Source organism: Acinonyx jubatus, chromosome D4 (genome assembly GCF_027475565.1).
Source record: "Acinonyx jubatus isolate Ajub_Pintada_27869175 chromosome D4, VMU_Ajub_asm_v1.0, whole genome shotgun sequence".
NCBI classification, from domain to species: Eukaryota; Metazoa; Chordata; class Mammalia; order Carnivora; family Felidae; genus Acinonyx; species Acinonyx jubatus.
Window position 1 is genome coordinate 19464087 of NC_069391.1, and position 72089 is coordinate 19536175.

Here is a 72089-nt window from a genome sequence, read left to right on the forward strand (position 1 = left end):
TTCACCACCTTCCCTGGCGAAAGGAATCTGGTGTGCATGAAAGGCATCTGATGTAGGAGCTATGTTGCTCTTTGTGATGCAATGGCTTACAGAGGACCCAGACTCAAACTTAGTGATGTTCACAGTAGAAACCGGAATTCTCCAGACAAGGTTAAATCTGCTTTCACACCCCACTAAATAATGTGGATGATGTTGTTGTTTTGGGGAAATACCCAATCCTGGCAGAGATGGAGTGATAGGTGGTCCCACCTCTACAGAGGCAAAGCCTCAACGGTGTTCTTATCCTCTGTCCTAGAGATGCTCCTCCCGGGACTCCATGCAAGACCCAAAATACAACAACAACAACAACAACAACAACAACAACAAAAGAACTATGTTTTATTTATAAATTAATAAGAAACAATCCAAATGCACTTGAAGTGGGAGTTGTTCAAATGAACTATAGTACTTCCATTTGAGAGAAGGTCTATGCAGCCCTGAACAATTTTCTTTCTGGAATGCTGCTCTTCAGTGAGATGCACAAAAATCAAAATATAAAGTAATGTCTTGCTTAAAAGCTAGAAAGAAAAGAAATAAAAGCATAACAAAATTAATTTGGAAAAAAAATCCTCTTGTTAAAGGTCCAGTTTCGAGACAGTTTAGACCAGGGGTCAGAAAACTACTGCCCACAGTCTAAATCCAGCCAGCCCTGCTTTCGTATGGCCTGCACACTAAGAATGGTTTCCTATTTTGGGGCACCTGGGTGGCTCAGTCAGTTGAGCATCCAACCTTGCCTCAGGTCATGATCTCACAGTTCGGGCTCTGTGCTGACAGCTCAGAGCCTGGAGCCTGCTTCAGATTCTGTCTCCCTCTCTCTGACCCTCCCCCACTCATTCTCTCTCTCTCTCTCTCTCTCTGTCAAGAATAAATAAACATTAAAAGGAAAAAAAAGAATGGTTTCCTATTTTCAAATGGTTGTATAAACATCTATATGATATAAACATCTATATGATAACTTCAATTTTGCTCCTCGGTTCATAAATTCTAAATTAATCACCATCTGACCCTTTAGAGAAAAGGTCTGCCAACCCCCAGTTTAGGAAGTGTGGATAATTGTTTTCCTCCCTTTTTTCTCTTTTGTTCCTAGAGCCAAAATATGTTACTTTTATAATCAGAAAAAAAAACTGTTTTATAGCTGTAAATTATATTAGAAAGGTTTCCATTCAAAACAGTTGCATTTTTTTTAGGTTGTCCCTTAGAAGGCTGTGTGTCAGTCACTGAAAATTTCTTTCATCAAAGAGCTCATCTCCCAAGAGAACCAGAAAGGGGAGGCCATGCCACCATCGACACCATGGGTGTTGCATAAGTCAAAACACGCTTACATGTCAAGAAGTAATCCCCCCAAAAAATAACCATTTTTCCCAATTTGGGAAGCAACGGGGAAAACGTCTGCCTCCCCATCCAGCTGCCCATGCTAATTATTCACTGCACATCCTGGTAAAGTTGCTATGGCTCGGTCTGGAAAGAGGGTTACTCTACAAACAAGGGTGGAGGGAACAACCAGTGACAAAGAGAAGAGGCAGAGAAGCATCGAAACCTTAAAACAACACCAGAAGCATCCTCGGCAATCACGAAGTTCAGCTCCGTGGTCCCATCCCATTTCACAGATGGGAAGAATGAGGCATGAAGCTAGAAATGATTTATAGTCATTTTCATCTCAGTGAGACCAAGAGCTGTAAAAGACACCAGCTCTAACAATCTCTCTAGTAATTGAATTTCTTCTAAAGTATCCCCTAAGTGGTTGTTCAGGTCCCGTGTGCACTCATGGGACAGACCGCTCCCACCTTTAGAAACATGTGTGATTAGTCATGGAATAGCATTGATATAGTCATTAGGTTGAGTTGAAATATCCCTCTCAGTATCTTCTGCTCATTGGCCTGTTTCAACTCGACATGCTGCACAGTCCAAAATCCAAAAAGTTCTAAAAATGTGAACGCTGTTATAATGCACTTGGCAACAAAAGCTGAATTGGAAGGGCGTGTGTGTGTGTGTGTGTGTGTGTGTGTGTGTTGTCCTTACCTATCCCACTCAGCATGAGTGTACTGGGCTACAGAAATGTTTCTGTTTGATTATAGGACACTGTTTCAAACCCCACTGAGAATGTTATGTAGTATAAGGCATGTGGAGGGTATTATTCAGGTGAATCATATGAAATTATTATTATTGTAGGTCAAAGCTGTCAGATAATGGTGATTTCATATCGCTAAACTTAATGCTTTTCCAAAACCTGGCACCAAAGATTTTAAATTAAGAAATTAAGGACCTGTAATCAAGAGGAATCTCCAATATAGAGTAATATGTGAGAGTTGCTCTGTCAAGAAAGATTCTCAAATTAATTTTCCACCCAAGCCTCTGACTGGGACCTCAGACTTATCATCCACTGCCTTCTCATAATTTCACCTTTGCTTGGTTGTCTAAAAGTCACCTTAAATGGTGCACATCTTGATCTGAGCTCTCAAGCTTCCTTTCCTATCTCCACTAATAGCATCTCAATTCTTCCAATGCTCCAACCAAGAACCTTGGACCCAGACTTTTCTCTTTCTCTCTCACCCTACATCCAACTGGATGAGAAGTTATGTCCTCTCTACTTCAAAATATTTATGGAACCCATGATTTCTTGTTACCCTCTCTGTCACCACCTTTTCCAATCCACCATCTTGCTTCGCCTGGATTATTGCAATAGTTTCCAAACTGGTCTCCCTGACTCCACCCTTCCTTTGGGCTATTCTTGACACAGCAGCCAGGAAGATTTTTATGAAATGAAATCCTGCCACTCCTCTGCCTTACATATTCCAGAGCTTCCCCACCACACTGAATGAGAGCCAACTCCTACCCATGCTCAGAGCCCCGCATGGCCAGCCTCCTCTGATACTGCTCTGACCTCATTGCCCCTGGTCTCCTCCTCACTCACAACTCCAGTCTTCCTGGCCACACTGATGCTCCTGACACACAGCTTTTTCAAGGCCAGGAGCATGGGTTTTTCTCACCACCCTACATTAAACTGTAACTAAAGTAACTGCCTATCTCCCTTTCTGTTTTTTTTTTTTTTTCCTAAAGCTCCAAGAGCATCTAATACGCTTAACTCATTTCTTTTATTTACTGGCCGTCTCACTCCACTAGAATATAAGCTCCATGACAACAGGGATTGTTCTCTGTTCTTGTTACTGCTTTATTCCCAGTACCAAGAACACTATCTTGCACGTAGCTGGCACTCAAGTGCAATAGCTCATTATTTATCTAAAAGTGATTTACCTTCTGCCTTGGAATCCACTGAGAGAGAATCAAGAAGGAAATGATAAGTAATTTCAGCATCCAAAACAGATGTCTGTATCACCAAACAGGCTTCAGAAGGCAAATGAGTTCGACATTGTTAGCCGTCAGGGAAATGCAAAGTAAAACCACAGTGAGATATCGCCAGACACCTACAAGAATGGCTAAGAGGAGAAATAGTGATAACACCGAATGCTGGAGAGAGAATGCAGAGAAGGATGTTGGTTCTTTCACACATTGCTGGTGGAAAGCAAAATGATACCAACACTCTAGAAAAGAGGGTTCCTTACAAAATGAAACAAGTGCCTACCGTTATGACCCAGCAATTTCACTCTGGGCATTTATACCAGAAATGAAATTAAGCCATGTTCACACAAAAACCTGTATACCAATATTCATATCAGCTTTGTTAATAAATAAGTCAATCCTGGAAATAACCCAAAATTCCTTCAGTGGGTGACTGGCTAAACAAACCATGCTACATTCGTACCATGGAATACCACACAGCCATCAAAAGAAATGAACCATTGATCATGCAATGATTTGGATGGACCTCAAGGAAATGGTGCTGAGCGGGAAAAAAAAAAAAAAAGCCAATCTCAGAAGTATACAGACCACACAATTCCATTTATATAACATTTGTGAAAGAACATGATTACTGAGTTGGAGGGCAGAGGTTAAAAGAGGAGGGTAGTAGCAGAGGCTATACATTGTAGCATGGGGGATCCTAGAGACGGAGCTTTTCTATGCCTTGACTGTGGTGACTGTCACACACATCTGCACATATGGCACACTACACAGAAACTAAATAAGTCTACACAAATGAATAAAAACACATATCTACACATAAAAAACTGGTAAAGTCTGAATATCAATGTCAATGTCAATCCTTGGTAGTGATGTTATGCTCTCATTATGCAAGATGTTGCCTTTGGGGAAAACTGAGTCCAGGGCATGCAGAATCTCTCTGTTTTGTTTCTTGCAACTACATGTAAATCTACATCTACAACAGCCTCAAACAAATGTCCATAGGTCCAGGCCCTAACACTCTTATTCTCTTCTTATAGGACATTCCCTGGGCACAAACTCAGAATCCATTGAATCTTACTTTAAACAGAAGTATCACAAGCTTACTTACCAGGTTTTGTAGATAGCCAGGTACATTAAAATGAGGTGGGTCTGCTAGAGTTCTCAAGGTCACACAACTGAGGTTTAAAACCCACACCTCCAGATCCCCAGTCTGGTGTTTTTAATCTTCCTCATCTTTTGAGGCCTTTTGATCTTGTGGGTGAGAGTACATACTTCTTCCTGTGAACCCATACATTTAACACTTTTAAGACCCTGGTTTGATTAAGCATACCAAGCTTCTAAAAAAGAAATACAAGAATAAGAACATATTTGTAAACGCTTTCAAGATGATCCAGTATTAAGGGTGATTGTGTGTTCAAAAGTTACAATGGCAAAGATCTAGGTTAGTCTCAAGGTGTCTTACCAGGTTTGTTAAGCCAAGAATAGGTAACCAAGAGACATAAAAATCATCCTTTGCTGGGATTCTTTGGAAATGTGTTAGATGTTTATTTCAATAGATGTCAGTTATGACCAGTATTACATTAGGAGCTACAGTCATAGGGAAGGGATGTGAGTAACTTGGCACCTGCCCTCCTACATCTGATGATTTAATGGGGACAATGGAAAAGTAGTCCGCCATAGTTTACTATGAAATATTCTATGATAAGAGAAGAACAGGAAGCTATAAAAACATAGATGAGCATCTCACCCAATCTCAGAGGCCACGGATGCAGAAAAGTTTTTAATACAAAGTGTGAAATAGGGGAGCATGGTGATACGATAGGACAGGATTGGAGGCCGTCACAGTGGAGGGACTAGCATGTGCAACAGTTCACTAATCCATAATGCGTTTGGGAGAACGGCAGCTTGGGAAAAGAGTAAGAGTTGAGGCTGGACACTGGTGAGGGGTGATGGTGGGCAGGGACCAGATCATGGAACGCCTTTGCAAGTAGCCCACGAGGATCACAATGTGAAATAGCACAAGTAGCAACTGAATGGAGGTGCTAGTCAGGCTAGTTTCCACCACTTGCCACAGGACATCCTTAAGCTTTCCTATTTCTATTACCCATCTTTCTGCAGAGTCCTCTGCTCTTCTCCTACATCATGTTCCCTAAGCTTCAAGGCCTAGTTCCTACACCAGCTCTTTCTCCAGGAAGCTTCCCCAACCCCTAACTGGAAGGATGGCCTTTTTCTGGGCACACTGGGTGTGGGTGTCTGTGTACGTGCACAATACAGCAGCGCGTGCAGTGTAGCGCAATGATTACGACACTCTGGAGCCAGCCTACCTGAGTCGAGATCCTATGCTTCCATTTCCTTATCTGTCAAGTGGTAATCATAACATTACTACGTCAAAAGGTTATCTCAGGATTGAATAATTCCATTGATACCTTTAACTCCCCTAGAACAGTGACAGGCACAAAGGAAATGTTCAATAAATGTTAGCCTTTATTACATGTTGTGGGCCCTCTACACACCCAACTGCGGGCAAGGCCTATCACTTGTGTTCAATCAACTTGGAACTAATCAGAGAAGAGAGAAGTCAATGTCCTCTTTTCGTGAGCAGTCACCTTTATGACCTCACACTCTTTGCTTAGACAACTGGTCTACTCAGGCAAGGTATGCACTTTCCTTTCACAGATGGTTGTGTGGTAGAGGCAAGAACCCCAAACAGTGATTTTGAGGAACTAAACCATCATCCTAGCTCCTCTGTCCTAATCCCTGGATGACCTAGAGCAAGTGCCTTTCACTTTCCAGAACTTTGGTTTTTCCGGCTGTGCAAGAAAAATGAGCTCCTATGAAGCTCAAAACTGCAGAGGGCTTGGCAGCATTTTGCACAGCAGTGATGCAAACACGATTTCTATTTCCCAGTCTGCAAGCCACACCACACATCTCCCGGGCCTTCACTTTCACTTCCAGAAGCGGCACACTCCCCCAGACTGGCATGGCTGGAAGGTCTCCAGCGCTGGGAACAGCTATATTTTAATTCGCCCCGCCCACTGTCTTGATGGATTCTTTTTCTCCTCCTCCAGGGACTTTCCTCACTTCCTTCTGTAAACGAAGGAAGAAGCACATGAGCACACTGTATATAAATATGCTTGGGAAAGCTTTCTTCTTCTTCTTCTTCTTCTTCTTCTTCTTCTTCTTCTTCTTTTTTTCTTAAACCAGATTTGGTTTCTGTTGTAGGCGGTGCATTCCCTAGCCAGGCGGGGCCCAGTGTGTTGTGGAAGGGGGAGGGGAGAGGCCAGGGGGTGGAGTAGGCAGTGATTAATGCACCCACTGTGAGAGCCTGTCTTCTATTTAATGGGGGGTCTCTCTGCCCAGGGGGAGTCAGAGCTGTCTCCAGGACCAGCGGGAGCATGGCAGAGAATCTGGGGCTGGGCTTCAGGGAAACAGTCAGCGTGGAAATGCTGCCGGAGGAAGGCAGCTGCACCCCCAAGGCCAGAGCCAGGTTAGCAGCCAAGAGCAGAGCACGCTGGGCTCTCACTTGCTGCCTGCTGTCACTCCCCATCCTGGCAGGACTCACCACCTACCTGCTTGTGGGCCAGCTCCGGGCCAGAGGAGACGCCTGTGTGTTCCAGGTAAGCAGTCTCTCCCCTGAGCCCTGAGCCAGGGGCCCACTGACCTGCTGCAGGCACCTGGCAGCCGCTGCAGCTGTGGACAGACTCCTTTGACCCACCAAGCTCCCTGCTTCCCCACGCTAAGGAAACACCATGGGAAGGGCAGAGAGGTCCAATCTGGTGTTTATCCTCAGTGATTCCAGGAGATGAATTGTCCTCTTTATGTTTATATGGGAACAACCTCCAATTACATAGTTTTAGATAATTACAATCATAGTGTACTATGACTATTTGGGAATATTCCTTTTCTTAAAAAAAAAAAAAACCTCCTTAAATTATATAACTAACATATGTCATTGAAGAAAGTTAGAAAACACAGATAAGGAAAAGATTATAATTATCATTACCCATAACCACATCGAAGTGACCACTATTGATATTTTGGGGTATAGAATTCTGTATTTTGTAACAAGATGAGATTATTTTGAGTCTCCAAATATGTTATGATTTTATTTATTGTTAGTAAATTCACAGCAGTATGATGATATAGATGATTGCATTATGTTCCTGTATATGATATGTCTGTGCTATAATCTAACCAACCCCCTTTCTTGGGTTTAGAAATATTCTTTTTCAATGCTCCAGAAAGAATCTCTTGCCTTGTTGTCTATCTCTCACACCTTGCTGGGGGCTCAGGGTAGAGGAGCTTAGTCAAAAATGAATGTAAGATGTAGGGGGAACATTGGTGCCAAGTGGGGTGGGTACAGGTCTCAAGGGGAAACTTACAACTCTGGACTAGGAACATCAAAAACCTTAAAGACCAAAGGAAATGTCATTCAAATAATACCCTTTTATAAAAAAAAAAAAAATACTCCTGCGAATCTGTCATGACTGATTTCATTTCAGTCAAAGGTATTATATGCCAGAGGAGAAAACAGGCTTTTTAATTGATTTAACTGGAAGTCTGTCTTCTAAGCAATGCTGGCTGGCTTCACAGCAGGAACACCAGGAGAGACCAAGCCATGGCTAATATGTAACTCTCACCACCCCCTCAGAGTCAGCAAACAGATCTTGATTCAGGCAGCAGGGTCCACAGCCACATGTCATCATTCAGAAAACATAGAAATACGCAGATAACCTGGAAATGGTGTTCATGTTAGAGAAGAAATTCAAGGCATGGGAAGTCAGGCTGTGACCCCTAAGCCACCTAACCCCTTAAGCTTCCTATGGAGCCAAACCAGAGCATCTCGTCAGTGTTCTGGGATTCTGTCCTTCCTTAGCCAGAAAGAGACAGTTGTTCTGGAATGAGGCATTGAGAGACCTCCAAAAACCTGAACTCTCCTGGGATCTGTAAGGAAACAGTGCCTCTGCCTAAAATGATGTCTTGAGATCCCCTATTTCGACAGATGCCAAAGAACACTTTTGTTGATCTAGAAGACCATCGGGCTCTGGAAGCACCTTGGGGTTAGCAACGGTGGGAAGCTGGTCACCAGCCCTTGGTGGCGGAATGCCACGGTCCACAGGGCTGGTAACTTGCTCCATCAGGAAGAGAGCTTGAGATACGAGCTGTCACTACACAGGGAAGCCCACGAGAGAAGGCATGAGTGCCTGCCCTATCATAGGTACTCAAGAAAGAAAAGGCTAATATTGCATTCTGTGATGCTTAAACCAATCTCCCTGGAGAGCAGACATGCAGAGACGGTTAGCGCTGTGGTTTGGCCAGGCTATCCAACTTCTTGTTGCGTCAGAAGAAGAGAAAGGGAAACAGGGGTGAGGCTGGGGCACATGTAGCAATCAGAGTCTTGAAAAGAAACACCCGGCCCATTCAAACAAGAGAGTTTAAAGAAGAATGCTTAAAGGGTTTGGAAAGGTTCAAAGAAGAGTCTCGTTGCCGAAATGCAGAAGAGCTGGAAGCATAGTGAGGTTAGCAACAGCGGGAGGCTGGTCATCACCTCTTGGCCTGAAAGAGCAAAGGGAGGGAGCAGTTTTAGGGGGACCCAGGGAGAATGAAAACATAGGAGAGGGCTGGCTGGAGGTGCTGAGGGCTAAGTGGAGCCTGCCTGCTTGCCAGACAGCAGGGAGGGAACAGGAAAAAGGGCAGGAGCACTGGTCACTCTCTGCTCCCTGCTTCTCATCCCACTGGCCAGATTGGAAATCAGGCTCAAAAGAGCCAGGAAGCAAGAGCGCCCAGAAGACAGCCTCCCAGGACACAGGGCAGGTCCAAGAAGGGCAAAGAGTGGATCCTACTGGGTTAATGGAGAATAACCAGTTCAGAAAACATGGAAAATAGGATTCAGGAGGGAAAACTAGGTCACCAGGGAGAGCTTGAGTGGGCAGAACTATGTCATGGCTCGTAGACGTCTGAGTTTGAATTCCAGCTCACCCACCTCTGGCTGGGTAAGAACAGGAATGTGGTTTCGTTTCTTTGAACTTGTTTCCTTTTCTACCAAAAGAGGAATCACATGTCAACCCTCTGGCAGCACTGCTAAGATGAGTGCGGGAATGTAGGGAGACCCACACACCGTTACTGTGATTGCCATCCTCACACTATGCCAGACACCCAGCTGCTACTAGCAACTGGTGTAGGAAATAGCAACAAAGACAGTTACCAAAACTGGTAAAATATACGTATTTTAAACTGGACTCTCCCTTCAGGGGTTATGTAAGGAAAGCTTCAAGGTGACAAAATCCTTACCCCAGGTAGGTTTGCAGAGCAGAGATCAAAATCAGATTTGAAAAGATTTATAACCACCTGTAGGGGAAGTGTCCATAAATATGGCATCAGTTGTATACATCCTGGCACCTCCATGCAGGGAAAATCTGCAGTGGCCACTGTTTTTAAAAAAAAATGAAACATCTCAGGGCACCTGGCTGACTCAGTCGGTTGAGCCTCTGACTCAGGCCATGGTCTCAAGGTTCGTGGGTTCGAGCCCCGTGTCGGGCTCTGTATTGACAACCCAAAGCCTGGAGCCTGCTTTGGATTCTGGATCTCCCCTCTCTCTCTGCCCCTCCTGCCCCCCTCAAAAATAAATACACATTAAAAAAAAATTAAAAAAACAAAATGAGACATCTCTAGATGTAAGGATGGAGAATTTCTCCAAGATATATCATTAATTGGGAGGAAAAAAAAGATACCTAATGGTACATAGAATGGGGGACGTTCATTTTCAGGAAATATATGTATTCATATCTATGAATGTTTTTATAAATGTATAGAACCTCTCAGGAAAAGGACAAGAGATTGGTAGCTCTGCCCACATCTAGCTTGGGGAACTGGGTGGTGGGGCAAGAGAGAAGCATTTTTAAACTTATACCCTTTTTGTACAAAATGTATATGTTACATGTAAAACAAAACCCAGAGAGATAGTAAAATGTTTTAGGGTCGTTAGACTCCTGGAAGATGCCAGGTATCTGGGAAAAACTCAGTTTAAATTCTTGCCTAGATACTTCTTAGCCATGTTACCTAACCTCCCTGGGCCTCAGGCTCTTTATGTGTGACATGGGATACTTAGAAATAAAGTATTTAAGGTGTCTGGCAGGAGGTGGGAGATTAGCAATTGGTAGCAATTATTATTATGACCAGGGAACTTCCTGTTCATAGAAATTACATCAGACAGGGCAACTTCTCCTCCCGCTCTGGAATCACCAGGCCAGAGAGTGGGTTTTGACCCTGGAGGAACTTTCTTGTTCTCTGACGTTTTGTAAGCTATCTCCCTGCCTCCTCCACCCTGGCCTTGCACCCACAACCCACACTCCAATCCGTTCTTTGTCAGCTGCCCTGGACCACAGCCCGGGCTTTCTTGGGGCCCTTAGTGGCCTCGATTGCCCTCAGGCTGGGTCTGTGAGCCCCCACGCTGGCCCACAGGGGTCCTGAGGCCAGGCCTCCATCTTCCCCAGCCACTGCTCTGGCACGTACAGGGTCTGTACTCCAGGCATGGCAGAATGTACCATGCTGGCTCAGCCCCAGCCCGGTGCCCGGTGGGCACACAGAACTGTGTGAAAAATTGTCAGGGATGTCATTAGCAGCATTGCTTCTTTGGACTGAACCACGGGCCTATCTCTGTCCTTCCCCTCCAGGTCCTCTTCTGGAATCCCCACACACTCTCCCTACTTTCTTCTTGCTTCCTTACAACCTCCCTTCCACCCCTTTCTGAAAACCCCTGCAAGACTCCTAGCCCTTGTTCCCTGCTCGCCTCTCCCCCCACCACGCCTGCCCCTGAGACACACCCCAGCCCTGGTCTCCATCCAGACCCACAGGACCCCACAGTGATGCCGACTGAGGCCTCAGAGTTGGCACAGGTTTGAGGGAATGCCATGGCTCCACCACATTACATCTGTGACCCTCTAATAACTGATCATGTACCAAACACCATTCTAAGCTTCTTCAAACCTAAGGCTCTGAGAGGAGTAAATGAGATCATGCCTATCAAGCCCTTAGCCTGGGGTCTGGCATGTATCCATGTATGATACATTTGCTATTATTACTAGATGCATCATCTCAGTTAGTCCTTGAAACCACACAACAAGGAAAGTGCTACTGTTATCTCCATTTTAGAGACGATGAAACTGAGGCCTAGAAAATCTAAGCCACGTGACCATTGGGATTCAGATTCACCATATACGTTCCTTCTAAGCACTACGCTCTTCTGCCTGTGGTGTAAACGCAGCAAATCATTCACTTCGTGGCATGGTCAGGAGGATTTGACAAGGATTCCCTAAAAAGTACCTGTCACATAGTAAATGCTCAATAAATGCCAATCCCCTCCTTCCTCTGGGGGCTTCTAGCTGTACCTGGCACACAGAAGGCACTCACAAAGGGTTAGCTGGGTAGAGAGAGAGGAAAGGATGCACAAGGTCCCCAGCCTCCCTAAGTCATCCACTCCCTGTCTATAATGTGGGGAGGCAAACACACTTGTTTTATAGCTCTGAAGTGAGAATTCAGCAAGAGGGTGTTGGGAAGCTATTGCCTAATGTTCAACAGACACAATGCCCCTGCTCTCTCCACCTTGAGGGTGAGCCTTCTGTCTCACTCGGGCTGCTTCCTTGTTGGAAATGAGGGCAGTAATGACAATCCCTTTTCAGTGTTGTCTAGAGAAAACAAACAGATGGTTGAGATAAAAGTGCTTTGGAAATTGCAACACACAGAGCATTCAGTGGCCCTGCCTCTCCTGTGGCCTCAGCAAGTCCTGGCAAACCTGGAAGAGAAGCCCAACTCACGCCCAAGGTCAGGCTGTTGGTGTCAGGCAGAGAGACCACAGAAAAGGAGGGGAACCAGCCACGGTGTGAACCCCAAATAGACACAGCAGCCCCGGAACTGGTGACTCCAGGATCCATTTGTTGACCTGTTGAAATAAACACACACATCACTCCGTGCCCAGCACTGTGAGCTCCTGTGTCCACACCTGACAGACCACACACTGTCCAGCTGTAACAAGTCATCTCCAAGCCGGGTCTCCTTAATGAGGCCCAGCCACCCATGGCAGTAACAAGCGTGGGTTTTGAAACATGGGGGAAGTACATTCCTTTCCCTCAAACCCTTTGCACAGGAAGAGGCAGAAGTCCAGAAGACAGTTGTAGATGGAGGAGAGGAAGCCTCTTCTGCTGGGAGAAGGAGGAGGCCTTCCAGAGGTCCTAAAGGGTTCAAATCTGCCACTGGTCGTAAAGAGACACAAGGCTAGCTTCTGTGTATCACTGAAGCGATAAAACCAAAAGGAAGTTATGCAGAACCAATAAGATGTACCACAAACTTTAACTGAGCCCAAAGAAAGAAGGAAGATGAATTGGATATCCACTTTATGTGTGTGGTCTTTCTTAGGCATCACGATGCTTCTGGGAGGAAAGAATTATTGCCTGCCTTCATGGATGGGGACACTGGGTCTCACTGAGGTTAGGTGACATACCAAAATCAGACCGCTAGGAAACACTAGAGCTGAGATTTCCACATTTGCTTGGCTGCACACACCACATTCTTAGCTGTGAGCCACTCTGAATGTTGTGTGTAAAGCCCTGACCAGTGTGCCTTGGAGGATAATGAATTGAAATAGCCTTGGAATGAAACACTCTCCAGGTTGGATTTATTCCCGTGCAAGTACAGAGAGAAACAAAAGCAAAAGACAAGGAGACAACTGTCTGTATATTTCTCCTAGAAGTCCTGGGAGGATGCTATGGGTCATAGAACGTTTATGTGTTTTTGCAATTGAGGCATTTATGACGGCAAGCAATGGATATCTCTTCCTGTTTATGAGTATACAAGACAATCAGTATGGGACACAGGAGAAAGGCTAAATGGGTCATTAGTTAAAACACACTCAAGGGATTTTTCTGGGGAAATACCAGTAAGAGAGTCTCAAAGACCATCTATCTTCAGGTTTGATTGTCCATGGTGTATACTTAGCTAATGTTTAGGGGGCTCCTGATACATGCCAGGGTCTGCACTTGGTCTACAAGTTCAGATCCCAGACCCTCCATTTACTCTTTGACGTTTGGCTTACAAAGGCTATAAAAAGGTAATGCCGGGGCACCTGGGTGGCTCAGTCAGTTCAGTGTCTGACTTTGGCTCAGGTCATGATCTCATGGTCCGTGAGTTCAAGCCCCGCGTCAGGCTCTGCTGACAGCTCAGAACCTGGAGCCTGCTTCAGATTCTGTGTCTCCCTCTCTCTCTGACCCTCCCCCATTCATGCTCTGTCTCTCTCTGTCTCAAAAATAAAAATAAACGTTAAAAAAATTAAAAAAAAAAAAAGATAATGCCCTGGGGTGCCTGGGTGGCTCAGTCGGTTGAGCATCCAACTTCAGCCCAGGTCATGATCTTACAGTTTGTGAGTTTGAGCTCTGCATTGGGCTCTGCACTGACAGCTCAGAGCCTGGAGCCTGCTTCAGATTCTGTGTCTCCCTCTCTCTCTGCCCCTCCCCTACTTGCACTCTATCTCTCCCTCAAAAATAAATCAACATTTTTAAAAAATCTTTTAAGAAAGGTAATGCCCTTCTTTGAGAATAACTGGAGCGGTAGACAAGAAACACACATAAACACCAATACAGGACCTCACACCCCAGAGCACCCAACTAGATAGTAGTCTTCCTCCATCCTTCTTTCTTCCCTGGTTGGAGTATTAGAGTAATTCCAAATATGCTTATAGCAATAGGTCATGGTTATTTTGTGTCAGGGATTCAGCATACAAAGAAAAAAAAAGTGAGAGAAAGAAAATCAAATGAGGAGGAAAATCCCCTGACCTATAGGAACTAAGGGGTTAAAAGTGCCAGCTTGCTTTGCTTGGGCTCATAAATGCTGGTGGCCACAGGAACCCCACATTCCACTAATACGAATCCCCATGGGCAGACACATTTGCCTTTTCTGCCTCTGACTCCTGGCCAAAACTCACAACCATCAACAAACATTTCTGGAGCCATGACTATGCTGCCAGCAGAGCCTGGGATGAAAACCTTTGGAGGCTCCAGTACTAAAAGATGAGGGCCATCCAACTCTTGAATTGTTTTTTATTTAAACAAAAACTCAAAACATGGCATGTGTTCTAAAATAAAAAAAGGTCTCTTTCTTAGTTTTTTGGATTGCAAAACTCAGGCTGAAGTCACTGAAGCTAAACCTTGCTTCATCTCTTGGCTCTATTTTCTTCCTATCTTTCTGACATCTGAGCAACAGCATATTTTGCCCTTTGGATAATCCAGCGGAAGTGCCAGGCACTGTCTGAGGCACCAGGAATCTGGTGGTAAGCGAGAGACAGATGGAGCGAGTCATTGCCCACAGGCAGCTTGAATTGCTCTAGAGAGCAAAAAGCAATTAGCACACAAATAACAATATCACTTCAGGGAGTGATAAATGCTTAGGAAGAGAAAGCAATGGGGTCTTGGTTCTCAGCCAGTGGTTTGAGAAGGCATTTATGAGAGAATAAATCACATTTCCCAGGGATGCTCTTGGACTCTGTGACTATTCAGATTTGGAAGATAATGCTGCACCCCTCAGGAGCTAATGTCTCCTTGGTGCCCCCAGAGTAACCCAGAAGCAATGGAGATGAATCGGGCCGGAGGACACTTGGGAATTGTATTGGCCTGGTGTTGTCAGCGGCCATCCTGAGATCTGGCATGGAACCAGCTCAGATGCACAAACCTTTTCCCAAATAAGCTACTAGTTCTTTGTCTCAAATCTTCTCTTCATTCATTCCTGTTTCCCATCACAAAAAGCTTTCTCCCATGATAGAGTCACTCTTAAGAGAAGCAGCAACGGAAGGCTTTAGGTGCTGTTCTTGGAAAGAGAGTCCCAGCTGATGTTCTTGGGGACTCTTGGACTGTTGAGGTCTTCAACATCTGCCAACCAGCACTGTCACAGGCTCCAGATGTATAGCAGATTCCAGGCCACTGAAACCCATACACGTCCAACCATATATGAGAATAAACATGTGCCTAGGTGATAGAAATCCAGCAGAGCCCATAAGGAAATATGTTCACATCACAGATACAGACTAATGGCAGCGAGACTCTGAGCCAAAAGGAATGTTCCAATCTCTTGGCGGAGCGTCTGCTTAGACAAAAATAGGCAGATGTTCAAGGAGATTTCTCAGCAGAGAACTAAATGAAGCAGAAGACCAGCCAGGGCAGTATCATTTTGTACACAAGAGGATGCGACCGCACTCTCCCCAGTTCTCTTTGAGTTCACCTTCAGTTTTCTGCCTCATCAGAGACGGATTCTTTACCAGCTCTGACAATAGCAAATAAGGAAACAGGCTACAGAATGAGCTCCTTTCTAGGCTGCTTCTCTGCTCCCCCACCCTAGCCCATCGAAGTTATTATGTTGGACAAGTAGTCACATCAATTGGGTTTAGGTCTTCCAAAGCCACTCTACTCACACCCCTATGCTAAATGTATATAATGGGTTCATTTGGCAGCAAAACTCCTTGTAGTTTCCCAGCTGCTCCCATGCTCTGCTGGGCCTCCTTACTCTCCCACAAGCTGTTGGCCTCTTCTGGAATAGCAATTACTTTTTATCACCTGGCTAATACCTGTGGGACCTGTAAGACTCATTTCAGAGGTAATTTCCCCTGATTCCCCCACTCCTGGGCCAGGTTCCTGTTTTCTGAACTCTGTGCTTCCCCTAGTCTCACAGTGCACAGAACTGCTGGTACTTATCCATCCACCTCACCAGAGAGGGAGCTTGTCCGGAAGTGGGAAGGTACAATTGCCTAGGGCTAGGGATTCTGGAATTGATTGGCCTGGTTTAAAATCCTATGTCTCCACTTTCCAGATGTGGGACATTGAACAAGTTACTCAAGCCCCATTTTCAAATAAGGACATGAATAACATCTACCTTAGGAGACTTTGCAAAGTGGAAGGAGATAATGTGTGTGAAGGGCTAAGCATAGGTCAGTGCCACTAGTCACTCAACAGATGGTGGCTACACTTACTGCATTTCTCAGGCCCTTTGAGTCATTCACTGTGGTTGCCTCTCATGGCTGGAGCACAGAGGACTTGGAGAGGAGTAAAGAGCAGGTAACAAGAATGGGGTGGTCAACTGGAACCTTGAATGCCAAGATAAGTATTTGCGCCTATGTCTTAAAGACCATGGGGAGCCACTGAAGATGTATGAACAGAACTGTGTCTCAATACAGTGATGCTTTAGAAAGAGCACTCTGAGAGCAAGCAAGGAGGTGATTTCAAGAAGAGGAGAACCAAGATGCAAAAGGACCAGCTAAGAGGCTCACGGGAGAATCCAGGAGAACAGCATGCTAAGGCCTGGAGGGGAGGCATAAATGAGAAAAGCTTCAAAATAGAAGTGGCAGCTTGGGTTTACAGAAGAATAAAGCAGTGAGTTTCAAGCCTGGTAATAGGGGAAGCAGTCATGGTGCCATTAACAGAATTAGGAAGCAGACAATGGAGAAACAATAGATTCAGTCATTCAAAGACAGGATCTCTGTCCTCAAGAAGCCTTCCAGGGGACGTTAGATAGTATGGCTTAGGAATAAAAAGAGCCTGGAAGTCTGAGCTCTAATGAGGTCACTGTTATCACAGACCTGCTCAAAGACCTGTTCAGCAATGACACAGCTACACCCACATGACCACATACACGTGTGCAAATAGCACCATGCCACGGACACATGTAGACACACAAAACACATCTGTTCCTACCCTCCCCCACTGCTGGAGCTGTCTTCTGTTACACCCACATGGACGCACAATTCTTCATTCACAAGTACAATCTCACACACACACAGATTCTAAGACGTAAAACTGGTTACATGAAGCTCTCTGTCTGTGGGGACCATGTAGCTACAAAAACCCAATCAGAAGACTCTGAGGTGAGTCAATACCATATCAGAAAAGGTTTTCTGGAAACTAAAATGTAAGGACTAAGCCAAGGACTTAGTTTGTTTTGCTCCTGAGCTTTACGTTCACACACATGAGTGGTGATTCCTTCATTTTCCATGTGTTCTTTGCCCTGACTCCTGCATTTTCTGTTTTGATCCCCATCTCAAACCTGGGAGTTATCTGAGGCTAGGGATGTTATTATTCCCATTTTACAAATGAGGACACCAGAGCTCAGAGAGGAAAGATCATATTGTTTGAGATCATATTGTTAACCAGTGTTGACAGCAGGATTCAAATTCGGGTCTGTCTGCCTCCAAAGCAGTTACTCTTTCACTCCCATGTGGTATCTGAAATGGCTGGCAAACTACGATTGCAAGGATGCAAATTTCTTCATGTATTGCATGGAAAAGGGGGGCTTATGGGAAGGATAATAGAGCCCTTATTTCTTTTTCTAGATCATTTTTAAAATTAGTTCCAATTTGGGGGGCGCCTGTGTGGTTCAGTTGGTTAAGCGTCCAATGCTTGATTTCAGCTCAGGTCATGATCTCACAGTTCATGATTTCAAGCCCCATATCAGCCTTGCTTGACAGTAAGGAGCCTGCTTGGGATTCTCCTTCTCTCCCTCTCTCTCTACCTTTAGCCCACTCATTCTCTCTCTTTCTCTCTCTCTCTCAAAATAAAAAAAATAAGCTTTAAAAATTTTAAAAATAGTTCTAGTTTTTAAATTGTGGTGGAAAAAGAAAATAAAACAAGTGCCACCATTTGTTCAAATGATATAAGCCAAGACAGATGTCACAGTGTCCTAGAATAGAACAGGGAAAGCTCTCAGGACATAACTTCAAAGTTGAGCTTCCAACACAAGCGTAGGAGAAAAAAGGTCCTCAGACTGCTAGAGGACGAAAGGGAGGTGTTGGGCACAAGATTCCCCTCAATCAAGTATTCTCGTTGCTGCGTCCCTTATTCCAGAGTGCCCAGGCTAGGTGGCAGCAGCATCTCAACCATGCCCTTGCTATGGGCAGCTGTGGGGTTGGGAGACAAAAGGATTACAGGTGGTCTGAATCATATCTTTCTTTCCCAATAGACTCCAAAAGGGCGAGAGTTTGGACCTTCACATCAGCGAGCTTGTAAGTGTGTTCATATCTGATGCCTTTTCTTGTGGGGAACGGGGCATTATCTAGTAGTTTTGGTATGTAGGAGGTTCAGAGGGATGCAAACCTAGAGGAGAAGTGAGGTTCCTCCCCGGTCATTAAAAAGACAAAATGGTGCTGGGGCCAAGTCCATGGCCTTTGGAGTTGATGGCCTCTGCCTCAGTTTACTCATCTGTAAGAATGGTTAAAATGGTAGTTACCTTGTTGGGTTGGTGTGGATTAAATCAGTAAATTCCTATAAAAGCATTAGAACAATGTCCCACCTGCTCCCTATCCCATTTGTTAGGCCATCGATCAATGGATATGGTTAAAGGGGACCTTGCATAAGGTCAGCTTGCTCCCCCTAAAGCAGTAGCAGGGAGGGAAGGGCAATGTGAGTTTACTGAACATAGACCATGTGTCAGGAATCATGCTGAGCACTCTCCATTTGTGATAGGAATTGATGAGCCCATCTTAGAAGTGAGAGAAACAGAGTGTTGGACAGGTTAGAAAATTGCCCAAAGTTATGAGCCAAGCTTCATTTGTGTTCGAGACTCTTTGTCCTGAGGCCTCTCTGTCCCTGGAGAAACAAAAACAATCTACAGTGGGCCAAGCTGAGAGAGAGGAATTTTTCTCTCTGGTGGCAGGCACCATGCAACTCCAAAATACTGTCTTCCCTCCAGCCACCCTCTGACAAAGCATCTTTCTCCTTTCCTTACAGATACATCTCCCGGAGCTGGTGGGGATAAGCCAAGGGCACACCTGACAGGTATTTTTCTCCCTGGTGTGTTTTCCAGGAGACCATGCATGGAACATGGGCCCAAGATTTCTTTCAGAGAATTTGCCAAAAGTCGTTCTAGGAGCTTCAAACCCAACACCACACACCTTGGTAACAGACCTCTCTCAGTTGAGGGGTTTCAGATGTCTTCCTCCCTTAAGAGGTCCAAAGGCCCATGACCCTTGGGCATTTTCTTCCAGATTCTATCAGCCCTCTTCCCTTCTGTTCTGTCTCTCTCTTTCATTCACATCCTCAGTCATTCAGAAATGGCTTCCCTCAGAGATTCACCTAATTTTGAATCTGGTCGAAAATGAAAGATCCCCTGAGTTGTTCAACTTATCTAGTCCATCTGTACCCTATTCAGGATGAAGTGATTGGACATTTACATTCAAGGTAGACATTTCCAAAGAATTTTTGTTGATGTGAAGAGATTAAGAGCATCCTCATGATATCGCCAATATCAGTTTCCCAAGCCTAGTGTCGAAATTGCTGGCATCTGATGCCTGCCGTTGCATATACCTCAAAGACTCCAGAGAAAAGAGCAAGACCATGCACAAATATGTGTTAAAACCCCATTGAAAAATTAGAGAGTTAAAAGCAAACGTACTCTCCTGGCCTATAAGAAAATTTGCAACCCACAGGGGGATATCCCTGTGGCCCAAGACATGTATCTTACTGTTTGACCAAGAGGAAAGTGTTTGTGGTGTGTTCTAAGTGAGGGGTAGGACCAGAGAAATACCAAGTCACCAATTACTTACCACTTGCCTTTAAGAATGGGACAGATTGAACAAACTGAGCAGGATTTTCCTAAGAGCAGAGTGTGGACATATCACCCCTCTTCCTACCGAATGGGGGACCTGGGGTGAGGGGGGAGAGGTAACTAGGTTCTACTGAGCTCCTAATGTGTACCAGGCACTGTGGTAGGCATTTTACATCCATGATCTCATTTAATCTTCATTTCAGCCCAATGAGGGGGGACACTAAGGCTCTGACAAGTAAAGTCACTTGTCCCAAGTCACATGCATGACTAGGAAGAGCTGAGATTCGAGTTTGACTCTCAGACCTGCACTGTCTCCATCACAACGTACTTCCTCCCCTAACTCCCACTTGCTGCAAAGTTGACATAGCTAATTGCATACCACTTTAACAAAACTTGCTTTGTCTACAGACTAAAGAGATGTCAAGTGATTTTTGTCTCTGCATCGCCTGAGAGGATTTTTTTAATCTGTTGCATCATCCACATTGGGAATGGAGATGATCAGGAGCAAGTAATAAAAATGCCTTTCACAGAGTTTGCACAGAAGTAACAGAGCTCTCCAGGGGCCATTTAGTGCAGGGGCCAGAGAGATCACATGTGTCCTGAACATGTGTCACTGTGCAAAATAAACCATAGGCCAGTCAGCATCAGAAAAGGGGATTTAGAAACATCCAGGAACCAAGTTTCTAGTCAGCCACCAGGTGTGAAGGTTGCTAATTATTTCCTTAATCATAACCTATCCCTAAGCTGTGGCAGATAGCACATATTGGTGATTGCCAAGGACTTCCAAATAAGTCATAGGAAATTAAATTCTGTCTTTATTTTCCTAAAAAGTATTCATTTTACTGCAGATTATTTTTATTTGAAATCAATGACTTTGTCCTAACTCATTTTTTTCCTGCTCTACCCATACTTCATAAAAGCTTTCATTATTTATGTCCAAGTATATCATGTATACTTGTAAATAATGCAAACATAAGACCATGCAAAAATATATAAGATGGAATAAACTTATTTTTTAATCTGCCAAAATGGAAGATACTAACTTATTTGAGGAAAGAAAATAAGTAACTGTTGAGTACTTGCCATGTCCAGCCATCAGGAGAAAAACGTCCATGTCTCTTTTGTTCACTTGATCTTCCAAACATGGCAATGAAGGGGCTTTATCTCCAGTTCACAGACAGAAAGTCAAGACTCAGAGAGAAGGGACCTACATCACTGAAGAATAACTTCACATGCCATAGAGCCAGAACTGGAACTGACCTCCGTGGCCCAAAGTCCCAGCCCCTTCCACTCCACCAGTCGATTATGCCGGCTTATATTTTGGCCTTGTTGGTGTCAGAGAAGCATTTCCAAATGTCCTGGATCTCTCCTTCCAATATGTGCCTTGCATGTTGATTTTTTACTAAACACTGCCTGTGTTTCATGTAACCTTGGACCATGTCATTGCAGGGGAGCTATACGGAACATCTGACTCTCTGAAATACCCTCTCTGTCGGACAGTATGTCTGAAACAAAAGGCTAATCAATGCGAAAGCAGTTTAGAGCATATTGCTAAAAACTAGGTATTTTATACACACTGTTCTTTTTTTATCCTTTCCATGGGTGTTTTTCGTCCTTTTTTTTTCTTTTTCTTTTTTCTTTTTTTTCTTTTTAAGGAAAGAGATGTCAAGTGAAAAACCAATCCTTAGTAAGGAGAGAGTTGGTGCCAAAAGATATTGCAGGATGGGAAAAGGGAGAAGGAAAATCAGTTGCGATAGGGAGAATGCTCTGCCCATAAGGCCTGCAAGTGTCTCAGGGGTTAAGCTAAAAGGGGTTTTCTTTTACAGAAAGGAGTAAACAAAGGTAGAACCAACCAGGTGTAAGGAAGTGGGATGAAGGTTGGCATGTGTCATGTTTTACCCTGAGGGCAGCCTATTCTCAGGAGAGACTGTATGCTGGCCCAGGCTGAGTTCAGGGCCAAAGCTCAGGGGCCTGGAGGAAGGAGAGAAGCTTAACCAAAGTTTGGTTAACAAGCAGTATATTCCAATGGATCAGTGGGGACAAAACAGTTCAGCTAATCATTTGTGAGGCAGAGAGTGAGGATTTGGAGGATCTGGAGTCTGGTCTTATCAGAGATACGTAAAGGGGACAACCCACCAGTTTTATCTAAGCCATTTGGAGAAGTGGTTCTTTGCAAGGAGGCTGTTTTCCAAAACACAAGAGTGAGATTTCTTAACCTTCACTGTTTTCCAGGATCGCAGGGCTCAGGTAAAGTTCTACATTATCAGGAAAGAAAATTTGGGTGCAGAGAGGCAAAGTAATGTGTCCCTAAGATGCTCCTCTCTGAACAAAAGTATGTCCGCTTACATCTCCACCACTCGTTCCTCTTCAAGGAGCTTGTTAGTCATTGGTTTTATTCAATCACTACACTCTGTAAATAATAGGAGGCTCTTTTTGGCAAAGTCCACAAGTTCTGACACAAGCAAATTAAACCTCTTTTGTCTCTGCAGTTGTGAGACAAACTCCCACACAGCCCTTGAAAAATCAGTTCCCGGCTCTGCATTGGGAACATGAACTTGGCTTGGCCTTCATCAAGAACCGGATGAACTATACAAATAAATTCCTGGTGATCCCAGAGTCTGGAGACTACTTTGTTTACTCCCAGGTCACATTCCGAGGGACCACATCTGAGTGTGGTGAAATCCGTCAAGGGAGCCGACTGAACAAGCCAGACTCCATCATCGTAGTAATCACCAAGGTAACAGACAGCTACCCAGAGCCGACCCAGCTCCTAATGGGCACCAAGTCAGTGTGTGAAGTAGGCAGCAACTGGTTCCAGCCCATCTACCTAGGGGCCATGTTCTCCCTACAGGAAGGGGACAAGCTGATGGTGAACGTCAGTGACATCTCTTTGGTGGATTACACAAAAGAAGATAAAACTTTCTTTGGAGCCTTCTTACTATAGGGGCAAGGCAGACATCCTTGGGTGAAGGTCCTCTGCTCCTAGTTCCTAATTTTCCTCCCTTATATGTAATTATAACAAGGGGTTTTTTGGAGCATTCCACAGAAACAGTGTTTTAGCTATGAAATCTGAAGCCCGAAATTTCATATTTTATATGCCTAACTGATGAAAATCTTAACCAGAAAAAGGCAGAATAGAACAGACATGTGATCTTGGTTGCTTGGAAAAGTGGTGAGTTTCTAAACATTGGAACACCAATCACCAAATGAATAGAGATCTACTCAGAACATTTCCACTCCTTCATACTACACGTTTGTCCCCAGTGGGTCCGATGATTGTGCAATATGATTATGAAATATTTGCTCCAATTCAGTTCAGGAACCATGAACAAAATCCAAAGCCCTAGAAAACATAAATCCTAGAAGTAAAATCCTTCAACGGTTTCCCCAAATATATACTTTAATGCCTTATCTTAAAAAAAAAAATGAAAAAGGTTGGTATTTCTCATGAACGTTCTCAAAAAAAAACAAAAAAAAAACCACACAACTGTTTTCGTGCCATCTATGGCAAATGAGAAAAGCAACCTCTCCTTTTATTATGCACATGGGCATCAAACAAGCAAATATGAGTTCCACATGCATATCAAATACACAACAATAGCATTTATTTAGCACAGTTTTCTTGAGCACCTTTCATGTTCTGGGCACTCCCTTGACCCAGAAGATACTATGAAGAACAAGACAGACTCTATTCAAAACTTGAATGATACCAGTACACAGCTCTTGGTCAAATACCACTCAACGTACTCCAAGGAGTAATCCAAGGCCTGACACTGGTACATAAAGTTTCTGGAGCTCTCCTGACTATGTAAGATATCCAGCTGATTAGGTCACTTGGGAAACTTGAAGACAGATTTCTCACCAACTAGACCAACTATGCAACAAGTGTGATGGACACCAAGAGACAGTAGACTTATTCTCTGGGTCTCAAAATCCCAATCACCAAATCTAGACAAGTTCATTTAGATCTGCTTTGAGGTTTGATTCACAATTTGATAGGTGGAGTGTTATATGGTGTTTTTCTCTTTGAATATTCAAGGGATTTAAATATGGGATTAGCTAATCAGCCCAGCCCAGGCTGGAGGAGGAGGGTGGACATTAAGAAAGTCCCTCCTGCACCACAGTGAGCTCCTACCCTCAAATCTGTAGGATTTCCCTGCACTAATATGCCAAGAGTAGGAGAGACCTTTCTGCTCTCTTAGCCTCAATCAACTTGTCTGTTAAGCAGGCATCTACCAGTTGGTCTCCCATGATCAGATGAGCTCGTGGGGATGAAACACATGAACCGCGATCATTCTGTGAAGTCTGAGTATGACACGGGGAGCCACATCCAGCACCTTGGCTCCTGGAATAAATGCTGCCTATTGTAAGAGACCTCATGAATGGGTATAAAAGCAAACTTGGCACCAAAATCACTCTTACCCTTGTTGCCAGGAAACTACAGAGGCACCAAGGTGTGTGATGGGGTTTCTAAGCAGGATGATTGGTGTAACAGTACTTGATCAATATTGGTCGAGTTATAATTAAATAAACATTGATTTCTGGTTTCTCAGTTGGGAGACTGAGGCTCTAAAGGCTTCAGTTTCCCACAACTGCCAGCACAGAACCTAAGGCAGCAGAGGGAAGGGTGTGGTCATCTCCACCTGATTCAAAAGAGACTTCATAAAGGAAGTGAAGCCTGAACCAGTCTTAAAAGAGAGTGGGCGGGGACAACAGATGGCCTCAGGGAAAGGGCATCTCAGATGGAGGAATTACCCTTTACTTAAAGCAGAAAGGAAAGGTTTCTCAGTAACTACAAAACCAGCTTGATAAGACAAAGCTCCTTCAACCTACTCCTAGAAAAATGTTAGCTGGCAGATTGGGATAATGATATCAATAACTCTAGTCTGGCTCCAGGATCAGAACTCATACCCCATGGAGAAAATAAAATGCCCTGTCTACATTTGCATGAGTGCCCAAACAATGTGGGGTGCAGGAGAGGATTTGCATGGAAAAGGCCAGAATGGCCAGCTCACCTTCTTCTTCACTAAAAAGAACCCTTGTTACCCAGGCTCTTCAGACCTGCCCACAGTGCCTTAGGGGATCTGGTGGATGTGGAAGTTCATCCAAGAAGTAGAAGTTTCCTACTATTCAAAAAGACTTGACCACTTTGGGTCAAAATCCCTGCCACGTATCTATTTTTGCGCCTGTCATAAGCTTGTTTGTCAAAGAGTGTACCAAGCTGATGTTTTCACTGCTCAATTTGTTAAATCCCTGTATTTCATACCGTTCAGAAAGGCCCAGCCGACCATTTCTAGGCGTGAGAATGAGGCGAGAGAATGCATAAGAACATGTGATGGTCTCCTGAAAAGGGCAAATGCGATGCATTCAGAGATTTGCAAGGGAAGAAGGAACATGCTTACGTGCTTTAGAAAATAGTTAATTTAGGAGGAAAATGCTTTGCTGGTTCAATGTGTCTCAAAAGGCTGAATTCAAATCGATTCCACATTTACTGAGTGCCTACTCGCCCTGGGGACACAAAGAGAAATTATTTTAGTCCCAGACGTGTTCATTCTAACTGCTCAGCACCTCCATTGTCTTTCATTTATATTGGCAGTATCAGCTAATTAATTAGCTAACTTTAGGCACGTGGATATTTTCTCATTAGGAAAATGGGTGCCATCTGATGAAGGATGATCATTAACAAAATGATTTGCGTTTACACTAAGTGTTTGTTTTTTAATAGCTTCTCAAAGAGAGTCTTCTGTTAATAAAAGGGGACACAATGAAGATACCATTTCCTCTGCTAGAATCCATCATTTAGGCCACAAGTGGAGAGAGGTTATCATCTGCCAGGCTTGAGTTTGGCCATCAACACCTTTGAAAATATTAGAACTCATGGATGAGGCAGAGCTGCTTTGAAAACCCTGTACGCTTCAGAAAATACAGGATCTATGCTCAGAATGCACGGGATCCCTAGCATTTTGACCCTAGCATGGTTTAGATCTATTTAGCAGAATGGCATTGCTTAAGCTACTAAAATTCCTAAGTGTTTTGACTAAGGTACAGTAGGACTTTCACATCCTGAAAAGTGTCTGGTTCAGTTCAATAACAGGGCATACCAGGGCCCTTGGCTCCATTTCAATTTTAGCTACGTCAACCCCAGAGGAAGTTCCACCTCCATGCTCGTCAGTAACCCCTCTGGATTATAAAAGATTAACTAGCTCAGTGTGCACGAGGCGTGTCCTTTGCCAATATTCTCTTGCAGGGTATTTTCCCCAGTCCTTTCCCAATCATGTTCCCATGATTGCGACACTGGGGATTAATTCTTCAGGACAGGATTGTTTGTTATACTCTGCACCTTGCAAAACACATGCAGTAGTTTCTTGCCTCAAGATGCCTTGCTCTCCTAGGGCTTAGAGTCCTGAAATTGTTTTGCCATGTTTAGCAGAATTTATTTTTTTAAGCGTGTGCCACTATCCTGGATATTAACAGCTATTGCATCATTTTGGCAGCTGATCCTGGGGAGGATTCAGTGGACTGACTGTTAACCCCTGAATCCTTTTGCTCTAATGGTGAAAGAGAGTGTGGATCAGAGCAGTCACATCTCTGTCGTGCCCCACGCTGAGAACCATATTTAGAGCTACCCAAGCTCTGAGATGAATTTGCCCCCCACCCCTTCCATCGCCCCATTTTAAGAAGAAAATATCATACCAGCCCAGACAGAAGTTACTTGTTCAGGGTAACACAATGAGTTCATGGCAGATCTAGAGCTAAGTACCGTCTTCCTGAATCATAATCCTGGGCTCATCCAGTTACCCTCTGCTCTTAGCAGATAGTGTTTTAATAACTGGAAGAGAAACTGTTGGAAGACGGGAGAAGTGTTACCAAATAACCATGGGTGAGGTGGGGGGCTTCTTCCATGTCTCCTTAGAGGAAAGAGCTAGGGCTAAGAAGTTGCAGTTTACAGGGTCATCATTTCTGGCTGGATACCCAAAGAAACTTTCTACCATAAAAATAGAATAGCCCCAAAGAGTGATTTCTCAGGCCCTGGATACATTCAAGCAAGGGGCTTATCTCAAGGGTTTTGTAGAAGCCTTTCCATCATTGAGGTGGGAGAAAGGATGGAACCGAAGGATGGAACCAAAGGATGTCTCAGGTCTTTTCCGAATCTATGATTATGTGGCCATTTGTATTTTTTTTTGAACGTGGCCATTTTTAAACTGACTTCTGTGTGTTCTATTGGATCCTTAAGAACCTGGCAAGCCATGTCAAGAGTTCAGCAGCTCCCAGCCTACAACTGGCTGCAATTTCCCACTTGTTCAGAGAGTGCCCAACACCAAGTGACTGTTTGATCTTGACCAATAGAGAATGCCATGGCATTGTAGAGCCAAGGGAATCTGCACAGTTTATCTACTCCAAGTTACATCATTTTAATAATGAAGAAATCCAGGCTCAGGAAGGTGACATAAATGGCCCAATGTCAGATGGTAACTGGTAGCAGTGCTGAGCTAGAAGTCATAGCTCCTGACACCCAGCCCACAGCCTTTTCATTTCATCCATGAATCAGTTGTGTTGTGTTGTGTTGTGTTGTGTTGTGTTGTGTTGTGTTTTGCTTTGCTTTGTTTTGTTTTGAGCAGTCGTCACTTGACAGTACTCATCTAAATACTGGAGAGCAAGGCAAGAGAGAACATGACAGGCAAGTCCCACTCACCTGTCGCAAGCCTTCAGAAGGAAGGAGAAACATGATGTGGGGCCAATAAAGCACCTGACCTTAATCAAATGACTTTATTCCCAAAGTCATTGAAACATGTAACTTCCCCCACTTTTGTTCCAGGGGTATACAGATTGAACAGATGTAGGTATTTATGTGGTTTTACTGATAAACCCCATGCACTTTCACTGACTTTATGTTTTATGTTAAAACGTCACAATCCCAAGGTAAAGTGCATATTGTATGTTGTTGGACACGTACTTAACTGGTAAGCATCTTGTGTCTCCGGGCACTACTGTGCAAATTCTAATCACTGTGAATGATGTGTTGTTATGTGTTAATGTATTTAATAGATGTAACTTAATAAATTGGCATTGAAAGCTGCGGAATCTTAATAATTAGATCAATCCTTTTGTTAACCTGTTCGTTTAATTCTCTTGCTAGATTAAGATCTAAGGATAACCTCTTGAGATCTTTAAAATTCATCTAGTGCTCTGTGTACTTGAATGCAAAATGGCAACTGATTTTTTGCAAGTTATGATGAATCTACAAAAACGGTGAAGTCCCCAAAATGTGCCACTCTGGCCAAATGAGGGGAAGGGAGACAAGGAGGGGATCTACTGAGCTTCTTAGAAGACTCTGTGGTTTAGTAGCATACCCATCAATCCTGAGAAAGAGAAAGAGAAGCCAGAGAGACCTATGTTAGTGCTTGACAGAGCTAGAATTTGGACCCAGGACTCTCTGACACGGTACCCCACTGCCTCTTACAAAAATATAAATCGGCAAGAATCGAAAGGGTTCAACTCAGCCATCTCTCTCCATTTTCCAGAGCGTTAGCTGGACTCATCAATATCAGGCTGGGGCCATATTAAATCGCCCTTTCTGTGGGTCAAAAATGGTCACACAGAAATATCTTGTTTCCCGCTAATAGTTGCGTGTAAAATCAGACATGGATTAAGGGAGGATAAGGCTCTCCTCCAAAACTTCAGTCTCAAAATTTCCCTCCCAGGGGGAACCCTGTGGCTGTACGGGTGCCCTTCTGCACTCTTCTCACATTCAGTGGGCACTCACTCCTGGGAGTGAGGAGGACAAAACATTTTTTACACTTAAAGAAACGAATTGTTGGCCCCAACCTTATTAAAAACCAAATGGCTACAAAATTCATACTGGCAGTTCTCCAGATGAGAAAAGTCATCTAATCTAAGCTTACCAAAGACAACATTTTCAATCAGGTCTCAAAAGGACTCTCCATCTCTAGGAACTTGGGAGCAAAAAGATAAAACTAACCGATTGTTACATATTGTGACTACCATCCATGTTTACACTGCTCACACTCACCCCCACATACGTACAATAACAACAACAACAGCAATAATAATAACAAAAACAATGCCCAAGGGTAGAATTGTAGGAAACAGTGCATCCAGAGTCAACAGACCTGTGTTCCAGGCCCACGTCTGCCACCTGGCAAGTTCCAAGGCCTTGGGCCAATGAACCACTTTATTTCCATGGGTCTCAGTTGCTTCCTCTGAGAATCCTGAGCAGAGGTGGACGCAGGGAGCTAAAATCCCTTCCATAAGCGGTTTACAAACAGGTCTCAATAATTCTGTGCTTATAATGCCTGACTCTCCAACAAGCTTCCCTTTTTCGGGAGATAAGAGAGTTTCTCCAAAAGAAAGCAAAATTCCCCTCATACCTTAAGCTACAAAACTCTCCAGCTGGCATGCAGGGACTTTTCACCCCGTCAGTGCAAGACACAGAAAAGTAACTAGACTTGAAATGTAAGGTCTGGAGGGGCGCCTGGGTGGCTCAGTCGGTTAAGCAGCTGACTTTGGCTCAGGTCATGACCTCTCGGTCCGTGAGTTCAAGCCCCGAGTTGGGCTCTGTGCTGACAGCTCAGAGCCTGGAGCCTGCTTCAGATTCTGTCTCCCTCTTTCTCTGCCCCTCCCCTGCTCATGCTTTGTCTCTCTCTGTCTCAAAAATAAATAAACGTTAAAGAAAAAAAATTTTTTTTAAAGAAATGTAAGGTCTGGAGTTGGTGAATACTGTTCTATGTTGATAACAATCTCCATCCCCACATTGCTCACCAGATCCCCCTGACTCATAATTGGGCTTGGGGGGCACACTCACCATCACATATCACCCAGACTTCAACACCAGTCTTGGGATAGCCATTTCCTGTGCTCTTACCTCCTTCCAGAAACTTGAGCTCAACTTCATATGGTTCCCTTACCTCAAAATACGATGGGATTGCACTATCAGCCCATTTTACAGATGAGAGAAATGAGGCCTGAGAGATGAAGTCCACTTATTCATAATTACTGAGCTAAGCCAGCATTTGAACCCAGGCAGGATAAAAGTGTTCAATGCCCTACGTTTATTGTTAGCTAACATTTATTGGGCATTCAGAGTCCTGAATGCCTCACCTGCAGCATCTCATTCAGTCCTCTAACAGAGCCTGGTTCCCTAACCTCAAGTCAGTAAAACTCATCTTCTCCCACAGATGTTGGCATTACCAGGAATGGACTTCCAAACCCTCAAAAGATGACTCAGTCTTCCATGTGATACAATGAGCATAGATTGAAGGACTGCTTTTACTCCAGGAGAGATCCAAGGTTGTGGTCCCTTCCGGAATGCCAGGTGTCACTTGATGTGCTATTTCTCTGACGGGCCACTTTCCTATCAACCCAACCTTACCGAAGCAGAGGTGCCCTAACTCTGGCTGCAACACAGGCCTCAAGTCAGCCACCCCCCGACCCCATCAGCTCCCAACTACAGGATCACTTGGGTTCCTTCTCCACTGGACCCAGGTCCTTTGAAATGTCGCCACCCACCCAGGATGACCTCTGGGGCCCCATTTTGTCTTTGTCTATATTCTCTACTCTGCTTTTGTCAACCACAAAAAGATTGGAGCACCTACCCTGTGTCAAGCACTGTGCTAAGCACGTTGCAAACACAATTTCCCTTCAGCATCACAGAACCCTGAAGAGTGGATACAGTATCATCAAGGCTGTTCTCCAGGTGAGGAATCGGAGGCTCAGGAAGGTACAGTGACTTGCCAGAGCCACACAGCCAGAGTGATAAATCTGGAGCTTCTCATTCACTGTTTTGGCCTGTGTCTCTGCCTCCTGCTCACTGTATGGGCTTAAGCAAGTCGTCTAACTTCTTGGGACCTCAGAGAGAATCTCTAAGTTTACTTCCAGACCTAAGATTCTCGGATCCCAGCTAAGCAATGCCAGAGTTGTCATCATCCCCATACTACAGATGAGTAACATCAAGTCTCACCTTTTAGGGAGACATCCTACCAAGAGCCCTCTGCTCTCTGTGCTGTGCATTTATCCCAGGCAGCCATGATGCACCATTATCAAAGCCTTTCCCAGTGAGCCCTGCCTGGAGTTGCCCCGAACAAAGCTGCTTGACTGGCTCCATGTTTACGTCATGCTTTTCAGAGCAATGATTTTCAATTTTGACTGCACATTTGTGGGTGTAGGAAATGGAGACAGATTTAAATGCCCCGATGCCCCAAGTCGTACTCTAGGCTAATTAAATCAGAATCCTCAACAGTGGGAGACAAGCAACCATATATTTTTTAAATGTTTATTATTTATTTTTGAGACAGAGAGAGAGATAAACAGAGTATGAGCAAGGGAGGGGCAAAGACAGAGGGAGACACAGAATCCGAGGCAGGCTTCAGGCTCTGAGCTGTCAGAACAGAGCCCAACATGGGGCTCGAACTCACAAACCGTGAGATCATGACCTAAGCCGAAGCCAGACACTTAACCAACTAACCACCCAGTTGCCCCGCAACGTATTTTTTTTTTAACTCCCAAATAGTTGCAATGTACAGCCAGACTTGAGAGCCAGAATTTTCAAAGCACTGGCATATGAAGCAAAAAGCAAGACCCTGAAGCTAGAGCGATTTAGGTGTTACATTCTCCATTCCACTATGCTCAGCTGTGAGACCTCAGCAGAGCTAGTCTAACTGAGCCTTACTTTCCTCATCTGCAAAATGGAGATAATAGTGAACCATCCCAGCTAGTGCCCTTATGAGGGTAAATGAGATAATGCCTGTGAAGATGCATGAGCCCTGGTCAGTGCTCGATAAATGGCCACTGTCATTCTGTCAGAAAGTGACCTGAAATTTCTGTTCTCTATTTCTTGCCTTCCACATTTAAGGAAACCAAACCAAATTATAGAAATTATAAGATTGTAATAAAATAAGGTAGAGTAAATGATGGGCTGGAGGCTTGGTTAATTCGTGCAACAATTGATATTTAATATCCCTTCTGGGAGCTGGCAGTGAAAAAGACATGACTATTGGGCACATCAAGCTTCCACACCACGGAGAGGAAACTGTGAGGAGATACAATGAAGAAAGCAACAAATAAAAACACATTTTGGTAAGTGCTCCTAAAGGAAACAAACGAGGTGTGAAGACAAAAAACAAGGGGGCTCACATTCCATATGGGTGATTCCTTGTGTTTGGTTTAGTTAACATTTGGACCTGGGACCCCACGGCACAATCGCAGACTGATAGCAAGTGTGACTCACTCAGTGGGGACTGCTAATTACTTCAGGGGCAAAGAACAAGATGTCTGAGCACTAGCCACCTGCCAGCTGTCCCAGAGCCAATCTCAAATGAGTTGTACCTTGGACTCCTCTGGCGTGGTTGGTGACAACTACCCCAACAATCCCTTGCACTCCATGCTCTCAGATGGGAAACATTTCTTCTGCAGCCACCATGTGGGGACCCAGAATCCCTGTTAGTGCTCCCTGCTTTTTTTCAGGAATGACACCTACCTAGACTTTGCTTCCCTCTGTGCTAGGGAACTCTCCCAGTTTTCACCCCTGAGCTGGGGAAAACAATCTGACACTGTTGGAAAAAAATCACTGGTATGTGTCCCTTGTCTCAAGAGTTCCATGGGGAGGAGAAGAAGATGTGGGTGACAACACCCATTTTACAGATAAGTAAACTGAGGGTCAGGGAGGAGACCATCATACCCAAGGAATCATCAGAATAAAGGGAGCCAGGTCAGATCTACCTCAGTACTGTGGATTCCCTCTACAGGATGCAGTCCATGTGCAAAAGGTCAGAGAAACCCAACTTTATACAGCAAAAGTAAATCCCTGTAAGTGCTTGTGGATTTGATGTAAGCAGAAACAGAAGAATAAGGGCCCGATGCACAGGAATGTTCTCATGTCTCCAGGACATTCTTCCTGTCCACCAACACTTCAGAGGCATTGCCATCTTCTACCAAGTCCTCCAAGGCAGGACCTGGGGCCATCTTAGACTGGCCACACTCCCTTACCCCTGATAATTAATCACTTACAAAGGCTGATTCCATCCTTTCTTCTTTATTTCAGTAACCTCCTCACTGGTCTCCCTGTCCCAATTGAAGCCCACTCCAGTCCAGCCACCACATAGCAGCCCAAGTGGTCTTTCTATGATAAATTGGATCACATAGCTCTCCTGCTTTAAAATGCTCTAGCGCTTAGCATAATACCCTCCAGTTCCATCCACGTTGTTGCAAATGGCAGGATTTCATTCTTTCTCATCGCCAAGTAGTATTCCATTGTATATATAAACCACATCTTCTTCACCTATTCATCAGTTGACAGACAATTGGGCTCTTTCCATAATTTGGCTATTGTTGATAGCACTGCTATAACATTGGGGTACATGTGCCCCTATGAATAAACACTCCTGTATCCCTTGGGTAAATTCCTAGCAGTGCTATTGCTGGGTTATAGGGCAGTTCTATTTTTAATTTTTTGAGGAACCTCCACACTGTTTTCCAGAGAGACTGCAGCCAGTTTGCATTCCCACCAACAGTGCAAGAGGGTTCCCGTTTCTCCACATCCTCACCAACATCTATTGTTTCCTGAGTTGTTAATGTTTTCACTCATATGTGGAACTTGAGAAACTTAACAGAAGACCATGGGGGAAGGGAAGGGGAAAAAATAGTTTCAAACAGAGAGAGAGGCAAACCCATAAGAGACTCTTAAATACAGAGAAGAAACTGAGGGTTGAATGGGGTGGGGGGCGGGGTGGAGGAGAGGGGAAAATGGGTGATGGGCATTGAGGAGGGCACTTGTTGGGATGAGCACTGGGTATTGTATGTAAGGATGAATCATGGGAATCTACCCCCAAAACCAAGAGCACACTCTATACAATGTATGTTAGCTAACTTGACAATAAATTATATTAAAATAATAAAATAAAAAATAAAATGCTCTAGCAGCTTCCTATCCACTTCAAGGGGAAATCCAAACTCCTGAACTTGGCACCCAAGGCCCTTCTTGATTCAGCCTCTACCAGTCTCTCTGCTTCAGCTGGTGTCCTCTTCCCCTACGTTGTAGGCAGTGGTATGCTGATAGATGTTTAATAACCAGCACACCAAAATAAAGCCCTAATGCGTACCATTTGCTGGTATCCAGGGTGTATATATTTTCACCATGATCAATTTCAAACAGCTGATGTATTGCCATTGAGTGGGGAGTCAGGAAGAGACACGTACTGGCATATCATTATATCAGATTTGCACCCCACAGATACAGTAGAAATAAGTAACCTCAAGAGGCTAGATGAGAGTAAAATGTAGTGCCATTTAAGAAGTGACAAGTTTTTTTAATTTTTTTATTTAAAAAATTCTTTTAATATTTATTTTTGAGAGAGACACAGACAGCATGAGCAGAGGAGGAGCAGAGAGAGAGGGAGAGAAAATCCCAAGCAGGCTCCTCATTATGGGCACGGAGTCTGATGCTGGGCTCCATCCACAAACTTCAAGATCATGACCTGAGCCGAAATCAAGAGTCAGGTGCTTAACCAACTGAGCCACCCAGGTGCCCCCATAATAATTTAATTTTTAATCATGGCTGTGTTTAGTGACTGACTCCCAAAATTCCTGAAAAGTTAATCCAGCTCTTGCAAACTGGTACACACTGGTTTCCACACCACTGGTCAAAGTGCTGCTTTTTCTCATTTCTTGGTCCACTTTTCACTCTGGGTAGAGTGCCTGCCTTGCCCCGTATCTCAGGAGGAAGACTCAGCTCAAACATTACTTGCTCTGTGGAGCCTTCCCTGGATGACCCATGCAGGGGTTTCCTCAGATGCCTCCCCTGCCCCACTCCCATCACATCTCATTGTTTTTCTGTCTTTCTCCCCATTAGATGGTGTCTTATTCCCTCTTTGGAACAGCATCAAGTAGAGCTACATTTGTGGAGCAGACTTACATGTAGTCTCTCCCCGTTAGCATGTGCCTTCCAATTTCCAAAGGGAGATGACTTATTGTTTTAATATTATCTGTTATTCTTAACTTTATTATATCTTATTCACTATTGTTATCAATTTTTATTATTATTCTTTATTTCCCATCATAAATTATTAGAGGATTTGTCCAATCCTGTCTATCCCTGAGGATCTTGCCCAGAATGAAAACAAGCTTTATGTGGGGGCAGGAAGTAGGTTGGGAAAGGTGGGGATGGGGGGATCATTTCCAACTGAAATTCACGAAATAAATTTTTATCATTTATGTTTTGGCAGAAATATAAGTTCAGATGTCACCCTCATCTCCATTCTAGACCAATGTTCCCCAGCAAGAAGAAAGGAGAGAAAGTCAGGACAAGAGGAAGCTAGACCAACCAAGCAGCTCATCCTGGAGCTTGTTCTGGAACTTGTCCAGAACGAACTGAGAGAGAGAATTTGAGCACAGCCATAGCAGGCTCAGGTGGCTGCTTTCCATTTATTCAATTTTTATTCAATTCTTAACATAATACCCATCCAGAATTATTACCTCCACTTCACAGCTGAATAAACCAAGGCTTCAGGCACCTGAGTGGCTCAGTTGGTTAAGCAACAGACCTTGATCTCAGCTCAAGTCATGATCTCACAGTTTGTGAGTTCGACCCCTGCATCAGTCTCCATGCTGATAGTGCAGAGCCTGCTTGGGATTCTCTCTCCCCTCTCTTTCTCTCTGCCCCTACCACCACCCCCCACACACACACACAATAAATAAGTAAACTTTAAAACAAAAAACAAACAAACAAAACCTGAGGCTTGAAGAGGTGACTCTTCTAAAGTCTTAGAGGTCGTGAGCTTGGGAACCAAGATTTGAACTGAGTGGGCTGATTGCAAAAACCATGTTCTACAGCTTTTTGTGATTCAATCACACCTTGGAAGTGGTTTTTATTAAGTGCTCTTCATCACTATAACAAAACATACTGCTCCTTTCTACCCTGTCTTCTCTAAGGAAGGGAGGGAGGGAGGAAGGAAGGAAGGAAGGAAGGAAGGAAGGAAGGAAGGAAGGAAAAGAAAAGAAAAGGAGGGGATCAGGGAAGGAGTGAAGGAAGGAAGGGACTGAAGGACAGAAAGAAGAGAGGAAGGAAGGGAGAGAGGGAAGAAGGGAAGGAACATTTACCATTATTGAGAACTTACCCTGAGGCAGGTACCACACTAGGAGTTTCACCCTTGTTAACTCATTAACCTTACCTAGAAGATAGGTATTATTACTCCCATTTTATACATGAGGAAACTGAGGCCTAGAGAGCTTAAGAAAATTGACCAGGCCTGCATGTCTCATAAGCAGAATTCAGCTTCCAGAGGCTTTCTTCCCTCCATGCCCCACCATTCTGACCTGACACAATCTCCCAACCCTACTTCTGCCTGCGGCCACTCCCAGGAAATAGCTTCAATAGAAATCAATATCTCAGCATAAGCTTATAAGAATGTAAATCAATAGACAGTTGCTCCAGAAGGACTAGGCTTAGCATTAGGACTATTCCAGAAGACAGAAAAGTAGCCCATGGTTGCATCAGATACTCTAAGCAGTGTTCCGTGGCTTTGTGAAATGAAGAAGGAAGCTAGGAAGAGAGTACTGAAAAACACTGGACATTTCCCTGTGCTTCCCCGCTAGTCCCCTAAAGTGAATCCTGAAAGGTTAAATGTGGTTTCATTGCGAGTGTGGGTGTCAATTTCATAAAGGAGAGAAGAAGTCAACCATAGGGAACTTAAGCCTTCTTTCCACAAAGGTATGTTGCATGAATCCTGGGCCCCAATGCAGAACCACGGAGAAAAAATGAAGCCCCACACAGTACAGCCTAGTAAAGTCCAGACCAAAAAGCCAGAGACACAGGTCCTATATGTCGCTCTACCACATGCTCCTAGCCAGGTCACAGAACAAAATCACTGTGCATTCATTCAACTAACAGCAGCACTTAGTTCTAGGCTCTACTCTGAGCTCTGAGAAAAGGAAGACACTGGGACTTCTACCATGCAGAATAATGACCAATGGACTTGCTTGTTGTCACAACAGCTACAAAACTGGACAAAATATATGGTGCAGCTGCCTTGGGGCATCGGCCAACAGAAAATGTAAGGCTGTGGCCTTGAAGATAAGGGAAATATGTGATAAGCTACATCCCTCTCAGCTTCCTGTCCATGCAATTTCCAAACGGTGGCCCAGGGAAGTGTAATCCAAAGACGTAGCCATTTGACAAGGTAGAGCAAACAGGTGTCAGGCTTTTGGTCTGCTGGGGCAGCTAGAATTTGTGGAGAAAGCTGCAGGAAAAAAGGATGCTATGCAGAGAAGCTACAAGCTGCAGAAGTCTTCGTGCAGGTCCCTTTGGTTGGATATTAAACTGTGCATATGCCGAAGCATTGCAGAAGGAGTTACCAGGGGATCCAAAAACTGAATGAGGATCACAGAGGTCACACACTACTGGGCTCACACGGGGTTCTGAGCAGCCAGAGTAGAAACAGATGACTGGAAGCCCAGGCAATCGGTTGAGACCCCAGTAAGCCATTTCTAGGAGTAGGCTATACCACACTCCATGAGTCTCATCCTAACAAGCCCTTAGAACAAGCCTTGACCAGGGGCACCTGGGTGGCTCAGTGGGTTAAGCGTCCGACTCTTGACCTTGGCTCAGGTCATGATCTCACAGTACGTGAGTCTCAGCCCCACAACAGGCTCTGTGCTGACAACATGGAGCCTGCTTGGGATTCTCTCTCTCCCTCTCACTCTACCCCTCCCCCCCCCCCACTCTCTATCTTTCAATCTCGAAACAAATAAATATTTTTAAAAATGAAAAGAAAAGCAGATTTAAAGAACAAGTCTTGATGAAATCAAGCCTGCCGGGGAAAAAAAGAAACCCAACATAACAACAAAACTCAACACCTTCCAAAGGAAGACAATAAAAATCCAGGCTCTCAACAACATAGTATCCACATATCCAGTATATTAGAAAAAATTACTAGACATGGACAAAAATAAGGAAAAATGTGCCATAAATCAGAAAGAGAAAGAAATCAGTAGAGACATACCCAGAGATGGCAGAACTGTTGGAATCAGGAGGCAATGTCTTTAAAATAGGCATTATAGATATGTTCACAATTTTTTTAAGAGAAAGAGCACGAGCAGGGGAGGGGGACAGAGGAAGAGGGAGAGAGAGAAAGAGGGAGAAAATCTTAAGCAGGCTCCACACCCAGCACAGATCCCAATGCAGAACTTGATCCCACAACCCTGAGATCATGACCTGAACCGAAATCAAGAGTTGGGTGCCAGCCCCCCTATGTTCACAATTTTAAATGAAAACAGTGGGGGGTGCCTGAGTGGCTCAGATGGTTGAGCGTCTAACTTCAGCTCAGGTCATGATCTCACAGTTCATGAGTTCGAGCCCCACGTCGGGCTCTGTGCTGACAGTTCTGATTCTGTGTCTCCCTGTCTCTCTGCCCCTCCCACACACACACACTCTCTCTCTGCCTCTCAAAAATAAAGAAAACTAATTTTAAAAAAAATTTTAAAGTACCGATGAACTCAAAGTCAGGCCAATAAAAATGATCCACACTAAGGCATATAGAGAAAATAAAACACTGAAGCAGGACCTCAGTGACCTAGGGAACAAATCCCGAGGCCCAATATATGTTTCAGTAGAGTCCCAGAAAGAGAGAAAAAAGGATTTGAAGCAGAAAAAATACTTAGAGAAATAACAGCCACAACTTTCCCAAGTTGATTTAAAAAAAAAAACAACCAACGGACCCAAGAAATCCAATAAGACACAAACAGGATACTTTTTTCTAAAAGAAACTAGTTAAGAAGAAAAAATGAACAAAGGCTTATCATATTCAAGTGAACAAAGAAAAGAAAAATCTTAAAAGCAGTCAGAGAAAAAAGGCACATGACATTCAGGCAAACAATGACAGTTGCACACAGCTGCTCAACAAAAACAAGACAATAGAATAAAGCCTTCAAACTACTGAAGGAAAAATAGATCAACACACAATTCTTTGTTGAGTGAAACTCTCAGAAACAAAGGCAAAGTAGAGATGAGACAGCAGCACGGGAGACAGGAGACCAGTGCAGTAGCCTAGGCTTGTTGGGGGGATGAAATAAATCCTGACTCTCCAGCCAATCCCCTGAAATCTTGGGGAGTAAGAGAGAAGATGGTGACCACCCCATCTAAAGGGCACTTTCTTCTTGTTACTCATCCAGAAATAGCTTTTTGCCTACCAAAAAGTTTTGAAAACTTTATCTGTGAAAAAAAAAAAGTTCCTTTGGGGATCTTAACAAAAGATGGACAAAAAGGCATGTTTCTTTGAGGGGAGGGTGATGAACGGAGACAGAATGCACGGGAAACTTCCCATCACTCAGTGTTCCACCTCCTGATGGTACGGAGAAAATCTGGACAGGGTTTTCATGGAAACAGTAAAGTAAATGTGATACTGTCTCCGTGATCAGAAAGTGTTGTGTGAGCTAAGTAAATAGGATTCCCTGTTTAAAATGCCCCAGAGAATTCCAGAAGGGGAATTTCCCTGTGATTGACAACATACATCAACAAAAGGACCAATGGACTTGATGCCATTTTAGGAGGCCAATGCGTTCGGTTCATTCATTCCCCCAGCGTTTGGGGAGAGCTTACCTTGTGCCAGGCCGTGTTCTCTCTGCATGACACTATACCCATTAGGAACATAAGCAGGGTCTCTGCTCCCAAGAAGCTGACATTCTAGTGGGGTGGGGGTGGAGGATTTCTTAAAAACGTGATTCAGGGCAATGTACGTGCTACGTATGGGCAATAGGAGCAGTGGAGAGAGTGATGGGGATGGGGACTGAACCCCTAAACAGGGAGATGATGATGACGATTCTAAAATAAATGGGGAAAAAATGTATCAGGTGGAAAGGATGTTGACTGCAAAGATTTTAACTGTACCTCTAAGAGTCATCAGATCTCCCCAACCGAAGTAGTAGAGAATCTGGGGCCCAGCAATAATCCCCCAGGTGGACTGGGGTGGGGGGCTCTTAATTAATTCTATAGCTAATAAAGCACTAGTGGAAGAATTTTCAAATCCTAACACTCAGACTCTGGATGCCTGGAACAAGGTGGTCTGGATTCCTTAGTTTGGCAATCCTAGTAGTCAGGCACCAGCAGACCCCGCAGAAGGTACAGTAGAGGGGCGCCTGGGTGGCTCTGTTGGTTAAGCATCTGACTCTCCGTTTTGGCTCAGGTCATGATCTCACAGTTCATGGGTTCAAGCCCCACGTTGGGCTCTGTGCTGCAGGTACAGAACCTGCTTGGGATTCTCTCTCTCTCCCTCTCTCTCTGCCCCTCCCCCCACTCATTCTCTCTCTCTCTCTCTCTCTCTCTCTCTCTCTCTCTCAAATAAATAAATAAAACTTAAAAAAGAAAAAAAGATACCATAGGCCCATAGACCACAGTTACCGACAGCAGACCTTCAGGGCAGCAATATACTAACAACATACTAACAACATACTTAACAAGTCAGCAATTAAGGCAGCCAGCCTGCATCCATATGCAATCGCTCCAGTTCAGCAGCCACATGTAGAAACTAAGACTGAATGAAAGGAAACTGGATCCCATATTGCCGTGAGATGGCCTATTGAGACCCACCCTCTTCTCATCCACATTTTTATCAGTAGTTACTCAAAGTCATACAATATATTGATTACCTCCTTTGTGAAGCAAATTTCCCTGATCGTTCTTCGTAGAGCCCCACATCTCCTTTGTTTCCTTCACAGTGCCTTGTGTGGCCTATTTTTATGTGTTTATTTTTTTTTAATATTGACTTATTTTTGAGAGTGAGAGACACACACAGAGTGAGTGGGGGAGGGGCAGAGAGAGAGGTAGACACAGAAACTGAAGCAGGCTCTAGGCTCTGAGCTGTCAGCACAGTGCCTGACCCGGGGCTCAAACTCACAAACGGTGAGGTGGTGACCTGAGCCAAAGTTGGACGGTTAACTGGCTAAGCCACCCAGGCACCCCTATTTTTATGTGTTTATAAGGCAGCAGCCACATCTGCCTTTCAGGGCTGAAGCCCCACACACCTAGCACAGTGCTTGGAAGGTAGTGGCTGTATAATGAGAATATATTGAATGAAGGAATTCAACTGGGAAATCACTCATTTAAAGGAAGAAATTTAGACCTAAACATCCTTAAATAGTTGTTGCACTGAGTAGTCTTATAGTGTTTAATTATAGAGAGTCAGAGACTTTAAATTTTAAGTTGAAATTGAAGTATAAAAACATAAACATTCTACAAAGGATATTAATTCTATTCCTGAGGCATACTAAATATTGCAGCTTAAACATCATCATAAAAAAAGTCCTCAAAGCCAGAATACATCTACATTTACTCCTTAATAGAGAGTTCCCCATATGCTGAATTTTAAGCACACACAAATTTTATTTTGGTAATCTTAAGAATTCAAATTTTCATCTAACTGAATAACTCCAGTTGGGTGATAGCTATAGAAAAGAGCTAACCTGAGAGCAGGGGAATATAATGTTTTGAGATGAAAGCAAACCTCAGCTTTTGCAAAGCCTTGGTTAAGATGAACAGAACAGAGAGAGTGTTGGTAGAGAACACAGAACACAGACAATGCATAGAGAACACAAGAGACCCAGGAAAAAAGAACTGCAGATTTTCTTGACATTTGTAAGCATTCGGATAAAGCACCAATACATATGCACACACATACAACACACACATACACCCACACACAGGAGCCTCTTGAGAGATGTGTTATCTCATAAGCTAGATTTGCAAAATTTACAAGCATTCCAAAACCAAAATCTCCAAAAAATGAGGGTCTTTGAGGGTTTCCCTATAAAGAAAAATCTCCACGTCTAGTCCATTAGAAAAGCAAAGAAGTAATCATCTTCCCAAATGAAGCCTCATCGTGATGGTAAATCTGAGAAACTGTTTAACAAAGAATAAACCTTAGGAGACAGTGTTCAACTACTGGGGTTGTGTCCTCCACTGTGCTCCTGACCTGCTGTGGGCAAGCCATGTAGGGTTTTGAAGTTCCCACCAGCGGTAGGACCACAGGCCTCGCCCTCTCCGTTAGCAGAATGAGGATGAGGATAATTATACCTCCTCATTCGTGAATATTAAATGAGACCCCGTGTATAAACTGCTTAGCGCCCTCTCCATTCTCTGCGGAATGTTATCTATAACTACCACTTTTACCTCAGACTTCTATTTCCATGGGCTGAACACTGTCTAATGTCCTCATGCCCTTCTCCCCATTTCTACAAAAAATATTCAAGAAGGAAAAGCCAGAATCCTCTTGGGGGACATCAGCTCACAAGTGGTTTGAGTCAGCTGTTATGGGCAGGCCTGTGGACGTTGGGGTTTTTTTGTTTGGTTTGTTTTGTTCTGTTTTTCTGCTAATGTGAGCACATTTCTATCTTGTGTAGTCTGCCATTTGGACTGACATTTGGACCATCGAAGCAAGTTAATTTAAATGTTACTACAAGGGTGAACCAAGAATCCTGGGGAGAGTGAGATAAGCTTCTCCAGCCTAAAACACTGGCTTCGGGAAATCAGTATTAACCCCTCAGCTCCTGAAACGACGTGAGACTCAGAAAAGGTGTTTGTAATTGTGTCATGATGTAGCAGGATTCTCGCACAGAGAGTCGTGACACGGAGGCTTTTCTTTCCAGGAAGCAACTTTATTCGTGCCAGCTCGGCTCACTTAGGTTTGCACCCGAAGAACTGACCCCCAAATGCCACATGGCGTAGTTTTTTTTATATATTTTCTACTTATTTGCCTCCCATATATGGTAACACACAAACATGCAGTCTGATTAAGTGATCTCATGTGACAAGGTCGCGAGGGATGTTGTCATGTACGTCTATAGTCAGGTTGCCTTGAGATTTTTTTTTCCTTAGGGAGGTGACCCTACCACAATGGTGTTGGTCCCCAGCCCTCCACCTACTCCTATTCCAGCCTCAGGCCCACGACACACATACATTCACACACAACTCACCCCCATGCACACACAGACATACACACACATTGTCACACAACATGGCCCCATGTGTGCCTATATATACATTCACACACACGCACACACACACTTACCCCCACCTGTACACACACCCCATGCTTGAACACACACACATGTTCACCCCTCCATGTGTGTATACACTTTCATACACATGCATTCAACACCCTATGCTGTGTGCGCACACACACACACAGAGACTTCGGGTCCCTTTGCTCTTCCCGACAGAGGACCAATCCCACACACCAGTGGCCTCACATTTGGAGAAGGACCAGAAAAACCCCCACCTAGCCAGTCTTGCTGCATTTGCCCTTGCTTTGGGGGCTCAAAGTATGCTTGGGGTGGTCCCCATCGAGTGGAAAAATAAAACAAATTCGAAAGTCAGATCTAAGGGTTATTGTCCTCAATCACAGCAATTCTGATGTAATAGAGCCCAGTCAGAATGGAGGGGTACAGCATTTCTTCCACCCAGAGCCCTTTGTCCCACATTCCCAGAACATCCACTCACTTGGAACCACTCAAAGCTCTCTCTAAATCTCTTTGACAACCCAGTGCCTTTGCATGGGATGTTCCAAGAATCTGGGAAGCCTTTTCTCATCTCCAGCCCCCTGCTCTCCCTCAGCCTCCTCTGGCTCACTCCTATTCATTGTTTGCGACTCCGATGACATGGCCCCTCATCCAGGAAGCCTTCTCTGACTCTACACATGCCAGCTGGGTTAGCTTCTCCCTCTTCGCTCCCTAGCAGAGATTAGCTCACCCAGAGCACTTACCTGCTCTGCTGTGTCATTTGCACTGGCCTCTCCTCCTGGACTGTGAGCTCTGTGAAAGAATGGCTTGTGTTTGCTTCATCTCGGAGTCCCAGGGTCTGTCACATGGCGGGAACCCACTGCCTGTTTCTGTGCATGTACATCTTGTTACTCACAAAAGTAAACAGGAAATGAGGAGCTACTGGTGCATGGCCACCTTCTGGCAGACTTTGTTCTGATGTGTCTGGACTGAAAAACATGAGGATCTCAGGACTAGAGACCCAGAGACACTGAGTAACACTACTTGAAGACATCCCTTTTAAGTCCCTTTTTGATGTCTAGTACCTGAAATTCATTTAATAAATAGTTATGTAGTGAGGAGATGAATGAATTTGGTGAACAATACTGCCGGGGAATGAAGAACCCTGCAGATAAAGGTATCCAGGGTTCCAGTTTTATGTAGGTCATGGATTCACTGTTTGAACCTGGGCAAGTCCCATCCCTTGCCTGAGCCTGAACCTTCCATCCACACAATTAAAAGATTAGACCAGAACGCTGGTTCTCCAATTAAGTTTCATGGAGACCTGGGTGGCCAATGAGCACTTTCTTGGAGCACTGAGCACTTCTGTGGAGCAGGAAGGGACGCTGCACTACCTAGATGTGGGGTTCCCTGCCTCTGCCTCCATTGGAACACCTCACTTTGACTTCTATTGACATCTGACTGATATTTTGACATTCTAATATTTGATACAGAACATGGTTATATTCCAGGGTGGGAGGGCGTAGTCTGAAAACAATTAGATTAGATTCTTTCATTCAATAAACGTTTATTGAACCTGTCATTATGCTAGGCACTGGAGAGATAAGCAGGACGCATGGCAAAATCCCAGCCCTCATGGGGTTTATGTCCTTGGACAGGAAGACAGATAATTAAGAAATAATTTAAAAAAATTTTTTTCAGATAATGATATGTAATGTGATAAAGGATAATCTTGGGGACTGGTTTGTATTGGGTGGTCAGGTAGGTCTTTTTGAGAAGGTTACATCTGAGAAGGGACCTGAATGAAGGGAAGGAGCCAGCCATGAACAGATCTGGGGGAAGAGCATTCCAAGCAGAGGGAACAACAGATGCAAATGCCCTGAGTAGGGAAGAAGCTTAACATCTTCCAGGGATCACAGTGAGGACAGCGTGGCTGGACCCAAAGCTGAACGGTAAAAGATGGAGAACAGTGGGGAAGGAGGGGGAGATGGTCAGGGATGACCTGGAGAAGGTTTCAAAGGCCACATCAAGAAGTTGAGGGTAGATGAGCCTGGAGGGCCAGATCTTTGGAAGTAACCTAAAAGGAGCAAGAAGCCCAGCCTGGTGGAATATGTCTAGAATTTTCCATGTAGACTGGAATAAAGCCAAGGCTCTAAAAGGAGCAAAATTTAAAAATCAAGGAAAGTATCCCTTGACAAGTGTTTTTGAAACATTCATTTATTTAGCTCACAAGAGGAGGTTCTCACCTTTAGCAATGACAGTTTCGGGAACCAAGGGAAGATGCTCTTTACCTGGGGCAGATTCGGGAAGAAGCTTGAAGCCCTATATCAGGGCCCAGGTGTGGCTTTGGAAGCTTAGTCACTATACTTCCCGCATTGGAAAGGTTACAGAAGTTACCAAAAGCATGACAGGAGCTAAAAATTTGAAAGGACATTTGGGTGAATATACTAATTTCCCTTGTAGATGATGAAAACATCTCAGCCCTCATAGGAAATGAAATCTGCAAGGTATGGGGATTGGAAATTCTATAGTCATTCACCAATATCAATTTAGGCCATCGGAAAAAAAAAAACAAAACAAAACAAGGGAGGCTTTTTTTCCCCCCTGAGTTGATTATTGCTAAGGTATGTATGAGAGATCATGAATCCAAGATGCAATGAACCAGTGATGGAGGCCTCCATGTAAGAGGAGGGAGACACTCAGTCCCACCCATTTCTGCCTGATGTCCCACCCATTTCTGCCACAATTCTCTTCTGACATGGAGACTCAGCCAAATACTTTCAGGCCATGACCTTGGACTTTATCTCTTTCACACGTGCTTCCTACAAGGTACAAATAGTGTAGAAAGCACTAGCCCAGTGCCCAAGATTCAATAGGTGCTCAACAAAAAAATGATGGCAGCACCCTAGCAGCAGACCCGAAACTTCCAACAGGGGCCAACATCCCAATTTTGGAAAGTCTGGTAAATCAGAATCTCTAGAGTCAGGCCTGGATAGGTATTCCTTTAAATCTTTCTGTGTGGTGTCATTCAGAATCTACGGGGGAATAGATGGACACAGCAAGCCAAACATGAATAATCCCATTCTTTCACTTGAAACACTCCAATGGTTTCCCATTGCAGTTAGAGTCAAATCCCCACTGTGGAGATTTGTGGACGTGGTCTACCAGGTCCTACATAATAGGACCCCTCCTTCCTTGACCACTGTTCCTACCCACCCCACCCCCTCAGGGATACCCAGGGACTTTGCACTGGCTGTCCTCATGCACACAATGTTTTCCCCAGAATTTTGTGTGGCTTACCCCTTCCCATCAGTTAGTCTTAGCTCAAATGTCACCTTCTTGGAGAGGCCTTCCTTACCCCATAGCAAGCCCGATCCCCACCCTACAATGGCTACTCTATCCTACTTTCCATGCACACCATGTAGCACTATCCAGAATCATATTTGTTTGTTTTTATTGTCTATCTATCTCAACCCCCACTAGGATGTAAGTTCCTTGAGAGCAGAGACCCTGCGTATGTTGCCAATGTTTACAGAACACAGCATGGCACAAGCTAAGCACTCAACAAATACTGATTGAATAAATGAACTGAGTGCATTGACCTCCTAAAATGATGTTAAATCCATAGGTGCTTTCTGTTGATAGGTTGCGAATCTAAGGAAATTCCCTTGCTGAAATTCACTGGGTTATTTTAACAAAGGATTGGAAATCCTAATTACTCAGTTCATGCAATGTTTAATGAAGCTGCTTTCAGTTTATTCTATTAAAAACCTTTCTTTCTCTAGACCTTGCTGATTTAATAGCCTTAAACTCTGAGAAGAGAAAGGGGGGAAGCACCTCAATAGCATTCTTTTTAGCCAAAGCAGCTTTATTTAATTCTATGGGTACACATTTCTCATGACTGTATTTCTCATGATTGTATTTATGGCGCAAGGTGATGAATTCCCAGCTCCTAAAACTTCAAAGCAATAATTATACTGAGGGCCTCAGGTCCTCTCCAAGACATATTGCATATGCATATTGCATAATGCAAATTCAACAATTTGCTGAAGTATGAAGACAGTGTATATATAGAGCTGTGGTTTCAACATGTTAACAGCAGAGCCCTTTGCTTAAATGAAATGTGAGATGCTTTGAAAATGAGACAGTCAGTGGGCAAGACCCCAGGCCACTATGGCAGTAACCACAGTAGATCATGTGAGGTTCTGCTGGTCATTTCACTAGGTGAACAGGTGTGATGCAGACATCTCAGCCCACATGTCCTTAAAGAATATGAGCTAAAGGTGGCCCCACCATTTTAAGGAATGGGTTATGCATTATCCATGCAACGTACCCAGCAATTTGAGGATGATGTCGCTCAGCTGAAGGTACAGCAGCCCACTTAGAGATAAAAGTGGCTGTGAGTGAATGTTGAGAGCCATGCCTTCCAAAGCCTCTCTAGAGCCTTTCAGAGCTGTGCCTTCCAAAGGGGTTTTCACAGGCTACCTTTAAAATCTCACCCTGGTTAGGATGGGATTCCATTAGATGAAAACAGATAAAGCACCTCTGCTCTGATGAAGTTACATGGGAGAAACTCCAAGAGCCTTCTCCTCCCCAGTGCAGCCTCCTTGACTCTCTTCACCTGTCTAGAGACTGAGTCTGGAGCTATCTGTAAAATGCATGTAAGATGTGGCACTTGCCACTGTGAGGACTGCCAGAGATCTTATGACTAAACAGGCCTAACTTGCAGCCAGAGCTCAATAAAGATGTGTCAGCCTGTTGGGATTGGGCTGAGGGTGGATCTTGAAGGATATGTCAAGACAAAAAGGACAGGCATTTTGATAGTGGGAACAATGTGAACAATACAGGAACAAAGAAAAGAGTTGATATTTAGGGCGGAAGATGACTTCACTGGGGAGAGAGATTGGCCCAGAGCGGGAATGCCAGATAAGACCAAAGCAGCAGGTGAAGCTCGTGTGGCCCTCCTGAGCTGGACTTTATTCTGAGTGTTCAAAAGTCACCGATGCTGGTAGGCAAGATGGTGCTTCTGGGAGACATGTTTTATCCAGTGTGTTTTTTGCCCTGGGGCCTTGCTGGTGTTTCTTACTTTTAATAGCATTTTATTTATTTCTGGCCCAAAGGGAGCAGAACAAAAAATGAGGAAATGAGAAAGAAGGATCCATGAATATTCATTTCAATTAATATTTGTTGAGTGTCTACTATACAGCAGACATTACTGGGATGTTCAGTGATTAAATAATAATGCCTAGGCATTACATAATTAAATAATAATGTCTGGACATTATTGCCAGAGATACCATCGTGAGCAGGACAGACAAGTTCTGTGGTCTCATGGAAATAACATTCTAATGGGGGAGACTGGTAACAAATCAATTACTTCCTGGAGAACTAAAATATGGTGATGGAATCAGGAGTGGTTGGGTGGGCAGAAAGGAACCAACTGCAGTTGATCAGGAGAGGGATGATTCTAGGTACAGAGAATAACTAATGCAAAGGCTTTAAAATGTGATGAGTTTAAAGTGCTCAAGGAACCAACAGAAAGCCAGTGTGGTCTAAGAAGAGGAGGGAGGGGGCAAGCAGTGAAGTAGGAGATGAGGTCAGAGAGGAATATAGGGGCCTGACCATGTAGGGCTCTGAACAACGAGGAAAAGGAGGGCTTTAATCTACAGGCAACCAGAAATCTATTATAGGGGTATTTGGGTGGCTTAGTCAGTTAAGCAACTGACTTCGGCTCAGGTCATGATCTCATGGTTTATTAGTTCGAGTCCCACATCGGGCTCTGTGCTGACAGCTTAGAGCCTGGAGCCTGTTCCAGATTCTGTGTCTCCCTCTCTCTCTGCCCCTCCCTGATTCGTGCTGTGTCTCTCCCTCTCTCAAAAATAAATAAAAAACATTAAAATTTTTTTTAAAAAGAAATCTATTATAAGTAAGCAAGGTAGTAACATAATCCAAGTTGTATTTTCAAAGAGCAATCTGCCTGCAGTTTAGAGAATGGATTGCAGAGGTGCAAAAGTGGGAAAAAACACACCAAGCAGGATTCATTTGGATGATCCAAGGCAACAAAATGGGACTATAGTCTACAGATGTGGATCCAAAGAAGTGGGTTATTTGGGACTACGTCTTTCAAATAGATTCCACATGCTTTAATACTGGATTAAATATGGGGATTGAGAAGAGAGAAGAGAGAAGTCAAGGTAACACCTAGTTGTCTGTGTCTGGGCTTTAGCCCTGGTGAATGTTGTTACCATTTACTAAAGTGAAGTCAACCAATGGAGAAATGACCTTGTGTGGTGAGGATCCAGAGTTATACTTATACTTACACTATGTAAGTTTTGTGATGCTTTTTGAACAACCAGGTGGAGATGTCAGACAAGTAATAAGCATTACAAATCTACAGTCCCACAGGAAGTCAACCCTAGCTAATATATTTGGGTACCACCAACAAAGAGATTTTTTTTGAAGTACAGTATAGTTGACTACACAGATATTTTTAAAGACATGGGCTGAGTGAGGTTACCTAGAAAGATTGCATAGATACAGATGAAGAAGGATATCCAAGACCATCCTGAGACATCCCAAAATTTAGAGGTGGAATATAAAAGAAAGCAAAGAAAACAGAAGTATCACCAGTGAGCTATAAGAAAATCCAGGAGAATGGGAGGTCAGAGAAGCCAAGAAAAGAGTTTTTCAAGAAGCGATGCTTCTGGACACCATATAAGGTAAGACCCAAGAAATGACCACTGGATTTGATAACATGAAGACCATTGGTGTGTTTGATAAGCAGTGTTTCAGCATGGTAGTGGGGGTCTGCTTCAGTTACCTATCACTGAGCAACAAGTCACCAAGTACCTAGTGCTTTAAAAGAACAAGTTTTTATTTCCCACAATTCTGTGGATTGACTGGTAGTTCCTCTGCACATGGTGTCAGGGGTGAGCCGGGATGGTTTCAGTCATCTGGAATCGATTGGGCTGGAACATCCAACATGGTTCACTCAATGGCTAGAATTTGATCCTGACTGCTGGCTGGGAGCTCCACTTGGACTGTGAACCAGAGAGGCTACATGTGGCCTTTCCGTGTGGCTTGGGTTTCTCACAACATATCACTTCTGAGAAAGAGTGTCCCAAGGGGACCAGTCCATGAGTCCCACCCAGGCAGAAGCTGCAGGCTTATTATTTTTATGAGCTAGCCTCAGAAATCATGGAACACTGCTTGTATCATGTTCTATTGATCAAAGTAAGCCCAGAATCAGGGGGGAGGAGAAAGAGACTTCACTTTTCTCTTTGTTTTTATTAAAGTATACGTTACACACAATGTTACATTAGTTTGTGTACAACATAGTGATTTGACAAGTCCTTCTGTCACCCTTCAACACCATTACAATATCATTGACTATATTCCCCATGCTGTACCTTTTATTCCATGACTTATTCATTCCATAACTGGGAGCCTGTACCTCCCATACCCCTTCCCTCATTTAGTGCACCTCCCCATCCCTCCTCTCTGACCACCGCCACTTTGTTCTCTGTTTTGTGGGTCGGTTTCTAAATTTCACCTTCCAATAGGAGATTAGCAAATATGTAGCTACCATAGTCTGATGGAAGTAAGCCGAGAGGGGAATTTGAGACGAGAGGGGGAGTGAGAAACCTCAGACAACTCACAATTGTCTGCACACAAACTTGGCTACAACAAAACAAAACAAAACAAAATAAGGTCTTTATTCTGATCCTACTAACAATTCCTCCAAGCTTAACTCCCAATTTACAACCTATCAAAACTGAGAAATATTAAATTATTTGGGAATAAAAAATCAAACAGCAAAAGTACTGGAAGAAAGTATTGATAAAATAGTTATGCATAAAAAGGTGGAGATCTTCCTAAGAGCTCCGACAATAGAAGCCAGGAAGTAAACGACATTTGGATGGAATGAATATTAAAATTTCTATAAATCAAAAAGTAGGATTTTAAAAAATCAACCCCAAACTGGGAAACATTAATAAAATCACTATTTAATAAATTCCTACAAATCAAGAAAAACAAATACCCCAATGGAAACAGGCAAAGGATATAGAGACAAAAGAAAAAAACAAAACATCCAATAAATATATAATGGAACATTTAAGCTTCTCCGGAATTTTAAAAAATGCAAAATAAAATGTTGAGATGGCATTTTCTGAAAAGGTAATGAGCAACTGTCTTTAAGTGATCACTCGAGGTAGGCAAGTTTCAAGGAAAATGGCACCATCAGATACTTCCAGAAAAAGTATGAATTGGAACATACTTTTCAGAAGGAAAACTCAGCATTCCTTATCAAAATTCTGGATACAGGTACTATTGCTCTACAAACACAAATTTTTCTTCCTTATCATCAGGCCTTTCCCAAGAAGGAATCCCCTCTCTTGGGTTCCTTACCCCCACACTCTATTGGTAAGAAAATCCTACTGTCATGTAAAACCCAGTTCAGTTGTGAATTCCTCCAGCAAGACTTCTGTAAACCCACTTCTTTCCAAGATAGGAGAAATCATACCTTCCCTCTTACTGTTTCTGTACCTTTCTCAAGTCTGCACTGCTGTTATGCTGCAACAGAATTATCCACATTTTAGCTGGGTAAAATCTTTAGCAAGTCTCTTAGAAGACTCTCAATTTCTTCATCTGAAATGAAATTAATACCTATTCTTCAGGGCTGTTGGAAAAATAAGACACTCTCAATTCGTTGGTATGTAAACAACCAATGACTATTTTTCAAATTCTTGCTCTTTTTATCCTCTGTCCAGGTCTCCCTTCCCACTGGGTAACGGGCTTCCTTCAACATGGTTCAATCCAACTCTACTTCTGCTCAGTCACCTTCAGTATTAAAAAGAGTCTCATGTCTATTATTATAACTTGGTCCATTAATTTTTTAATTCCCATCTCATAAAATTCCCCTCCTCCCTTGCCCTCTAGCCCAGTCATGCTTGAGTTACCCACAGTTGGAGCAGAAGGAGTTGGATATGGTGCACGGCTCAGCTCTTCCATCTCCTCTGCCTCTCTTCCTCCACCTTTGGGGTGGAAAGAAGGGAGAAGGAAGGCGATGTTGTCCTTGACAAACTATTGGTGAGGGGACTGTCTGCTTTCTTCGTTGCTCATGACACCCATTCCCTTGTGTGAGCAAACCCACAGGGATCTTTCAGGGAGAAGATGAGTCCCCTTCTTGTCGGATGTCTCTGCTTCTCGGTCTGTCTGTTGAAGCTATTTCTCTCTGGGGCTCAGTGTTCAAATGCAGGCTGTTTTGCAGAGGCACTCTGTGGTTCTTTGGAGTGCCCTCTACTCAACTCCCTGGTGTAGGAATCCTGGAGATGTTGACATCTTACCCGTAGGCAGCCCCTTCTACACCCTCTGTGTGCAGAGGCCTCTTCCCCCATCAGTGGTCCACTTAGAAAAATCAGCAAGAAGGTTCAAGCTCCAAGTGTCTCCTTGGGGTTCACTACACCCAAAGGAAACCCCTCTATCATTTCCGTGGGAATGAAGTTCCCCATGCTTCTCTCAGATCCACTGGTTTTCACCTCCTTCTTCTCCACAACCAGCAACATCAGCCATACAGGATCAGGTTCTCTAAAGGTCCAGATGTTCAAACGATTTCAGAAGTGAAATAATCAGTCTTCTCTAGCTTTGTGGGAGGGTGGGGGAACAGATGTTGGGTTTTCCCAGTTTTTAGGAAGGAGAGGGGCAAGTCAGACTCTCCTCCATGAGGAGGGGAAGAGTTAGGGGAGTGGAAAGTCCACAAAATCATTGCTCCCTGCCCCCACACTTCTCCTGGCTCTTATGCCCCACTCCTTCACCTCTCACTAGCAAAGGCCATCAAACTTGCCCACCCTCTGGGATCTGAGGACACATGGGAAGTCTTTCACCAAGAACTAGACTTTCTTTAACCCAGATGTGGAGGAGTCTACTAACTCAACAGGGTGCTGTCTCTACTGCAAACCCAGTCCTGTCTGGTAACCTCCAGCGACATGAGAATATGCAGTTTCAGACTAACCTATTCCTTCAGAAAAAGAAAACAAATACCTATCATAGTGTTATTGTGTAGTAATCAACACCAGTCATCACTGTCTTTGTCTTGACTGGGGACTCTTTCAGAAAAGAGACTGTATGCTGTTAAAGTCACTTCAATTCAATCTAACAATCATCAGTTAAAGACCTTGTGTGACCTAACTACACAGCTAGCCATTATCTCAAGGAGTTTATACCTAGCTTGGGAAATAACAAGGAACCAGGCAATTACAGGAAAGGAAGGAGTGAAGGGGGTGTTGCAGGCAAGTATCCCAGTGGAAGGGACAACAGAGCTCTGCCAAGGCTGAAGAGGAGTTAGACTGGCAAAGAAAAGTTTTAGGTAGAAGAACAAGCCCAGGAAAAACCTGGAGGTACCGGCAGACTGGTGTGTTTGGGAAGCTTGGGGGGACTTAATATGATGGAGAGAAAAGCACTGGGGGTGGGAGGGCAGATTGAGGGGCACAGAGAGAAATGAGGCTGAACACGTAGCTGGAGCCAGAGACGAGATGCACTGCAGGGCGTATTAATGATTTTGGACTTTCCCTGGAGAGTCCTGGGGAGCTATGAGTGGACTTGACACCAGGGAAGAACCTGATACAATTTCCAGTTTGAAAAGATTATTCTGGCCACACTTAAGACCAAAAAAAACTGGTCAGGGGCAAGATTGGAGTCAGGAAAGCCTATTGGGCTACTACTGCTGTCACCCAGGGAAGAGAGGACAATGGCCTGGACTAAAGAATTGTCAGAGGGATGGAGAGACAAGTGAAGACCAGAGACACTGAGGCATAGCCAGCAGCCCCTGACAGCTGGTAGAATGTAGAATGTAGTGGTTGAAAGAGAAGGAAGCAAGTATGATGCACATGTTTCTGGCATGAGTCATTGAGTACATGATAGTGCTACTCTCAAAGCTAGATGACCCCAGGAGAAAACAGATTTGGCTTGGAGGCTAGGAAGGTGGTGTATTTAATAGTGTACATGGTTTACATACTCCCTTCAACAACCCTGGAAGATAGATAACACTCTTTCCATCCCTTAAATGGAGGCACGAACAGTCTGTGAGGTGAAAGGTCATGAAACCCGGAAGAAGAGGAGCTGGGGCAGAACTCCTCCTGACTCCAGGGGCCCCAAGGAACAAGGAAACCCCAGCAGGCCAAATTCCCACGACCAAGTTGGGGCTGATCATCATTAATATCATCCTGGAACTCACTCTTCCTGTTTAAAGGAACAAAGAAAGAAAATCCAGGAGATATCACCCATAGTCATTTCTGTCTATTTGAAATTCCCCACCAGACAGGGTTGGGTCCTGGACTTTCTGTATCTCCACTGCACAATTTGCCAGCCCTTCACCCATGGTTAAAATGGTCCCTATATGGAGGGAGTTAACATCAGGCAAAAGGTAGCATTTCCTCTTGTGGGAGAATTGTCCCCACCTACTCCCTAGGCTCACCTCACACATGCATGGTTCCTTGGTCTTGGTGTTACAGAAATGACCACTCCCCTCACTTCTGAATCATGCAAAAAAGAAGTAACATACCACCACAATTATTAAACTACTTCTCTCTGCTCAGATATGAGCCTAGTTCAACCCATGCTTCTGGACTTTTGGAGCATGCAGACCTCATCTTCTTCCCCTCCCAGCAAACTCAGTCAACCATCAGATTTATATCCAACACCATCTCTATGCCAGTCATCACTTCTGGCACCACGGAAAGCTCAGTAATGAGGACTCATTATAAGCCAGGGCAGTTTTGTGTATAAGACCCAAATTAAAGTCATAGACTCACAAGCTGGGGCAACAACACTTTTGAGCACCTACTAGATACCAGGTATGACATTAGTGCTTTCCATATGGTAACTCATTCTATCCTCACCACAAGCCATGAAAGGGAAATGATTTTCCACATTTTATATACAGTGGGAGAAGAAGTTCAATATAGCAAAGACTGGTAAATCCTGAAAAAGCTCAGTTTTCTTCTACCTGTTCATGCATGTAGACTACATTTCTCAAACTCCCTTGTAGGTATGACTGAGGGTATGAGTCATGACCAATAGAGGTCACATGTGTCACTTCCAGACCTGGCCCATGAAAGTTCTGTGCAATCTTTCATTTTCCCTCTTCTCTGTCATACCCAGAAGAATGCTGCAAGTCACATGTTGAAGATGATTGAGACTCTTTTGGTCTGGTTCCTTGAATCATTGCCTGGAGCACAGTGCCTTGTCATTGGACTTCAAGCGAGTGACAAATTTCTATTGTGATAAGCCACCAAAGTTCAGGGATTTATCCATTCTTGTACCTAACATTCGTTAATGAGTACAATAGGCTTTAAGGACATCAAACCACCTGCACAAAGTCCACCAACTGGTTAGTGGCAGAGAACAGATTTGAATTTAAATTTACCTTATTCCAAAGCCACCATGTCACACATTTTGCCCATGGTCTACAGAGGTTTCCTGGAGGAAGTCTAACTTCATTATGCAAATAAGATTATAAGGACAGAAAGGAAGGTAGCAGTGAAAAGAATCAGAGAAAAGAGGACGATAAAGTATTCTTGAGGAATAAGAATGGAATAAATGTTCTTTGCTGGAGTGTTACAGGAGTGAAAATTGGAAATACAGATTGAGGTATAACAGGGTAAATTAGGCCACAATGCATTAACAAGCAGAATCAAAATCTCAGTGACTCAACACAACCAGAGTTTACTTCTGGCTCACACCACATGTCCAGTGCAGGTTCCCAGGAGTTAGACACACATCACTTCCGATCATATTTTTTGGTCAAGGAAAGTAATATCACCACACTGAAGCTCAAAGTCGGGGCAAATACAATTCTACCAATTTACCCAGAAAACAAAGATCTGGAAATACTTGCTACACAGCAGTAATGGCTACTATAGGTTCAAAAGAGGAGCGTCCTGGAAATCAAAGTAAAGAAACATACGTTCCTCTGGGAAATATTTTTATTAGAGGAGTAGCCATATAACTCTTCACAAAAGTAGGAATTCTTATTTTTTCCAGATACAGAGCAGAACTATAGATTGAAAGACCCTATACAGCTTTTGGAAAGGCAGTTTGGATACAGATTGCAATTTTAAGAATGTGCATGCCATGTGACCTTGAATTGCCTTTAAATGCAATAGTTGCATAATATGTAAGCTCCTTGGTTGTGGAATCAGACATATCTGAAATTCAAATCCAGATGGCCACCCATCAAGTGTGTGACATGAAACAAGTTGTCCAGCCCAACACAGCCTTTCTCATCTGTAAAATAATGAATGATGGCAGCAGTTATCTCACAAATATGAGAGTTACATGTAGAAGTCCTTCATTAATTCTTTTAAAAATATTAGCTGCTGTTAAACACTCAAGAATTCACAATGGCGGGGCACCTGGGTGGCTCAGTCAGTTAAGCTTCTGACTTAGGTTCGGGTCATCATCTCGTGGTTCATGAGTTCGAGCCCCACATCAGGCTCTCTGCTGTCGGCACAGCAGAGAAAAAGAATTCACAATGGCATACACATTCTTCATAGCACTGCTGTTTTACTAGAAAATTTGAAGGTCTCTGAAGTTCCATCAATGCAACACTTACTACACGTGTGTGCAAAGAAACAGAAAGAGAGAAAGAATACCAAATAGTTACTTTAAAAAATATGATAGAATCAGATATATTGATCTGGAAAAATATCCATAACATATTGTGGGATTGGGGAAAACAAGCTGCAGAACACAGTATACAGCTGGATTTCAAGTGTGTGTGTGTGTGTGTGTGTGTGTGTGTGTGTGTGATAGGTTAGGTGTATTAAGTCATAATAAGTCCTATAAAAATATTTTAATCATAGGCAGCAATTGGTTGGGGATGGGGTACCATCTTAGACTGTGTGATCAAAAACAGCCTTTCAGAGTTGAGCTGTGAATGGTAAAAAATTTTGTATATAAAAAAAGGCATGACCCAGCACCCAAATATTGGTTTATAACTCCATTCTCCAATTAAAAACAAAAACAAGGGCACCTGGGTGGCTTAGTCAGTTAAATGGCCAACTTTAGCTCAGGTCATGATCTTGCAGTCTGTGAGTTTGAGCCCCATGTCGAGCTCTGGGCTGACAGCTCAGAGCCTCGAGTCTGCTTTGAGTTCTGTGTCTCACTCTCTCTCTGCACCTCCCCCACTTGCTCGCTCTCTCTCTCTCTCCCAAAAATAAATAAACATTAAAAAAAATTAAAAACAAAAACACAGGACTCCTCGGAGAAATGACTGGTTCTATGGCTGGAGCAGGAGATATAAAAGATAAACCTGAAGCATCTTATAGTGCCAAAAGTAAAAAATTGTTCAAAGAACAAATGGCTGCAGGCATATCCAAGGGACATAGGAGCCAACTAAAAGGAGCGCCCAATGTCCAAAGTCAAGACAATTCGAGCAACAAAATAAATAGGAAGTGTTGGATTTTTACCCCAAGGTATAAAATAAATATTCATGAGTTCATATTGATATAAATAAGTGACTGAGTAAACAAATAAATCTGCAAGGATAGGTAAATCTCCAAGACAAAGAATTCCAGATAATTTATGCAGTCTGCCCTCAACGAAGTGGGGCATAACTCCCTAACTCTCTAAGTGTGGGCTGAACAAAGTGACTTCCTTCCAGAAAGCAGAGTGTATAAAGAGGAGGAAAGGATAGCATTATACGCAGGAAATCTGACAAACAATATCTCAGCCAAGTAATCAAGTTTAACATCATCAGTGGTTAAGTCATGTTGATAGCATGTGCATTTGATAGCACACGCATGATTGCATGTACCCTTATCATGTGATAGCACTTCACCTCTGTGGTCTTCCTCCCCAACATCCATAATTACAGCCTAATCATGAAAAAAACATCAGGCAAATCCCAGTTGAGGGACATTCTATAAAATATGTGGCCTCAAAACTCTCTAGGTCATCAAAAACAAGGAAAGTCTGAGACACTGTCACAGCTCAGAGGAGACTTTAAAAAAAGAGAGGGAGAACAAAAAAACCACTATATTTAATGTGGTATCCTGAATGGAATTCTAGAATCACAACAAAAAGACATTAGGGGAAAAGGGAGGAATTTAAATACATTGTGGACCTTACTTAATGTTGTATCAATATGGCTTCATGAGTCGGCATGAATGTACCATACTAATGTAAGATGTTAACAATAGGGAAACTGTACTATCTTTGCAACTTTTCTGTAAATCTAAAACTATTCTAAAACAAATACATTATTTTTGAAAATATGAATGTATGTCCATGAATAGGAGAAGAAACAAAATGTAGTATCTTCACATAATGGAATACCACACAACAATAAAAAGGAACAGACTGCTAGTGAATGCTACAACATTATTGTATCTTAAGGTTATTGTCCTGAGTGAGAGAAGCCAAACACAAAAAAGCATATACCATATGATTCCATTTACCTGGCATTCTAGGATAGGCAAAAAACCTGGCAAAAATAACCTATGGCAATAGATGTCAAATCAGTGGTTATTTGGGGATTACCAAAAATGGGAGAGTCAACCAGGAAGGACATGAGGGAATTTTCTGGGCTGCTGGAAATGTTTGGTGTTTTGATATGCATTTATCAAAGTTACTTGAATGGTACGCTTAAGATCTGAATTAAGCATATAGATTAAGTATATATTATAAATAAACATATATATAAATATATAAGATTATACATAAACTAAACATATATTATAAATACAAACATATATATGTTTATTACATTATAAGTAAATGTATATAAATACACAAAAGATCATTTGAAATTTAAAATTTATAAAGTTAATTTAAAATATATATTAAAGTGTGAAAGGAAGGAAGATAAAGAAGGGAGACAGGGAGGAAAGACATTTTTGAGACCTAGATGTTCTTGGATTGCAAGAAAAATTAAAATTCTGTCTACTTCCTTTGCCTAAGTAAAATAATTTTCTTTTAACCTTTCAGACACATAGATAGCAAAAATAGGATCATTCTGCTCCTGTTGGTTTGTAGTCATTTTTTAAATTAACAACGTATCTTGTATCTTACCCTGCTAGGATACCTAGCACCTGCTAGGATACAATGGCATTGTATAACCTGCTTAGATATAACGAACACTGCTAGTTGCCTCTTAGGGATTATTCCAAAGGGTACTTGGGCAGGGATTGTCCTAAAGAAATCAATGATCTTCTATGTCCCTTTGGATACTTTCCTACAACTGACCTGCCTGACAACGTACCTTCTATTTCTGCTTATTTATTTATGGAACAAGGTTTTCAATGCTTGAATCTGTGAGGATAAAATCAGAAATATAATTAAGGGCTGTGCCCATTCTTCCCAGCACAAATAGTCATCCACAGACATATAAATAAATTTTTTAAAAGCCGCATTACTCCGAAACTAACAACCATGTACATTAGTTATCCTTCAATCCTTCAATCAATAAGGCTCATTTTATGTTTTATATTGCCAAAAGAATGCTATGTTTATATTATTTGTATCAATTGTGCAGTATCTACTATTGTAATGCTAATTCAAAGAAAAATTTTAGTGGAGTCTTATAGCCACATGAAATTAAAAGCAAAATTTCTATTTCTGTACATACTGTTGTAGCTGAGGGGTATGATAAAGTGATCAAATATATGTTAGAAAAATAATATTAGGAAAAAAGTCTGTAGAGGAAGTTGAATGAGAAAAAAGGAGTAAAAGAAAATTTCCAAATGGTTAAGAGTTTGTCTGTTTATTTTTTAGATGGAGAATTGTACTATCATATCGCAACGGCATGTATGTGCCACTGGACATATTTTTAAAGGTGATATAATTGTTTTGCACCAATATAAAAGTGAACCGGAAGTTGTCTCCTTCACATGTGTATACACGGTGATTTAAAAAAAGAAAAATTTCAGGGACAATCTAAAAATGTACAACGTGGTCAATAATTTTCAAAATTCTGTTAAGGGATATGCGAGCAAAAACTAACACCATGCGCCTACCTAATATGCATTTTTCTTCTTTTCTTTACTCTTAAGCCAGAACTGCAGGCCATGTACCCAACTGAAAATCCACCCTCCAAGTCTCTTAGAAGATACATGTGGCCAAGGGACTAAGTGCTGGCTAACTACATGCTCACTTTTGCCATTCATCCCTTCCACAGGGGGTGTGAACACATGGCTAGAGCTCCAGCAGCCACTTTTGACTATGCACTAACAATAGCAGTGCCAAAAGACAGAAGGAACGTGGGTTCCAGACGACTTTGTCACTCCTCCACACCGACCCCCAAGGATTCTTTCCAGTAGAGAAAAGTAAATCCATACATGCGAAGTCACTGTTATTTGGGGTTTTCTGTTACACATAGCCAAACCTAATCCTGACTGGTAGAGTGCCTATCACATGTTTCGTATAAGCAATCAACTATTGAACATTTAGGTTTTCTCCAGAGTTTGCTATTTGTTATAACTGGATACAGTGATCCTTAGTAGATGTACCTTCAGACACATTCATAGCTATTTTTCTAGGAGAAGGTCTAAGAAGTTAATTCTGGGTGAAGAATGTTTTGATACACATTACAAATTTTTTCCTACAGTTTACACTCACATCAATAGTGTATGAGATCAGAATTCCACATGCCTCATCATCATGGGGTAGTCTTTTTTCTTTAATTTTTTTTTTTAATGTTCATTCATTTTTGAGAGATAGAAAGAGACAGAGCATGAGCGGGGTAGGGGTAGAGAGAGAGGGAGACACAGAATCCAATACAGGCTCCAGGCCTGTATTGCTGAGCTGTCAGCACAGAGCCGGACGCATGGCCTGAACCCACAAACCACGAGGATCACAACCTGAGCTGAAGTTAGACACTTAACCGACTGAGCCACCTAGGCGCCCCTGGGTAGTCTTTTCTCTTAAACACTGCAATTTAATAGAAAGGAAAAAGAAGTCTCATTTGTACATGTGGTACTAATAAAGTCAACATTTTTTTCTGTTTATAAACCTGCCGTTGGCTATTCTTTATTTTTATTATTTTTGAAAATTAAGATAAAGAGCCAAATGTGCTTTTGCTCCAGATCGGGTTTCAGTTGCAGAACTAGAGGCGAGGCTACGTGTAGAGCCCCCATTCCACCCTACCCCCGTTTACTTTAAACTCCATGGCAACAGCAAGGTTGTCTGTCTCACTCTGTGCGCAGTACCTGGCATTAAAACAGGCACTCATTAAATATTTGTTTAATGTATTAAAACCACTCCCTTATTATATGACTTTGAGCAAGGAATTTCCTGCTCTGGACTCAGTTTCTGGTTTATAAAATAACAGGATTAGATGAGTCTATGTCATGGCCTTTTCCAAGTTCAAGGACTTCTTATCTGAACACAGCCAAATCCAAAAAACATCCATGGAGTGTCAGGTGGGAAGTACTCCCTTCCTTCGGGGTTATTTCTACTGTCAGGAGAACCAGAGGCACAAGAAGATAAAATAAACAGAAAATGAGAATGTAGTATTCCCTTTTGTTCCACTCCTTCCACATTGCCAGAAATCAAAAGCATCACAAAGGCGGTAAGAAACACCCAGAAAGTCCCTTCTCTTCTGAAATCGCCCACTGAGGACCAGTGATAAACCCCAGCTCCAGCCCAATGTCTGTATCTTACGCTGCGGGAGCCCAGACATTAAAATCAGAGAGGTCTGGGTTTAATTGAGCAACAATCTGTAAGTGAGGGACAACAGGGATCCTGCAGAATCAATTGAGATAAATTACATGCCCAGCACGTAGGAGGGGCTCGGTCACCAGTAGTTCCCTGGCGGTACCCGGTCCTTAAGCACCATAAGTACCAAGCAGCTGTGGCAGTGGTTTTTTTTCCTAGAAAAGCCCCCACAGTGGAATGGTCATGGTTTCTGGCTATGTAATTTCAGATTCTTGCTCTCTGGCCCTCCTGGAGATTCTGAGAGTTTCCTGATACCCTTTCAAAAATTCCTTTGCCACTTAAATGAGCCAGGATAGATTGCTGTTTGCAGGACCAGGACTGTTATAGCTCCATCACCCACCACAAACAGATTATTTGGTCTAAATCCCAAAAGAAGAGCCTCACTGGAAAGAAGTTTTAGTCTACCCATGGGGCGCCTGGGTGACTCAGTCAGATAAGCATTGAACTCTTGGTTTTGGCTCAGGTCATGATCTTATGGTTCTTGGGTTCAAGTTGCTCATTGGGCTTTGAGCTGACAGTGCGGAGCCTGCTTGAGATTCTTTCTCTCCCTCTCTCTCTCTCTCTCTCTCTCTGCCCTTCCCCTGTTTGCCCGCTCTCTCTCAAAATAAATAAATAAATGTAAAAAAAAAAAAAAATTTTTAGTCTACCCATGCAGCTCAGCTCCTAGTCTAGACATGACCTACTATGAATTCAAATTTTAACCCAATCAACTTGTAAGTGAATTGCTTTCTCAGCTCAACAGTAGCCCCTTAGAAACAGAGGTGGCTTCTTGAAGTCCAGTGGAAAATGACCAAAGGAGTAAGTGGGAATGATGAGGTAAAGTCTGAGTCCACCCTTGGAAATCCACATGGTCCAAAGTAAGTTCTTACAATACCCTGGGCCTTGGTTCCCTGGTCTGTAAAATGGGAAGATAGCATCTGGCCTAGGCAACTGGTGTGAGATCAAAATTACAATAGATCTGAAGACCCCTTGTCAACTGCAGACCTAAAGGACAACTTCAGTAGTGTCTTTTTTCATCTACCTCCCCTGGAGAGCAGGGACTGGGTCTTTCCTCTTCCAGGCGCTTACTTCTTACTCTAGTGAGCCGGTCTCTAAGCCCATGGGTGCGGTCAAAACACGGGGCATAGTGCCCTCTGGTGGGCTTAGATGGAAAGGGTATGGTTTTCGAATGAGCTAGAAAGCTACAAAACAGAACTCAGAATCCTGGAATTCCAGAAGTGAAAGGAAGTTTTGAGACCATTTAGTCTAACCTCCTCATTTACAATTGGGATGATGACAAAAGGCTTAATGACTTGTCTGAGGTCACACTGAGAATGAACATCAAAGCCAGGGCAGACCACAGACCCTGATGCCCATCTAGGGCCGAGATCATTGTCTCCTAAATGAAACACAGAAGCCCTCACTGCTCAGTGTTCACATGTCCCTGGATCCTTGGCACAGCTTAGCTGTGCCATCAGGGGATTGGGTATTTCCCCTCCCCATTATATTGTCAAAAATTTACATTCCTTCTATTTAAAACCTACCATGTTAATGTTCTAATTTGGGTACAAACAAACCGGCTGTAACTATGGCAACTTCTTGGCAACTTAAAAAGAAAACACTCTCAAGCATGACTGGATAATCTAAGAGAAAATAAGACCAGAATGACTGATTTTTCCATGAACTAGATAAGTCCGTTATTTGAGACACCAGTCTCCCACGGGTGGTTGTCTCTGAAGAGAGAACAGTCCAGAAGGATTAAAAGCAAATCACCTTCTCATCAACACAGCTGCCAAGAATGACTTACCTAAAACCCACATTCTAACGATGTCCAGTTAGCCATCTTAATAAATGCCAAAGGCAATTCTTAGAAACCTTTGTGTTAGCCCCTGGATCTGTCCAGAACCTGGAAAGGCCACGGAAAGATGTTGTCCAAGGTAAGGCTCAAATAAGCCACCTGAGCTCTGTCCCTGGACACAGCAGGTCAAACCTCAGGCGAGCCATTTCTCCCCACCCCAGCTTTCTCATGGGTGGCAGGGTAGGGCCACTGAGAGAATTTAGTGGGCTTCATTCCAGGGTCAGAAACACCCTGAGAAGGAATAGCCTGAGTATTCCTCTCATTTATTTACAGGACCCTGAAGCCTAGCTTAATTCACGCCTCTGTGTCATTATTACTCAGCAATAGCAGTGGCTGATCTTGGATGTGGCGCTATTCCAAGAGGTCTGCATAGATCAATTCAACCCCACCAGTACTCCACCAGAAAAATTATCCCCATTTTAAAGATGAAAAAACTGAGCCTCAGAGAGGTGAAGTTCTCTCACCCAAGATCAAACAGCACGTAAGTGGAAGAGTCAGCAATTAACGCCAAGCCCACTCAACTTCGGAGCCATTCCTCAGTCTCACTCTGAAGATGATCTGTGCAGAGGTGCACCAACTTCTTTACATCCCTCAGCTAAATCCCAGTAGGGAGGGGGGCATCAATCAAGGATTAAAGGTCATAAGCACTAAAGGTTCTGTTTACCTCCCAAAGACACCTCTAGAATGCCTTTGGAATTTCCATGCTCATTCTAAGATGTTTGCCCTCATTATGCCTCCTTCCAGAAGCACAGGTGTTTATGCACAATCAGAGTCAGAGAGGAAGTGACACCACATGCAGAGCACATTTGGTGCTTCCTCCTTCTGAAGGCAACGTGATATTTTTTAGAAAGAAGAAAGGCTTTGGGATAAAACAGACCTGCATTTGAAACCCAACTCTTCTGTCTCTGCTCCCTGTTTGTCCTTGGGTATGTATTTGCTCTGGACCTCATTCTTCTCATCTTAGAGAATGTGGACCATAATGTCAACATTCTACGACCATCGTGAGGATTCATTCAGACCCATCCATGAGTGTCGAGTGGTGGCTGGTTGCCACACGGTGGACATGTCAGAAACAGTAGCAATTAGACAATCAGCCCATTTTCACTTTCCTGGGATAAGGAGAGGCTGGAGAAGGCGGAAGCATGGGTTCTGCAGGGATGTGTTGACCCATGAAGATGCTCCAAAGATTCCTAGGACTGGGACAAGAAGGTGCTGGGGCCCACCTGAGCCTCAGGATGTTAACCCAGCCTGAGGATGTTAACTGATCCGTAAGTGTCTCGTAGGCCACAAAAGCGGAAAGGAACCCCAGCTCTGGGGCCACATTCAGGGAGCACTGGAGGCTCCTTCCCGCCAGTCAAAGGGATAATGACAGCATCTACATTGTAGGGTTGTATGAGGCTCACAGAAAGAAGGAAGTCCACAGCCGGTGACAGTACAGTGCTTAGCACATAGCAAGGGCCTGAGAGAAGCCACCTCTTACCAGGAATGTGCCGGCAAGTGAAGCCCAACTCTGTGTTGCCATATGGACTCGTGCACAGGCCCAGCTCCTACCAGCTGGACCCTTTTCTTTGACTCCAAGTTTCTCAAGCCCAGGGAACATTTGCCATGTCACAACAACCCTTGGACTTGGAGATCCTTAGCCCAGCTTGTAGGAGAGGAAACGGATGCACATACAAAAGAAGCAAGTGGCCCCAAATCACGCAGATTTTGAACCAGATTTTCTGACTCCAATATGCAGGGTTCTTTTCACAGCACAATTATCCCGTAGAAAAATCTTTTCGGTGGGAAATCTGTCCTTGGAAGGAAGGGTTTGTTTTTTAAGAAATGCACAACAGACCACATAGGAATTTGACCTTGACATAGGAAATCAGACTTTGGGATCTGGGGCAAGGCTCATTGCTAAACTAGGCCTCCGTTTCCTCATCTGTAAAATGAGTTTGCTGGACAACATGACCTTGAAGGGACCTTCAGGAAAGGTTTGAACAACATCCCAGCGGCCTTATTCTTATTGATGGATGGATGTGTAGCTAAATCTCTCTTAAATTATCATTGGCTTTATTGCATAGGGGCTTCCAAAATAACAAGGACAATCACTTTATTTTACAGGCAAAAAGAACAGGATGTGAAAGGTATTAAATCTTACTGAGGAAAAGCAATCCCCAACCAATTCCCGCCTCATCTGCAGTGATACTCTCCAAATTTGTTTGTTCCGTGACATAATCTGTACCATCTAAAATTAGCACCCATGCTTCTCCCCTCTCCCACTTCATCATCTCTGAGAGGTTCTATAGATTGGGGAATCGCTTATAATGACGATGGAATAACTCACTTTAAAAACCGCAAACTGAGAAAACAAGCTTACTGCCTTATCTTGGGGCCTGAAAGGAAAATTCTGTCTTCCACCAAATAAAGGAGAAAAAGCAATTACCTGAGATGAAAACCCCCAGCCCATCATTATGCCTCCGGAAGATGGGACTCATTGATCAGAGTCAAATTTCCAGGTCTAGGTGGGAAAAAATAATGTGCCCACATCATTAATTTCAATAGAATCTAAAATAATAGGATACAGCCAGGCAAAAATACAATGAAATCTAATGTTCCCTGTTCCCTAAGTCACCTACTCTCGGAGTACAGGTGGGTGGGAGGCACGTACACATTCAGAGCTGCTCAGAAATGGTTTTCAAAGCCACTAGGCTTTCTTTTCTTTTAATTATGAGAGATTTCAAATATTGAGGAAAAATGCAGAGAATCATACAATAAATACACATTAACCCAGATTTAACCCAGATTTAAGGAGGGTTGACCTTTTGCCATATTCACTACAGGGTGTTTTTCGGCAATAAAATGTTACAGATACAACTGAAACTCCTTCACTGCCCATCCAGCCGCCCATTCATTTTACTACTCCGATGAGATCACCACTATCCTGATACCAAGATACACAGCTCCATTCAGGGTTTCATACACACATCTATATGAGTTCTGCTTTGTTTTTTCTTATTGTGGTAAAGCAATCATAATAAAAAGTTATCATCTTAATCACTGGAGAGTATAAAATCCAGTACATTCACAATGTTGGGTAACCATCACCACTATTCAATTCCAGAACATTTCATCCCTACAAAAGGAAATGCTTTAAACAGTCACTCCTTCCTCTCCCCAGCCCCTAGCAACCACAAATCTTATCGATGCTTCTACGGATTGGCCTCTTCTGGATATTTCCTGTGGACGGAATCATACAACATACGGTGTTTTGAATCTGGCTTCTGCCACTTAGCATGGTGTTTTCAAGGTTCATCCATGGTGTAGCATATGTGAGCACATCATTGTTTTCTTTGTGGCTGAATAATATTCCCTTTTGCGGACGTACCACATTTCATGGAGCCACTCATCTGTTGGGCATTTTGATTGCTTTCACTTTTTGGCTAGTGTGAATAATGCTGGGATGAATAATCATATGGACATTTTTGTGTGGGCAAACAGTTTTGAGTCTCTTGGTTATACGTCTAGGAACAGATTGCTGGGTTGTATGGTAACTCCACTTTTAACATTCGGCGGAATTGCCAACCTGTTTCCACGACTTCGCACGTTTTTTCATTGGTATCCTTCTTAGCTCACTGTTATGTTTTGGAGAGTCTTCCAATTTACTATTTAGCTGTAGTGCATTTATTTTAATGGTGGTATAGATGCCATTGCACGAACAAACCACTGTCCACTTTGCCATTTTCCTATTCCTGGATATTTAGGTGGTTCCCAGTTTTCAACTGCCATAAATCACATTGCCATGAAGGGAGCTTCAAAGTTTTTGGTCTGTGGACCAAATCTATAAAGCAAGAGACGCTGACAGACCACCCACTGCCCTGCTCTTAGCTGACATTCCCCCAGGTCTCTTAGGGTCACGGTTCTGGAGACTCAACGTGAGCAAGCAGAAGGAATACATCAGAACGCACTCCCAAAATAAACGAAGCTCTCAGAACAGAGGGTGGTCAGTGTGTTAGCATTTCCAATTACTGGTTGTCCTCCCTTGGAAGAAGATTATGCTGCCCCCCTCACTGCTCTGTGACCTCCTGCAGCGCATCCTCAGAAGAAGAGGGTGGTCCAGTCCCTGCCCCCCCCCCCCCCCCCCCCCCCCCCCCCCCCCCCCCCCCCGCTGCAGACATCAGGAGTGGCCATGTGATCGGTGTGGCCTCCGGCTGTGAGCAATGATGATGTAAGCAACAGTTTGGGGAGCCATCCGCTGCCTCCTCTTTCGGTTGCAGGAATGGTACATCCCAGATGAGGGCTGCTTTCTCAGCCTGGACCCCGAAATCGAAGAAAGCACGTGGAGGAGAGCCACAACTTGCCCACAAGGACCTACCAAGTGAGCAAAACACTCTTTTGCTGTTGCAAGCCTTTGAGATGGTGGCGTTCGACCCCACAGAATAACCTTGCAAGAGCTAATGCAAAGAATTTCTTCTTTATCCCCATCCCATGAAATTCTCTGCATTTCTGACCTAAACATCCACCTTCCTAATATGTAAACCCTTTTAGGCATCATTCCAATGAAAATGTATTTACCAAGTTTGGACTCTTTCTATTACCCAGCTGGAGCTTGGGGTTGAAAACCACAGGGACAATAAGAATAATGGCTAATGTTCACAGGAATCTACTCTGGGCCAGGTACACGTGTGCAGACAGCAGGTCATTTGTCTTCATGTCACCCCTCGGAGGCAACCGTTGTCATTATCCCCATTTTATTGAGGAGGAAATTGATGCTTCAAAGTATTAAGTAACTGTCCTCAGGTAACACTCGATGCAGCAAGAGGCAGCCGGAGGGACCACACCCAGCACTCCCACTGGCCTGGCCCGTAAGACACAGAGCCTGCCTCCAACCAGCTCATGCTGCCTGGTAGAGAAAACATACTCCTGTCACGCCAGCTGTTTGCCTGGGCCAGGGACTTAGCAAAGGCAAGCAGGCAGACTGGCACAATTCTTACCCTGGGGGGAGATGACGACATAGAAAAAAATTTTTCTGGTGCTAACTTCATTCCATGAATGTGAAATTATGCAGAATAGGCAAATGCGTAGACACTGAAAGCAGATCAGTGGTTGCAGGGGGCGGGGGGGTGGGAGAAGGAGGACTGACTGCTAAAGGTGTGTGTGGTTTTCTTTCGAGGTGATGCAAAATGTCTGGAACCAAATCGTGGTGATGGTCGAGAAATATTGTGAATGTATGAGATGTCACTAATAGTGAGTTTTATATCACATGCATTTTATGCCAATAAAAATAAATCTAAGTGTACAAGCGGGTATAATTGCATAAGTACTGTAGGGAAAACTTTCAGGGAGCCATCTGGCCACAGGACAAGGAGGCCTGACTTGGTCTGGGGGATCAGGGATGCTTCTCAGAGGAACCCTGTTATCACCCCACAGTGTCCTCAGTGGAAACTCGACAGAGGTCAGGCCCCACAGATTGCCTCCTGTGTGTGCTGCAAACCTCCCTCTTTGCAGTGGCCACGATTCATAAGTATTTACTTATTTGCCTGCTGGAAACAGACTTATTCATTCAGTTACCAGGTATATTTTGTGTTTTTTTAATAATTTTTTTATGTTTATTTATTTTTGAGAGAGAGAGTGTGAGCAGGGGAGGAGCAGAGAGAGAGGGAGACATAATCCAAAGCAGGCTCCAGGCTCCAAGCTGTCAGCACAGAGCCCAACACGGGGCTCAAACTCCCAACCGTAGGATCACGACCTGAGCTGAAGTCGGACACTTAACCGACCGAGCCGCACAGGTGACCCAGTCACGAAGTATATTTTAAATGCAGAGCTCGCATAGATCCCATGGTGAAACGACAGAGCCCCCCACCCCCAGCTCTCGAGGGGCTTGAGGCTTTGAGGGGGCACCGCCGACAGGCAAGCAAGTCAGTGCAAGCCAGTTGTGATGTGGGAGTAAAAGAAAGAAACAAAACGAGACCAGGACAGGAAGAAGAGGTGGGCCTCACGGATGCGACTGCCCTGGTTGTAAGGATGTAAGCAAGATGTAAAGGAAAAGGCATCAGCTATGCACAGAGCAGGCAGCAGGGGCTCCAGGCAGAGGGACTGGCAGGGGCAAAGATACCAGAGGCTGCAAAGAGTTTGGCACATTGGGGTGATGGGCAGGAGGCCATGGAGAAAGGGCTGCAGGAGGGGGCAACTGTGTGGAGGTGGGGGGCTGGGCACGGAGCACCTGGCACGATGCCCCAAACGCACTCGTTTGTCCTGGGAGGGATGGGGGAATAAGGAGCTGGTCCTGGAGCCAGGAGGTCTGGACTCTGGTCCCAGCTCTCTCCCCTCTGCATTATGTCCTCAGGCAAATCCTGGCACCTCTCTGAGCCTCAGTTTCCTCATCTGCGAAATGGGCAGGGGCCGCCACCTCTATTGTTCTGTTTCTGTGTTGTCGAACGCCTCTGCCAACAGTGCGTCCACAGGGCTGTCACTTCCTGAGAAAGAGAAGACAACGGACAGAGGAGGGGCAGGAGCTTAGCATTCCTCACGGAAAGCCAAACCACCCCACTACACAGGGAGCCTCCATGGGCCCTCAGCCCCTTTCCTGCAAGGGGGAGGTCTGGAAGCCAGCAAAGTGCATCCTAAGACCTCCCTGGGCCCTGACCCTGCTCCTCTGCCAGACTCACAGACGAGGTCGTTGGAAGAAGGGGCTGTGGAGGGGTTTCCCTGCAGCTGCCAGGGAAGGAGATTGGCCTTTGCCCGACACCTTGCCTGGTAAAAAGATCTTTCATGAATTGAAATTTGCTTCTTGAAGAGTCCACTCGGCCTTCGTCCTTCCCCAGGGAACTACACAGAACTCTGCCTCTCCTAAAGAGAGCACAGAGCTTGGAGTCACATGCCTGTGTCTGTAACAGACCTTTCAATCTTCAATGGCCTGTTTCTCTGTGCCATGGAAATTGAAGACGATGCTATTTTTGTCGTCATTATTATTATTTTAGGTTATGTCTCCTGGGTGCTTATTCTGTGTCAGACAATGATAGAAGCACTTTGCTTGCCTTACTTCACTTAATTATCACAAACAACACCATAAGACAGGTACCATTATCCCTATTATACAGAGGAGGAAACTGGCATTCAGAGATGCCAAGTAACCAGCCCAAGGTCACAGTGCAGGTTAATGGTATCTGCCTCTCCAAGTCATTGCTGGAATATGGCTGACTTTTACTGAGCCCTGACCGTGCTAAGCACTTGTTTTAAGCAGAATAATGGACCCTCAAAGATGTCTATGTCCTAATCCCTATAACCTGTGAATATGTTACTTTATATGGCAAAAGGGACATTGCAGTGTGATTAAGTTAAGCACCTTGAGGTGGGGAGGTTATCCTGCAGTATCTGGGCCTAATCTGGATTATCAGTCTAATCACTGGGCCCTTGACAGCCAAGAAACTTTCCCAGCTGTGCTCAGAAGAAGGTGTGACCATGGAGGAACAGGTGTTCAATAAATAGACTCTCCCCTCTTCTCTTGCCTTGTCACCATCTTTGGGATTTTATTTTGGATGCTTTATCATGTCAGTCAGAAGTCATTTCTTCCTAGGGAGGCCTCACCAATAGCCCAGACCCCATCCATCAAGACTCTAAAGCCACTGGTCTCAAATGCAGCCAGACAATGAAGTTTTTAAAATCTGCCCAGGGATTCCAGCAAGCAGGCAATTTTTGGGACCACAGGTCTGCAGCCACACCCCAGGACTCAGGTTGCTGACTGTCCTCCCAGTCCTGAACAAATGCACTGATATCAGATACAGACCAAGTCTTCCTCCAAAATGTATTAACAAATAGGAGGCTTCCGGCATCTTCTCCCTCCCTCCCTCCTTCCCTCTCTCTCCAGCAGAAACTGCAGCAATGTTGACAGGCTCCCAGTCCTGGACAGTATGCTTTGGTTGATGGCAACTGCCAAATTACTAGAAGGGTCAAATCAGTGAAGCCACCTCCCCGGTGAGCAATAGGCATGCACCTGGAATTCTACAGCGTCTTCTACATGACGCTCTTTGCACTTTCTTTCCACATCCTTAACCATGGCTGGCTCCAAGCACCGATGTTCCTATTCTGCAGACCATGAAACCTGGACTCAGCGACAAAATGCCTTAGGAAAACACAACTGATGCTAGAAGTCGGCTCCAAACCCTAAAGCCTGACTCACTCACTCTGGCGATCTCCCTCAGCCAAGCTCCTTACCTCTCTGAGACTCAGTTTCTCCATCAGAGGTCACTGACAGGACCTGGAGGTTAAAGCAAATGCATACTGAGACCTCGGGGGTAAGTGGAAACAGAACTCGGCCTTGCTGCGTCACCCTGCAGCCTAGCTCCTCACGGGCAGCCCTCCCCAAGACCAAGCCCAAGCCCAAGAGTGGCTCCAAAGAGCGATGAAAGGTATGTAAGTTTCTACAACAGTTGGTTCACGTGAACCCCCATGGATGGCCGGTTACAGCACAGACTGCAGGGCCTCACCCACTGGGTTTCTGATTCAATAGATCCAGGGCAGAGTCAGAGAATCTGCATTTCTAATCTTTTTTTTCTTAATTTTATTTAAATCCAAGTTGATTAACATGTAGTGTAAAAATGATTTCAGGAGTAGAATTCAGTGATTCATCACTGACGTATGACACCCA

The 72089-nt window shown here is 43.9% G+C and overlaps 1 protein-coding gene across 1 annotated transcript; it reads left to right on the plus strand.

Annotated features, from left to right (window-relative positions):
- Positions 1–6525: 6525 nt before the first annotated feature.
- On the plus strand, positions 6526–28659 carry TNFSF15 (TNF superfamily member 15). The gene is made up of 4 exons (XM_015076198.3): positions 6526–6956; positions 18328–18370; positions 19095–19142; positions 22401–28659. Exons 1-4 carry the CDS (start codon positions 6735–6737, stop codon positions 22853–22855), a joined length of 768 nt encoding a protein of 255 aa, XP_014931684.1. The 5' UTR covers positions 6526–6734; the 3' UTR covers positions 22856–28659.
- The last annotated feature ends 43430 nt before the right edge of the window (positions 28660–72089 follow it).

What these genes read in the sequence shown, in the direction of transcription:
- TNFSF15 (XM_015076198.3), top strand. Translation starts at nt 6,735, where the DNA reads ATGGCAGAGAATCTGGGGCTGGGCTTCAGGGAAACAGTCAGCGTGGAA. An exon ending in GAGACGCCTGTGTGTTCCAG is followed by an intron (nt 6,957 to 18,327) that starts GTAAGCAGTCTC and finishes CTTTCCCAATAG; the next exon opens with ACTCCAAAAGGGCGAGAGTT. An exon ending in GCCAAGGGCACACCTGACAG is followed by an intron (nt 19,143 to 22,400) that starts GTATTTTTCTCC and finishes TTGTCTCTGCAG; the next exon opens with TTGTGAGACAAACTCCCACA.